General features: G+C 45.0%; 2 protein-coding genes across 5 annotated transcripts; one reads left to right on the top strand and one right to left on the bottom strand.

Annotated features, from left to right (window-relative positions):
- Positions 1-2,781: 2,781 nt before the first annotated feature.
- Positions 2,782-15,897, bottom strand: LOC134626615 (MBT domain-containing protein 1-like). 2 transcript variants are annotated; one of them, XM_063472583.1, is made up of 18 exons: positions 15,778-15,897; positions 14,539-14,782; positions 14,322-14,455; positions 14,130-14,241; positions 13,554-13,633; positions 12,970-13,087; positions 12,618-12,752; positions 12,354-12,442; positions 12,175-12,273; positions 11,663-11,798; positions 11,500-11,555; positions 10,700-10,804; positions 10,473-10,620; positions 9,351-9,433; positions 8,328-8,565; positions 8,182-8,253; positions 7,531-7,719; positions 2,782-7,127 (listed from the first exon to the last, which is right to left on the bottom strand). In XM_063472583.1, exons 1-18 carry the CDS (start codon positions 15,796-15,798, stop codon positions 7,021-7,023), a joined length of 2,166 nt encoding a protein of 721 aa, XP_063328653.1. In that variant the 5' UTR covers positions 15,799-15,897; the 3' UTR covers positions 2,782-7,020. The 2 variants fall into 2 exon arrangements, with proteins under 2 accessions (XP_063328653.1, XP_063328654.1); XM_063472584.1 differs by lacking the exon at positions 7,531-7,719.
- Positions 15,898-20,204: 4,307 nt separating this feature from the next.
- LOC134626614 (keratin, type I cytoskeletal 20-like) lies at positions 20,205-32,151 on the top strand. 3 transcript variants are annotated; one of them, XM_063472580.1, is made up of 9 exons: positions 20,205-20,473; positions 20,950-21,078; positions 21,962-22,044; positions 22,458-22,617; positions 22,687-22,842; positions 22,941-23,072; positions 23,395-23,618; positions 23,717-27,714; positions 31,385-32,150. In XM_063472580.1, the coding sequence occupies exons 1-8, from the start codon at positions 20,321-20,323 to the stop codon at positions 27,585-27,587; spliced, it is 4,908 nt and encodes a 1,635-aa protein (XP_063328650.1). In that variant the 5' UTR covers positions 20,205-20,320; the 3' UTR covers positions 27,588-27,714; positions 31,385-32,150. The 3 variants fall into 3 exon arrangements, with proteins under 3 accessions (XP_063328650.1, XP_063328651.1, XP_063328652.1); XM_063472581.1 differs by having other exon boundaries at positions 23,717-28,502; XM_063472582.1 differs by lacking the exon at positions 23,717-27,714 and having other exon boundaries at positions 31,385-32,151.
- Positions 32,152-63,190: the final 31,039 nt, after the last annotated feature.

The raw sequence follows: 63,190 nt of genomic DNA, 5'->3' as shown, positions 1-63,190 counted from the left end.
CACCAACAGTACTGAAGTTCACGCTGCAGCAGCTCGACAGCGAGCATATCGTTAATTTGACACGTTTTGCTGCATTTATTTTTAGTTTCTTTCTTTTTCTGTCTGGCTTTTTGCCACTTCTTTACACAACTGCTCTACAAGGTGAGGAGGCCAGCTTGTAGTATGGGAGGCCAGGTGGCATTACGATATTTGATTGGGCAACAGTGTCAGTAATGACAATGAACGAATGGGCTGCTGCCAGTGCTTGTAGGGCTGGTGTGCAGCAGCCTTTCAATTGACCCATCGGGGAAATGCCCGGCACGCCGGATTGGCAGTCCAGCCCTGCACTCGTCTGTTCAGAAGTGGCCAGCTGGCATTGAGTTAGCTGTGCATCTATCAGATACCCTGTCTGTAGCTATGAACCTCAAACTCATTCTGGTGTTTCTCTAGCTTTTATTTAAAGTTCTTCATCATTTTTCAAATGATGGATCTGACTTAGATCCATTAACACAGGCCTAAAACCAGCTGGGGATTCCCCAGCCGACTGGTTACTGCAGGTTGCTTGGTTTTGTTGGGTTGCAAAGAGGTATGCAGCGGTGCACCAAAAACCTCTGTGACTGTACAAGCAAAAGCACATAGTATTTCTGTTGGGGACTATTTTCAGCAGCAGTTTGAGACTGGTTTGAGTCATTACAAGGGAAATTAAAAAAACAAAACAAACTGTGGTCTGTGCTGATACACTGTATAAGTAAAGTGCAATCTGATTAGCTTGAGTCATCAACACCAAACAGCTGGTAGCCAAAACACCAAGTATGACCTCTACTCGACTTCAGAGGGCGGAGGCATAAATCCACACGTTCATGGCTGAGCATGAGTAATGCGATGCTGATGATGAATGAGAGAACTCAAACAGACCCATCAGCTGAATCCTACCCTCCTCAGCAGCTGACCCGACATCAGATAAACTGTCGGACCTCAAAACTGCTGAGTACAGTCCAACGGGCCGGACCCAGGAGGGAAACCCATCAGGCTGAAACTCAGATCCAGAGTGTCTGCTGATGACCTGACACTTGTTCCTTTTTACAGAACTGAGACGCAAAGACAGAAACAGACCTGTAACGCTTCCAGCTCAGTTAATTATGTGGACTTGCTGATGTTAACATCTTCCTCTCCAAGTATGCAGTCCAGTCCAGAGCTTTTACAGATTTAAGGTGTAAACTGCCAATCAAAGGGTCAACAGTTCACCAAGATCCAATATCAAAGTCCTGATTTGGGCCAAAAAAACCTTCAACACACATGTGAAGGATCCACGACAGACCCGACCACCCGTTCATGCTTTTCAGCATCTGCATTATTACGGTTGTAATAACGGTCACGGCTGCAGCTTTTCAGCTCACAGCTCACTCTCCGACAACAACGACAACAATCAGTCAGGACCTAGTTCAGATCATAAGCTGACGAGGTGTGATTGCAGATGCCGCTCAGGTGCGTCCGCCTCCCCTGCAGCAGGACCGCAGACCACGCTCCGCACAACACAGCTCAGGTTATTCAGCCTAACGGAAATGGGCTTATGATGTGAAAGTGACTCACAAAATTTGTGCCAAATTTTCCCCCCCAAGGCCTCACAACCTTTAACCATTACAGTCCGGAGTTGATCCAAACCTATATTTTAATATTTTGAGTTCAAAGACCTCAGAGTTGGAGGTCTCGACTGTCGTTCTGGCCATTCTGGAGATCACTGCCATTCTGAGGTTCCTGATATGGACTGCTTCACGTCCATGAATGTCACAAACCGGACTGAAGAGAAAAGGCAAACTTGGTGATGTCCAACAACCATGAAGACATGCTTGACTTTGTGCCATGAACTGGCCTGAAGCAATGGTAGTCTGCAGCTTCATGCTGAAAAGTTTCCACCTGCCAGTCCATGTCCATTCTCACCTGTAGTCCGGAGATCTGGGTATTGGCATGACTAAAGTTGCAAATACAAGTGGATGAAATTAGCCTCCTTTGAAGGTTGGCCGAGGTCGGAGAAGAAGGAAGACAGCCGAGTTGGTTCTGGCATCAGGTGAAGATGGCTCCTGTCTGCCTCTCTTTGGAGTTTCTCAACCCATCTAGAAGGACAAGCAGACGACCCAGTACCTATTGGAGAGAATATATCTCATGTGGTTTGGGGAAAGCCTCAGGATCCTCCAGGAGAAACTGGAAAATGCTGCTGGGTAAAAGATCTGGATTACCATCGTAACCTGCTGCCATCTCACCCTAACCATGTACGTGGAGGATAATGGAGGATAGATGTTTGTTCTAATGTCACACAAACCTCTGACGCTAGTATATCTCAAATTTTGTACCTTTCACAATTCAGTCTTGGAATTTTGTCTGATCCAAATTTGGACATTATTTTGAACAGTGCATGTTAACAAATGTCTGTCCCAGTCTAGTTTTGACCCATAATCTGTCTCGAACTGGACGTTAGCTCTTTGACTCCGATATTTTTGAATCCCAGTGTTTACCGAAACCTTTCAAACATCAAACTCACGATTTCAGTGAATCTGATCTTAGAATCCAATTAAATTCCTAATTTACACCAAGTTCTACTTTATATGATCGCAGTCCCAGCACTTCAAGTTAATTTAGTAACCTGACTGATATTTAAAAATTTGACATTTTATTTTTCACAAAAAGCATTTTACCAACACACACACGCGCACACACACGCGCACACACACACGCACAATAATGTTATAAAAACTGAATATTTTAGTTTTTCCATAACATTTTATTGCATAAAAATGTAAAGTCAGTCATTTCTTTTACACCTACATGTGATCATTTCTTCACAATCATGCTGTCAAAAATTGCACAATGTATTAGAAAAAAGCTTCATGAAATATAACATCAGGTTATACCTACACTTCTGTTCTCAAAGACAGTTAAAGTACATATATATATATATATTTAGATATTTATATCCATCTAGATATATTTTTAAACATTTGTATGTTTTAATAAGAGCTCAGTAAAAGTTATGTTCACGGCACGAATGTGTGGACAACATGGACAGAAGTTTGGGACAAACCTTTTTTCATCAGTTTGCACACACAAAAAAATATTTGTGATTTCTTCTTTTTTAGTTCACATTTAAATAAATCTGTAACAAGAAGAACACAAGGCTGATCTCTATAATTTCACATTAGTTTGTACTTCAGGCACTAAACCTGAGCACTGCTGTGGTTGCTGATTACGAGCCTGTAATCTCAGGAAAATGGGACTAAGAATATTCTTGGGAATTACATTTTCAGTTTTTTCTTTTTTTCAGAAATGCAAATAATCCCCCTCCCAAACCTGGATAAGATGATATCATATGCTGTCTAATTACGCTGGCCTGTTAGCACACGGAGTCAGAACGCCAAACGCGCCCTGGTCCCGCCTTCGTAAACACGTCGTCTCAAAGCATAAACTCTTTAACCACAAACAACTTTGATTAAATTCAGTTTCGGACTATGAATTGATTTTGGACCAGATTGCACAGTTTTAACTGCAGAACTTGAAATTATAATTTTGTGGCTGACAATGCCCCCCCCCCGCCCCCCGAGTTGTAATTTAATCCTCTCTTTTAGAAATCTGCTCAAATTTATATATACTTGGAACACAAATTCATAAAGTGCAATCTCACAGCACAAGGATGATTATTTTCCAGGGTTGTACGCAGATCCTGTCCTGCTGTCTTAAATTTGAAAAACAAATATTGGTCTCCCAATTTGTGTGACTTAAAATTCAAGTCAAAATTGTGCAGCCATAGACATCCACATGTTCCAGTGTGGGTTCAAGTCTCAAACTTTACAGCCAATCCAATCGTGCAGCTGTTCCGTTTCCCTCTCGGTTTGGAGGACTTCCACTCGTATCCATTCACCTACAGAACTGCAGCTTATGGGCTATTGCAGTCCTGAAGCCACTTTGAAACTGGTTGAAATGTTTGACCCGTCGGCTCAGACCCTGAAACCAAACTCTGTAGCACTGCACCTGATCTTCAGTTTTGGTGCTTATTTCACGCAGACTCCATTGATTCATTTCTGAATTTTTGCAGCCAATCAGGTTTGAGTTGAGCACTAATTTATACCCACAGAAAGACCAAATTAATTCCTATAACAGCCACACACCCAGTCCAGCCTTCGGATTCTGTAGTTCAGATTCCACCTGATCTTCCTGAGATAACAAACATCTTTAAAAAGCAACCACTGTCAGCATCAGCCTCCCAACGTTCAAATCATCTTTAGGTCCCAATTCTCAGTCTAAGAAACGGCTTCAAATCCCACAGTTTCCACAATAATAAACCACAATCTCTCCTCCCACTGGGATAATCACACATGACAATATCACAAACTGGCGTGGAAGACCGGCGACCCACTTCACTTTTACCTCTGAATACAAAACCTAGTACAAACACGACTTGTTCACCAGACTCAGTTTGTCAAAATCAATCTATAAAAACATTATCAAACGTGTCACCTATAGATAGCACCATCATACACATAGAACACTGTAATACTAGATTCACACATATGAAAAGACGAACACGAGCACACGGACAGCAGTGCGAGCAGAGTTTAGAAACAGGTTCAGTGTGCAGACGCAGGCTCACAGTTTAGCTTCGAGTCTAAAAGACCGCTCGACCCTCAACGATGGATCTGTGAGACGACTGCAACACAGATCGAACAGCTCACACAAAACAACACAAATATAAATGTAGACACACAAATTATCAAAGTAAACGGTTTCATTTTTAGTTTTTTTAAATGTAGTACGTTAAAACTGTGTCTATGAAGTGAAATTATTACATATTAAGGCAAAATTAAGAAACTAAAGTTTGAGTTTATGTTGTGAGCTAATATTGAGTAACTGGTTTTGTCTTACTGGGGTAACGCCGGGAGAGTTATACTTTTAATATATCATAATATTATGAAATCCGATACACTGAAGAGCTGAAGTACATCATGACGAAAAAACTAAACTAAGAAAATATTTTGTCAAAATATTTTACAAATTATTTTTAAATCAAAATCTTTGAAAGTGAAAGTGAGAAACTTCAAAATGCAAAAATATTCAAGCCTCTCTTAAAGAAGCCGATTAAAAATCATCAGTCAGTTCTTCGCTGGTGCTGAAGCTCAATTTGACAAAAATTTACTTACAAGAAAAATTCTGAGAGTTCAAACTGACGAGAGTCAAGTTTGTGTGATCAGGGTTAAAAAACAGGAAGAGAGAAATCCAACACGGAGCTGCTGATACTTCGACATATGAAGTCAAAATTATGAGACGGTAAATTTGGTGACGCATTAAAAAAAAATAAATAATTAAAAAATATAAAAACATAAAAAAAACTTTCTGTGGGAAATCATAAGAGTGTAACATTAAAGAGCAAACGTTTAACACTGAAAGGTAAAATAAAGTAACTATCAGTAATGTAGCATACTCGCATACTAAACAAGTCACGATTACATTAATATGAGTTTTTTCCCATTATTGTTTTTGCCAGAAATTTGTTTCCATAGTTTAGAAAATCCGTAAAGTTTAGTTCTTGTGTTTAAGCAGACGTTACACACGTTTGTAGTTTCAGCTCTTTAACATCTGTGTGTTTGTGCAGCTGCAGAAATATGCATTCAGCTTATTTCTGCAGCTGCAGCTTATTTCTGCAGCTGCAGAAATAAGCAGTTGTAAACGTACACTTTAGTGCCTGCAGAGTAAAAAACACAGATAAAGGAACATCTGGACATTTTTAGACACCTGTTAGCTTAAAAGCTACTTCAGGCCGTCCCCCTTACTCAGAGCGTCCCTCCACGCTCGATTTGATCAATTCTGCTTTTTTCTTTAAGTACTATGATCGTTTTCTATTACATATAGATTTTAAAATAAATCAAATATACTCATTTTACAATTTTAAATATATTTTCTTAACCCAAAAATCTTTTAATTTTATTTATACTTTTCTGAGGTATCCGTACTGCATAACGACGATGTACTTTTGTAGCTTTTTAGCTGCTGATGTGATAAAGAAAGTACTTCTGATGAAGACATCAGTGTGTGTACAACAGTGCCTTTGGGCAAGGCTGTAAACAATCAGTTTTTTTCTACGTTTGGATCTGTGTGATGTCACAGAGAGGGGGCAGCCAATCACAAGAACGTCGTGTCAAAAGGGGGTGGGGCTAAAACAGCTTGTATCAGAGAGAGGAGATGGTGCATAAGATAAAGAAGAGTTATTATGAACTCTGAATCATGCAAAGCTAACATAACAGAGTCCCACCATAACAACATGGTGATGGAAATAAACAGAGCAGTAATGAATCCAGGACCGAGCGTTCCTGCAGGCTGCTACATTTTCCACTAACGTGACGCTGGCTTGTGCTAACTCTGCAGTCTGGGTCGTGTGGATTCAGGGAAACGAGGACGCACAGGCTGAAACAAACCCCCACGATCCTTTGAAGCTGTGGCTGTGATTCGACGTTTAGCCGTCTCGATGAAACTCAAACACATTTTAAAATCATCAAAACAAAGAAAGCTTTGAGAAAAGGTCACGTTTGGCTGATTTTAATCCTTCCAGCAGCTCGTTGGATTGTCTGATCTGCTTCAGCGTCTATCGTGACCTATGCTCCGTTTTACTATAAAAATAAATGCCGTAAACCTGTGGGCGGAGCTTCAAGAAGTGATCTTTTTTCCTTCTTCACGTGGCATCCTCGTTAATCCAGCCGCTCACACTGAAACAGTGTTTTTATGACTACATCAACAGTTTTAACGTTAGAACACGAACAACTACAAACAGTGGAGATCTCGGCGTTGGAAAAATTGTCATATAAAAGCTGTTTCTGTTTTAACTGCCCTGCGGCGTCTTCTTCTCTAGCAGGGTTCAATTTTCAGATGGCAGTACACCAAACACAGTTAAAGAACACAGAGTCCTTTAAATGAAAGGTTAGGAGGAGCGGTCCAATGTTGGAGGTTATCAGTAGATGATTTCACATATTTGTGGGAGGGGAAGAGAAGGATGGAAGAGGCCTACTGCTGGTCCCGGCTGCTGAGGAAGTCTGCGGAGGATCTGTGTGTTTCTGTTTCAGTCCTGTGAGAAGATAACTCGGGCCCTCTGGCGTTCTCCTCTCTGACTCCTGCAGAAACACAGACGATGCAGCACTGAGGCCATCACCACATTAAAGAGCATCACGGAGGCGACACGGCGAATGAGAGAAAACAGCTTTTTGCCTAAAGTGGACGTCAGACTGCGAGGATGCACCAAAACAACATCTTCCTCAACACGTGCATGCAAACCTCAATGAACCGAAGCGACGTTGTAAAGACGAGCGTGCTCCACGCCGATGTGGCCGACCGCAGCGACACACGGCTCGTTGCTGCCGCTGGCTGAGGCTTCGGGTTTAGTTTGGGCTGAATGTTTGACGACGCGTCACACACACCGTGCTGCTCATCTGACGCTGTGTTTCAATCGTTTCAGTTTTTATGACGCCCAGATTTGTAAAAACCACAGAAATGAAAGAAGGCTGCACGAGTGCATACCTGCCCCCCCCTCGGTGCGGGGGCTGCTCTCCGGGTCGGCAGAGGGCGGCTGGGCCGCGGAGGCCGGAGGAGGGGGTGACGGGTAATCGGGTGGAGTCTCGTTCTCGTCTCCCGATAGGTTCCTGGGGACACCTGTTACCATGGTGCCGGAGAGGCTGACGGGTCGCTTAGCGATGGGCAGCTTCCTCTCTGGGAGACCAAACAGGTTTTGTTAAAGAGACAGTACAACAATCACGTGCTCATGCAGCTCCTGATTCTCCTCCTGTTCGGTCCTTTCATCGTTTCATTTTAGTTTCTCCTCTTTCTGTCGTGACTGAAATGAAAATTGGTTTTTGGTCTGTTTTCATCTTTTTTTGTCTCTATTTAAGTCACATCAGCATAAGTTTTGTTTTTGTTGGTCTGTGATAGTTTGGGTCTGTGGCTGCAGCTGCTCAGCGTTTCTCCTGTTACCAACATTGTTAGAAGAATGTAACGATGTAAATGTGTTAATGGCCGATACCAGCCTGGCGCACTGGTCTGAAGAACGTCTCTAATGTAAGAACGCTACAGGGAGGCGGAGCATCGTTTATTACTAAGCAGCAGTTTAACACGCAGCGTCCTGAAGGCTGAGCCGCGGCACGTTTGTTACGATTTAAAGAGACGCCGCCTCACTTTTCTTTTGTCCTTTGTACTGCTGAGACTTCTTCCTCTGTTTGGATGCTGCTGACTGCAGGTCTCTGGAGCCTGAAACAAACAAAAACACACCACAGTTTACCCGTCCTTGTCACCACGGAAACTACAGATCAGGTGGGATTTACCTGCGTTAACAGCCGGAGGCTGCAGCTGGTACCCGGTCAGCTGACACCAGCCCACCGGATACAGGTCGGGCGACTCGCAGTCCACCCACTGGTCGTACTCGTCTTCCCAGCCGTCGAAGTGTATCCGTAGCAACCGGTGGACGATGCGCGTGACGGTGGCGACGCAGACGAGCCGTGGCTCCATGAGGTCGACGGCCTCCAGCTTCATACCGGGGCGGAACCCGTGGTTGGGGATGTCCTGATGGAGGACACGGACATGACGCCGGCGTTAACACGTGGGCGTTTTTTGTTTCTAGTGGCCGTTTCGGTTCGTTTGCCAAGAAAAAAAAAACTAAAAAGGCAAAATTCAAACTTTCACTCGGTTTCCTCCACACAAACAAACCCTGCAATCCTAAAATACTCAGAAATATAAATGTTAGATATGCAAAGTCTTCATGCAGAAAGTATTAAATTACCAAACTGCTTTTTATTCAAACTGTTTATAATTCTGCGCATCAGCAACATGAAAACGTCTGTTTGCTGTGAGTCAAAGTTATAAATGACAGTCTGTGTAAGAAGCACAAACTTTACATTTATGATGCTTTACAGCAGTGAGACCTGAGTGGACACAAACGTCTAACAATGAGCTCATATCAGTGTCAGACTTGCTGCAGACGGTGTTTTTGGGACTTTCACAGATTTGTGGCTGTTTTCATTCATATAACAATAAACGCATCAGACATGCAACCTGGTGCATGTTCTGTTTCTGGACCTCCAATTATTTCTTTAATGATATTTTTGGTTAATTTACATTCCATATATTTAACTAAGAGTCACCTCTAACCGCTGAGCCAAAAAACACTTCATGAGCTCTGGACTGAGCCGTACAGCGGCTGAAGGCTGCTACTCACATCGTCCTGGGAGTCTTTCTAATAATTTTAGTTCAACATGTCTCCTCTATGTTTCTACATCTACACTCCCAGAGCTGCTCAGACTGCAATAAGTTGATGAATCACTGGAGTTGATTTCATGTTTGAGCCTCACCCTGTTGAACAGATTCACCGGTGCAGCCACAGACTTGCTCTCCTTCAGATATTCAAACCATCTGAAGGGCAGACTGGAGTAACCTGGACACACAAAGACAGGATCAGTTTGATCACAGTGCACACTACAGGGCAGTTTCAACAAAACATTATGACCACAGGTCCATGAAAGCTGCGATGCTTTGAGAATGGAGTGAACTCCCCAAAGAACAGAACACGTTTTCAAATGTTTCCTGAGACATAAATATGGACAAAAACAACAACACGGTTCTGAATAATGTTCCTCATAGTGAAACCTCATCATCTACAGAACATCCATCCATCCATCTTCTTCCGCTTATCCGGGGCCGGGTCGCGGGGGCAGCAGCCTAAGCAGAGAAGCCCAGACCTCCCTCTCCCCAGCCACCTCCTCCAGCTTATCCGGGGGAACACCAAGGCGTTCCCAGGCCAGCTGAGAGATATAATCTCTCCAGCGTGTCCTGGGTCTGTCCCGGGGTCTCCTCCCAGTGGGACATGCCCGGAACACCTCACCCAGGAGGCGCCCAGGAGGCATCCTTGTCAGATGCCCGAACCACCTCAGCTGGCTCCTTTCGATGTGGAGCAGCAGCGGCTCTACTCTGAGCCCCTCCCGGATGGCCGAACTTCTCACCCTATCTCTAAGGGAGAGGCCAGCCACCCTTCAGAGCAAGCTCATTTCTGCCGCTTGTATTCGCGATCTCATTCTTTCGGTCACTACCCACAGCTCCTGACCATAGGTGAGGGTAGGGACGTAGATTGACCAGTAAATTGAGAGCTTCACTTTTACACTCAGCTCTCTCTTCATCACAACAGACCGGTGCAGCGTCCGCATCACTGCGGCCGCAGCACCAATCCGTCTGTCGATCTCCGGCTCCCTTCTCCCATCACTCGTGAACAAGACCCCGAGATACTTGAACTCCTCCACTTGGGGCAGGAACTCATCCCTGACCCGGAGTGGGCACTCCACCCTTCACAACATCATATCATTAAAAGGGAGAATCTGGAGGGATCTGTGTGCAGGGACGAGGCTGAAAATGAGGCTGGGGCAGCGTTAAAGCTGTTTCTCCCACAGCTGTGTGCTGCTGCCTTTCAAAGGCACTCCTACCTCTAGGCGGCGTCAGCTCGATGTTGTTAATCTCACAGAAGCCAGCGGGGAAGATGGAGGGAGACGTGGAGTGATAGCAGAACCAGTCCGAGCCATCGGCCGCCTCCGAGCCGTCTATGCCGATCATCAGGTACCCGTCTGCCAGGACCTGAGGAGGAGGCGACAGGTTAGATGGAGCCGGAGGTCGGAGCAGCCGGTTTTAGAGTGAGCGCTCAGCTCGCTATTACCTTCCTCACTGTGGCCACGCAGATCGCAGACAGATTCAGAGGGTCAATGGCCTCCAGCTTCATCCCATCTTCGAACCAGTGGCCGCTCTGATCCACTTCCTTCACCTTCAGGAAAAACAGGATAAATCTCATTCCTGTTGTAACCTCCAAGCTTCAGGACAATCATTCATCTGTGGTTCTCTTCCACAGCGTCTTTGTCCCGTCGCCCTCCCCTCAACCCAACAGGTCACCGGAGACGGACGCGCCCCCCCCCCCCCCCCCCCCCCCCCCCCCACGAGCCTGGTTCCTCCTTCCTTTTAAAAGGGAGTTTTTCCTTCCCACTGTCGCCACCGCGCTCGCTCATGTGACGCTATCTTATTGTGGTTTTTCCTCTTCTCTCTGTGTTACTGAGCAGCTTCAGGCGACTGTTGTTCTTATTTGGTGCTAAATAAATAAAACTGAATTTAAATTGAATACATCATTAGCATCATTATTACTTAGATAACCATGACTGTTAGTGAAACATCACTGTGTCACACAGTTATCATTGTAGCAAATATGCTGACTGGGTGTGACTCATGGAATCGCCAACAGTGGACGAAAACCCTTCAAGAAATATTTCGAATGAAATAAAAGACCTTCTGACTTATAATTAGAAACATGTTAAAATTAAAGCCTACATAAATGCAAAATTGATATAAATTGATTTTATGTCCATGAGGAGCCAAACTCTACAGGTGGGACCAGATTACAATCAGGTAACTCAGGTGTAAGCAGATGCAGTAAAGGCAAAGCCAGAGACGACATCGGGTGAAGCTCACTTTGGCAAACAGCTGTCCGGGTGCATCCATCTGACCGTCCAATTTCTTCGACACATCTGGGAACAATCACACAGTACATGTTCTTCATCCTCATGTTACACGCTGGCTTAAATTCACTGTTTTCTACATGGAGTCTGGCCTGGGATCGAATCACCTGACCCACCGGATCGTTTGAAGCGGTGTCCAATGGATCGAGACCATCCGATGCTGTGGATCAGAGGACTGTACATGTGACACCAGAAGTCGTCGGTCCCATCGTCGCACTCCTCGTACACGAGCCGGAGACGACCGCCGATCACCTGCCACGACACAAACGTCAGGATAACATTCACGCAAATAATACTAATAAACTGGATAAGCAGAAGAGAACGGATGCATAGATCAACAGCTGTATCAGAGGCGGTGGGTGGAGTACCTCAGGGCTCCGTCATTGGTCTACTGATTTATTCCTTTAAATGTTTTTTTTTTTGAGAAACTACACAAATGTACGATTAAAATGTGCTGCTGAGCTGATGATACTGTCTGAGCCTCTGGTCCTGATCCTGCAGCTTTGAGTGTTTCCAGTTAATTTGACATAAAAAGTTCTTTAAAACACACAAATACTCATAAAAAAACGACTTTGGCAAAGTGACATTTAATCTGCTGCCCAGAGATGCTTAGTTTACTGTGACTCACCTGTTCCACCAGAGCCACTCGAGTCCGGCACAGGTGAGTCTTATCCACCACCTCCACCCTCATCTGTTTCTTGAAGGGGAACTGCATGCTCTCCTGCACCTGAACAGACACCTGAGTTTAAACTCAGTTTCAGGACGAAGGTTATTTAAAAAATGGATTACGTGTGTTTTCTACGTCACCTTGGAGGCGAAGTCTGGCGGCAGAGTTTTGGAGCCCGTGAGTCTCTTGATCAGGAACGTTTTCCAGTTGGAGAAGCGGTGCAGGATGGCTGAGAACACACACACACACACACACACACACACACACACACACACACACACACAGAGATATATAAGTTTACAGCCTAAAAAAAAGTCTATTTGTTCCTGTGAACCTGATTACTCAGGACTGTGAAACTGATCTGAGGTCTGAGAACAAATCTGCAGACAGGAAGTGACCCTTACACTGAGGGGGAACCAGAGGTTTCCCTCCAGCAGCACACCAGCCCACCGGGTGGATGTCCGGCACGCACAGATTCAACCAGAAGTCTCGCGTAGAGTCGCAGTCGAAACCCTCGTATCTCAGCAAAGCCTTAAAACCTGCACGTGCACACGCACACACACGCACACACACACACGCACAAATTAGTTTCATCACGCAGATGGTTCAAACTCTGCAGGAGCCCAACAAATATTTCCATCTCATCTGAACAAAATGCAGACTCAACATTTACGTTAAATTAAGGTCAATTTAATGTTATGTTAGAATGTGTGTGTGTGTGTGTGTGTGTGTGTGTGTGTGTGTGTGTGTGTGTACCAGCCAGTTTGATGATGCCAGCGATCCAGTAAACCTTCATGGGCAGCCCGCTGTCAGTGTTCGGCACCTCGACCCGGATGCCTTCGCTGATGCCTCCCCACGACTTTCCCATCGGGACCTAACAAACACACAAAAATAAAATTAATGAAACATCCGACCACACACACGGCTCCAGATTCTTATTCCCGAGGTCTGAGATCGACCCCGAGTGAGACACACGTCCTGTTTTACAGCTCAAACAAATTCACACAACAGACTCTGAAGTAAGCAGCGGTGAGGTCGTCTGAGCTGGTTTCCTGTCTGTCGATTCAAAGATAAGACGCACAACATCATCTGCATACGTGACACGCTGCACTAGAGCCCTGGTGATCCAAGCGTGAATCAGTGAAAACTGTGCAGGGTTAAAGCTGCAATGTTTGACCTTTGACCTCGTGTTTGAATCTGTAGTCAGGGGGAGGAGCTTCTTTCTGATGATTAACGCAGTGAACTCAAACTAAAAGATCGTTTCATCGCGCGAGTATCGACTGAACACTGTTCACAGGGAGCTTCATCGTAACGGTGAGAAGGACTCTGCTTGTACCCACATGTTTGAAACAGCTGACCGGCGCTCCCATTACATCTCCGTCTCCAAGGTAACGACCCCAGTCGAACAACTCCATGGACACTGTGAAGAAAACAGAAGGCGTGATGTGCAAAGAGAAACCTGACAGGTTCATCAAGAAGTGCTCAGTGGCACAACGGCAGGAAAGATTCAATCCTCTGAGAAAAAAAGAGCAGAGTTCAACCGATGTACGATTTAAAAATCAGCTCATATTTATTACTTTTTGAAAAGGCCGACCGCTTCGTTCTTATTTCCTGTCGTACGTGTTAAACACGAGCTCGGTGCGTGTGCACTCATGCCCCATCACACGCGCCGAACCCTCATGTTGAAACTGTTTTTTTCTCATCACAGATCAGTATGATGTCACATGGAGCAGACAGAAGCCCCGCCCACCTGCTCTTGAAATACTTTGCAGCCAATCAAAAGAAAGTTATTTTAAAGGGGGAGGGACTAGAAGAGGAGCCACACCTACAATCTGACTGTGTTTGTGTTTAACACGTAACCAATGAGAAAGTCGATTTCAGTCCCAGCGTGGACGTGTCGGTGCTGCTGAACTCACCGCTCTTCTTGACCCCGCCCTGCTGGTTGGCCTGCTGCTGAGCGTAGGCGGCGAGTTTGGTCATCAGAGGCTGCTTCTGCAGAACCTTGGCTTTCTTGGTAGGAGGCTTTCCCTGACAAACACAGACACACGGAGCCCGTCACACCTAACATAAAAAAAGTTCAAGGCAAAGTGTTCCTACACCCGCGTTACCTGCAGTCTGGCGAGGATGCTGGCCTTCTTGGAGTTGGATGAGTAGCTCCTGGAGCACGAGACGCTGCAGAAACGTTTGGTTTTGCTGTAGAAGGCATCTCTGACGCCGACCATGCCGCACATCTCACAGGTCGCTGAGGAGAGCAGAGAGAGAGCAACTGAGGACGCAGATTGACCGACTCAGAAAACCAGGTCCTGATTCTAGACGTAAACTGACCCATGCCGGCCTTCCCGTCGGGGTACGTGTACACCTGCCCGTTGGTCTTGATGAGCGTCAGTGAAGAGGAGGAGGGGTTTAGCTGAGTGACCCCTCCTCCTCCTCCTAACTCTTCGTCCTCGCTGTCCTCGGGACTGGAGGCGCCGCTCCCCCCGCTGGACTCGGTGCTGCAGCTGCTCCGGTCCTCATCCAGACCGTCCAGCATTCCGAACGAGTCCCGCCGCTTCCGGGACTGACGCTCCACCTGAGGATGGAGGAGAGTCTAAAGTCACAAAGACCCCCAAAAAGCCATTTACCCCATTAAAACTGTATTTAATCCACAGAAACACAATCGTAACCACAAATATTTTATTAAATGTTCTCAGGTTGCAACAACAAAGATCTGTGAAGGTCATGAATATTGTTCCTTCTCTGTTCCATCCTCTGACCTCTACCCATCATCACGTCGCAGCAGTGGGTTTGGAGCTCCTGCAGCGCTGCAGCACAGAGAGGCTGACTGACAGCACAAAGACAGAGAAGCCACAACACCGGGTCACCTCCAGGATTCCCCTCACTTCCGCTCACTCTGAGCGCCGACAGCGGGGTTAAACCTGTGCACCCCCCCCGCCCCCTCTGCCGCTGCCAGCATTAAATTCGGCGGCATTAAATTTGTGCAGCACCGCAGTCTGTTCCTGGAAAAGCCGTTTTTCTGTGCTGATCCACGGTGACGCTCCGCGCTCTGAATGTACGAGTATGTAGCGGGAAAAAGCAAAACGATAAACACGTTTACTTTTTATTTAATTACAACGTGTTTACCGGAATACATGCATGCCGAATTAAAAAACATGTTGTCAGGTTTATGAAACTTTTTATAGACAACATCCAGTCCAATGTTTGTCTTTGGAAACAAGCAGCAAAACTAATACCGAAGGACTTTCAAAGGAGATCTGACACGAGATTTTGTCCATAACAAGTAAAGTGAATATAAATCTACGTTTTGGCCGGTTACATAACTACTCCAGTCTTTATATAGATACAGAATTAAACTCTGAGTTGACCTTGTTACCAACTGATGAATTTTAACTTGCATTCGAACACGTGTTTCTGTCAATGAACAAAAGTATCTTAAATTGAACGATTTCTCAATGGAGTTTTGCTTTAACACTCAGTCCGCGCTCGCTTTTAAGCAGTCCCTAAAGCAAGCATTAAAAATGAAGGAAGACCCGCTTCCGGGCGGCTCGGGGGAGCCCCGGGACTCACCAGGTCTCTGGGGTTTTCCATCAGGTGGGGTCGTGAAAGGAGGACGCTCTCTGACAGCAGAACCCGCAGGAACAATCATTAAAGACCAGCGGCAGACATGTCAACAAAACAACAACTGCTTCGCTGCGCAGGCGCTCGACAGGCTGACGCTGACGCTGATTGGCTGAGGCTCCTGCTTCGTGTATTCTAATAAGAAATGATGAGTCCTCCAGGGACCCCTGCTGGTTAGACGGTGAAGCGCCAATAATGAGATAAATACGAACAGGTAAAATAAACAAAGTGTAGAAATAAACGGAACAAACAGCGTTCCGGTGGCCAGTACCGTCTGACCTGATCTTTAATTCATTGCAAAACTAAAATCAGTTCTGTGTGCAACTAATTTCACAGCGAACTTCTGGGCTGTGTCATAAACTTCGTGTCCACCTCTTACATCCATCCATTTAGTATCAGCTACAGCTCTGGGTGGTGTGGAGAAGCAGTCTGAGCCGTTCCAAGCATGTCCCGGTTCTCCTCCCACATGGATATGGAACGGCTCACATAGAGGAGGTATGCAGTCGGCATCCTGGCCAGCTGCTGAACCTCCTCGGCTGGTGCCGTTTACAGCTCTCTCTTTTTAAATGACATTTTTCCCAGAGATTAGTTTGCAGGCCTGTGAACCAGGCTGTGTGTATATTCAGGATGTTAGACTTGATGAAATGCTCTGTGGTTCCAGGTGGTGTCGTATTCAGGCTTCTGAAACAGGTTGTTGTGTTCTTTAAGATCAGAAAACCTTTGTTTGAGTAGAGGAGCAGGAATTTCCTGTATGTGGGTCAAACTGTGCATAAAAGGAAAGGCTAAGTACTTCCTGTCTAACATTTATGATATTTAGACAGGAGCAGACTGGGATCAAACCACTAATCTTCCAGTTAGCAGGTGACCTGAGCTACAGCCACCCCATAAGGCAGCTGTGCATGACATGCATGTTACATTAAACTGTGTTGTTACATGTTACATAAAACTGAGTCCCAGCAACGAATGAAAAGAAGCCCCACCCATCAGCTGCTTAAAGCATCTGTTTGGTGAATAGAGGACAGTATCAGATAAAGAAGGATTATTTTGAACTGTGTGTCATGCAAAGCTGCTCTGGCAGAGTCAGGGATCTGACCTGATAATATTTTATTGACTGACTCTGCTTATTGATCTGTTATTGATTCCTCATCCAGTTTAGCGTGAGGAAACAAGCACACGCAGTGCAGTCCAAACACACTGTTGCCTGATGTCAGGTGTAGCTTCACTAATGGAACATCTTACATGGAGAACTGCACAGATGAGCAGTTCTGTGGTTCACATACACTGAGCATCAGATACACGCCTGGAGGTGTTGGAAATAATAATGTTTATTTATGAAGCGCCGGTGACACAGCGCTCTATAAAGGTATTAAAGCACACCTGACTCCAATAACACCCCAAACCCAGAAACATTACCCACATGTATGTCTGAACAGATATGTTTTCAGCTGTTGTTTAAAGGATGTCCCAGAGTCATGAGGGCAGAGGTAAGCTGTTCCAGACTGTTGGCTCCCCTTTAGTTTTCTGACGGGTACATGGGAACCTCTATCTGTGGAATAGAGTAGGGGTGGAGTAGATTGTTGGTGTAACTGTTGGCCTCACCTTTAAAAGCTGTGAGGGTGATATATCTATACTATATGATATATATATATAATAGTCATTTCATCTTCCTTCATGAGGTATGTGTGTGCTTCTGTCTGCCATGACCCTGCAGTCAGAGCGCTGCTGGTGCCGACAGAGGAAGTGATAAGCTCAGACAGAACCACTCAGACGGAAAATCGGGAGTGGGTTTGTGATTCCCTCTGATCAGAGTCTAACGGACAAATACGTTCGCTTTAAAAAAGAAAGGCTGAACTGCAGCTGTTGCCCTGTAAGCGTGAGGAGGATGGAGGAGTTGTACAGCGATATCCACAGGCAAGAATCACAACCCCAGTCGAACAACTCCATAGATACTGTGAAGAAAACAGAAGGCGTCATGTGCAAGAGAAACCCGACACGTTCATCAAGAACTGCTCAGTGGCTCAAAGGCATTTCCACATTTCCTGTGTCCTGTAATCTCAGTCTTTCACTGAGTGTGATCCTGTGATTGGGCATCATGGAGTGGGTGAGAGGTCCAGCATTGTACAGCATCTGTAGTTTCCCTGTTTTTGGGGTAGAACAGGTCACCTACTCATCAGAAGGAAGTCTGCATGCCAAATATCCTCAGGCAAGATATTAACCCCAATTATGAGTGTGTATGAATAGACAGAAAGCACATACCTAAAAAAGCAAAGTGTTTGTGTGCTTTCTACACCAGGTTTGAGACGGACAACATCATCCATAAGGAGTCCTCACTCAAACCTGGCAGCTCTGCACTCACCTTAAGGACTGAGGACATGGTGAGAGCTCTCAGGAGGACCAGGGAGAGGAGCTCACCCGGCCCTGACAACATCAGCAGTCGAGTTCTGAGGCACTGTGCGGGGCAACTAGGAAGTGTGTTCGGACTCTATTTCAACACTCAATCGACAGTCACACCGTCCCCCAGCTGTGGAAACACTCCACAGTCATCCCCAAAAGAAACAACCCAAAGTCTCTGAATGATCTTCGTCCTGTGGCCCTCACCTCCCTGGTGATGAAGGCCATGGAGAAGATCATAAAAGAGCACATCGTAAGAGCAACTGATGGACCCGCTCCAGTTTGCTTACCGTGCACGCAGAGGTGTCGATGATGCAAAAATCTTCATCTTGGACTCCATCCACAAACATCTGGAGCTCCCTGACTCCTCCGCCAGACTTCTGTTTGCTGATTTCTCATCAGCGTTCAACACTCTGCAGCCTCACATCCTGGCCACTAAACTTTCCACCCGATTTCACCTGATGATCAGCTGATCCTGTGGATATTGGACTTTTTGACCAACAGGACTCAGAAAGTTCGGGTCAACAACTCTCTTTCTTCTCTCCGTTCCACCTCCACTGGCTCCCCCCAGGGCTGTGTGCTCTCCCCCCTGCTCTTCATCCTCTACACCGATGACTGCAGATCCACACAGCCCAACTGTCACCTGGTGAAATATGCTGACGACACAGTTCTCCTGTCACTGCTGTCAGGCCCCTCACAGCACCACGGGCCCACTCTGCAGGAGTTTGTAGAGTGGTGTGACAGCTCCAAACTTGAACTGAACGTGAGCAAAACCAAAGAGATGGTGGTGACCTTCTCCAGTAGGCAGAGGGATCCGGCTGCTTCAGTCACCACCACCATCCACGAGAAGCCAGTGGAGGTAGTTGAGGAGCACAAATACCTGGGAACCATCTTTGACAACCTCCTGAAATTCTCTGCAACACAGAGGAGATTCTCAGGAGGTGCCACCAACGGCTATACCTCCTTAGGAAACTCAACTCCTTTGGAGTCAGCACACCCATCATGATGACTTTTTACTATGCCTTCCTGGAAAGCATCATGACCTCCTCCATCACCTGCTGGTTCCACTCCCTCAGCCTTCATACAGGAACAGACACACTGCATCAGTGTGCTCTAAAATCATTGGCCTGTCAGAACTCTGGCACAGGTTTTCAGCCAACAGGCCCTCAGACAGGCAGCCAAAATCATCAACGACCCCTCTCACATTCTTCACCCGCATTTCAATGGCTCCCCTCTGGGCGACGCCTCCGCTGCATTTCCTGCAGGACTGAGAGGAGGAGAGCCACCTTTGACCCCAAAGCAGCTCTGCTTTTTAACTCCAGCCGATGAGAACATTTCCCACACCAGAAACATAAACTACTCTCTTTTTATACTGCCAACACTTTTAGTCACTTACAGTTATTTATTCACCTTTCAGTCACTTTAATTTTAAAACTGTATATACTGTATATTCTGTGTATTTATTATCTCACTCTTACTGCCTGTTTGTGCCCTGTCCTTATCTTCAACATCATGCTGCTCTGTTGTATCTTAATTGCCTCTTGGGGATAAATAAAGTCTTTCTGATTCTGAATCTGAACGCAGGAATGAGGCATGTTGTATAAAGTGCTTTAACTGCTCAGAGCAGAAAATCACTGTATAAGAACCAGTCCAGTTAGCAGTTAGCATTTTCAGGCTGCTTTTCTTTTGACCTTTAAAGGTTTGTAAGGAGAGTCAGGCTGCTGCGATGTGTCCAGGGTGAGTAAACGCTCTCTAACGGTCTCTCTGTTGCAGGATCTTGTTGAGCTTTGATGGATTTGATTTTCCAGGTTGTAAATGAAGGTTTGGCTCTCAGGTTACAGGAGTGTTTGAGCCACACCATCTGCAGAACAAGTGCAAACCCGACGGCTGCTGGATGCAGCGTGCTGGGCAGGGCTGCCATCCTGCTCAGACCTGTTTCTGAATATCAGCATTTAGAGCAGATTAAACCTGAGCTCCATCTGCTCCTGACACACTTGAGACAGAAAACACCCGACCGCTTGCCTCAGATACACAGAACTCCAGAACACGACAGAGTTTGTTAAAGGAAGCTTTGAAGAAGCTGTGATGAAACTGAATTGAGATGATTTCTTGGCTGGTTCTCCGTGGCAGCAGAGCCGGCGGGTCGGTGTGTCCCAGCACGGCAGCTCCGGGCAGCGGCGGGAGCTCCTGTTTATCCAGAGAGAGAGCCGACCTGCAGCAGCTGAACAGGAGGCTGGCTTCATACCTGCAGCAGGTAGGATGGAGGCAGCATGCTTCATTGTTCCAACTGAGATTAATGAGCAACAGTTAAAAGGATCTGAAAGACTTGGAGGACAAAAAAACATCCGATTACTTTATGGACGTTTGCACTGCTTAAAGATTGATCTATAATGTTCTGTGGCAGGAGGACAAACTGTCCTCTCACGGCTGATTAATTATTGATTTGAAATTTTAAGAGCACAATAAATCAAAATCAAATGGACGAAATCATGAAACAAAGATTGTGTTTCATCACGTTTAAAACTAAGATCCGAAACATAATGTTTCCCAGAGCTGTTTGAATGTACACAGAGAACACGGTGATTCACTCATGATTAATGGGTAAAAACACAAAAACATTTTTTATGCATTTTTCATCTCAGACAGCAGGAGAGAGAGAGAGAGAGCGCGCCCGTGTAAACATAAAAACAGACTGACAGAGAATGTTTGTTTGTTTGTTTGTTTGTGCAGGTCGAGCATCTCGAGGCAGCCAATCAGATGCTGGAGCATCAGATCGAGGAGGAGCTGGACAGAAAGTGTCCCCGAGAGTTGAGGTGGCTGGACGGACACCTGAGGACCGCCTCCCTGCTGCAGGGCCAGGTAGACTGTAAATAAAGGATGGGCATGGTCTTGTGTTGTCACAGTTCAGTGTCTCTGTTGTCCATTTCTTTCCGTCCTTCACTTTTTCTTTCTTACATGCTCTGTCCTTCCTTTCACGTGGGCATGGACGTTTTGTCCTTCAGGTCTTCTCTTTCCCTCTCCCATTCGTCCCTTATTATTTGCCTTTTCTTTCATTAGTTCCTCTCCCAGTTTCCTTCCTTTCTTATCAACTTGGATTTCCTGTGATTAAAACCAGAGATAAATCTGAAGGACTCTGAGGTGTTCTGCTGTTAACAGATGTGATATGTCAGAGGAGTCATAAAGTAAAGGAAAGAACATGTGCAGACAGCGAAGCTGGAAACAAACCTGATGTCAAATTTATTCTTGTTGCAGCTTGTCGCAGCTTTAGACTCTCTGCAGTTCTGTGATAATTTAATGATGAAGTCAGAGATTAAAACATTTACCAGTTATGTTCCAAGTCAAAGCCAAACAATCTGATCCAGGCATCAACCTGCAGGCTGGAAAATGAAGCCAAACACTGGAACTACCAAAGCCTGCAGTTCCTCTAACGTCCACTAGAGGCTCCAGAAGTGAGTCAGTGCCAGAGGGCTCCCAGTTAATCAGTTTTAACCTTACAATCAAAGGTTAAACGAGGTTCTCAGGTGGTGTCAGGATGCTGTACCTGTGTTTAAAGGTCAGACGGGTTTGGACGAGTCCAAAATGTGACAGACTGAAAACCTGAACTTTGGCGTGTCCTGTAAAAACCAGAGAAGTCATTAAGGAAATCAACTATTTATTTGTGAGGAGGCGATTCTCCGCCCAGACGTTTGCACCACCTCCCACCACAGAATAAAGCTTCTCTCTCTCTCTCTGTCTCTCACAGATCAGCGAATGTCTCTCGGCCCAGGCTCAGGCAAAGCTGCAGTTACTCGAAGCAGAACTCACCGTCTTTGACCTCAAAGAAAGGTAGAGCCACACCAGCGATGTAATCATACCTGGCTCATGGGTCTCTAATGCACGTCAGTGTATGAGTGCAGAGGTCTGTACGGGATAACAACCATCACAGAGTCTGCAGCCGGTTTCAAACAGGAGAATGAGCTCAGTTCAAAATGCAGGTTTTCATCCCAACACGTTTATGTAACTGTCACACTTCTGTAATTTAACGTGAAAACTACAAAATCACACGACTCCTCCATCATTCAAACCAGTCAAAGCTTCGCTTCATCACCGTGCTGTAGCTGCTAGCTGTCTGCTAGCATCCACCCTGTCGTCCAAGGATGATCACACCTAAACGCAACAACATGGCTGCGGCCAAATATAGCTGAACATCTAAACAGATAAATGAAGACATGTCCCATGATCCTCTGCTGTGTGTGCAGGTGCCAAAAGGTGCGTGAGCAGCGTACTCACCTGGAGGCGGAGCTTAGTGACCTCGGGCTGCTGGGGGAGGTCCTGAAAGTTCACAGTCTGCCTGAGCTTCAGAATCTGCTGAATGAGCAAAAGCAAGAGAAAGCGGATCTGCAGACTCAACACCAGCAGGTAAAACAATCTCACCTGGATTCTTAAAAAAAAACAACCCTACATCCCTTTTCCTGTGTACCCGTGTAGGATATGCAGGTTCTCCTGGCCCAGATATCAGGGGGCGTCACTGCTGAGATGCACATCACTGAGTCTTCAGACCTGATCCAACAGGTGGACCACCTGAGACAGACGAGTGTTGGACACCTGGACAAGAACAAGAGCAAACCCAGGTGCAAGACTGAGGTAGGCACACTCACACTTGCACACCTGTATTTTAACATAAAGGAAACATTAATAAGGATTATAATGCAAAAGCATTTTAACAGGTGTTTTGTGTTCAGCTGTCCATGCAGAGCATTTCACAGGTGACCTTTGACCCTTCACTGGGGTCAGACGCTGACAGAGCCGAGCTAGAAGCAATGAGGAGAGAAGTGTGCTGTCTGACAGCAGAACTGACGCGACTTCAGGCTGCGGTAAGATCAAACTACACACCAGCACTCTTTCTGTAGGCCCACCTATGATCAGAGTTCCTCTGGTTCCTTCAGCCACATGTCATTTAGTTTTTTCCAGTCTTCTAGATTGGGTTGATGCTCTAGTTTAGCAAGATAATCTTCACAATAACACGTGTTTTATGAACTCCTCCCCCCAAAGAGCCAATCCACAGCTGAAGCCAAAAGCCGGTCAGACTTGAAACAACTCCAGAGTTTTCTTAAAGTCAGGACTAACAAGACAAAACCAAAACCATCAGCGTCAAGATAAAACCCAGGATCAGAATAAGTCTTCCTGTCTGTCCAGGTCTTGGTGTTGGAGTCCTCTGGTCGGGAGCAGAAGGAGTCATTACTCCAGCACCTGGTGGTCCTACAGGAGTCAGCAGATGGTTTGTGCAGAGACCTGGACTCGGTGCTCCAGGCTGCAGCTCAGCAGGCTGCAGACCATCAGTCCCTGCTGGACGTCAAGAACCAACTGGGGGCCGAGATACAGGACTACAAGCAGCTGCTGGACAGCGTGGACCGTCAGGGGTACGAGATGACGATAGAGGAATAGATAAATACGTCCCCTTTCAGTTATTAATCTTTAGTTTTTTTCCTCTTGCCTTTGTCTTGTTTTATCTTTTTAGAGTTTCACATGTTGACTTTAACTCCAAGCCAGATGTCAGATCTTCCTGTCTTGAGACCAGAAAACCCACATTCAGGAGCAACAAGATGGTGAACAGAACCGTCAGTGTTCAGGGCGGCCGCATTCACACTCTTGAACAAACACCGATAGTTTCACCGAAAACAGCGACTGCAGCCCAGTCAGATTTTGTCCACAACAAACATCCAAATAACTCACCTAGAACACCGACCAAGCCTCTGATGGAGACCATCCAAAATTCTGAAAACCAGAGAACAGTAGTGCTTTATAAAAAAGTGGGCAAGTCCATCATTTCTACAGAGACAGGCAGCAGACAGAGGAGCCCTGTGGAAGATAAAGTTCATACTAAAGATCATGATGTTGGGGCTCAAACTAGCCGAGACGTGCGAGCTTTGGTCAAGACTTCCAAAACGGGAGTAATCACAGCTCTGGTTCCTGACAGCATCGATGCCTTTCAGACCAAACAAGAGACCTTTACTTCCAAACAAGCTGGTTCACTCTCTACTGACAGAGGGACAGACATGGAAACTAACAAAAACACTCCTTCTGCAGGACCAGACGTAATTCAAAAACCACATTTTGTAATGTATGAGACCTCGTTTCATCTCTGCAAACCAGTTGCTGTTGAGGTAAAAGTGAGAGAAGCTTTGATTTATACTCAGATGGATCCGATTGAAGCCTCCTTCCAAGCAAAGGAAAAAGATCCAACAAAGATCATCATCAGGGAGGCTGAGACTCATCCAGAAGCTGTCAGGGACATGGATGAAAATGTCAGTACACCGCACAAGCCACCCGGATCTCCTCCAGTGTTTAGATCAAGTAAGGTTCAGAGTGACGTCTGGGGTGAGGTAGCCCTTATGAAAGAAACAGATAAAGGAACAAATGAAAGGTCTGTAAATCAAACAGTAGACACAGAAGATGTTCAAATCCTTGATCAGAGTTTGGGATTGTCCAAAACTGAACTGAATAAACTCATAGAAGACAAACCTGCAGTGCATGACAATGAACATTTTTTGTCTAGTATCTCAGAAATTAATAACAAGCTTCACAGTAAAACTACAAGTGCTGAGAACTTAAAGGAAGAAGTAGACAAAGTAGAAGAACTCCACGACTGCAAGGAAGTGAAGATGAACCATCTTAAATCAGAAAATGAGCTGATAAATCTGCAAAGTCAGGAGATATATTTCAGTGCTACAAACTCAGAAATGTCTATAAGTCTAACTGATTCTGGTGTGGCTTTAAGTTCCTCCAGCCCTGAAGAGCCTCAGAGTCCAAGAGAAGAGGAATCAATGAGTCCAACAAAGCCAGACGCATGCTTGAATCCAGAAAAGTGTTCAATGAAGAGTTCCACTGAGCCAGAACCGTATCTCACACCAAATGATCCACACATATGTTTAAACCCAACTGAGGATATGACTGAGGTGGATGATGGGCTTGTAGACAGAAAGGAAGAAGCAGAAGATACTTTGATTGTCCTGAGTTTAGATAAAAGTTTAACAAATATGTCCAACAACAAACTTGTGAAGGATGCAGATTCATGGACCAGTGTCGCCATTTCTTCTCCAGAAAGCAAGGAAAATAAAAAGTGTTATATTCAACATACAGATAGTTTAAAGGCAGAAGTGGATGAAATGAAAACAGTCAACAATGCCAGCGAGGTAAAGCTGGATCCAGTCGAGTCTAAGAAGAAGACAAGTGATCTTTCAGGTGAAGAGGCGTCAAATATATCTACAAGTTTAACAGATTCTGGTGTCGGTTTGAGCTGTTCCTCTTATGAAGAGTTACAAAGTCCAAAAGAAGTCCATTTGTCAGTCGGTGAAACAAATTCACCCAGCTGCTTGAGCCCAAAAATATGTGTGAGTCCGGATGAGACCGAGGTCATGCTAAACCTTACAGATCAAGTGTTTTGCCCAGTAGATGTGGAAGACCAAATTGCAAGTCCTGATCTACGTCCGAGTCCAAATGACCCAGAAAATTACCTCAGCCCAAATGACTCAGACATATGTCTCAATCCAGATAGTGACGAAAAAGAAGAGGCAGGAAGTCTGAATCTAACTGAGGCAAATGCACGTGTTCACCCAGGAGAGAAAGTCATTCTGTCAACAAAAGAGGACGGACAGTCGGTATCATTTAGTGGAGATGGATCATTGCCAGAAGACAGAGGTACGAGAGTCATAATGTCAGAGGGAAACCGGGGTGTGCTTTTTAGGCCATTTAAAGGTTATGAAGGAAGGGGAGTTAATCTGAATGGCACAAAGATAAGTTCTAGACCAACCAGTCAGAGAAGCAGCCTTCAGGTGAGCAGCAGTCATGGAGGCTCGGTGTTTGGAGATAGACGAAGTATCATAGCAGACAGAGAGGAACAGCTTGGTTTTGGAGGCCTTTATCGCAGAAGAGATGCAAGAAGGTCCAGAGGCAAAGATGTAAGTGGTCCTGCAGATGAAGATAAGATAGGAGGTGTGACTATGAATAGAGGTATGAGGGGGCAGAGAAACAGTGACTGGCAAGTGAAGAACCAAACAGGTAATGCCGAAGAAGCAAGCTTTGGAAATACCCTTTCCACCAGAGGAATGACCTCTAGCAAGCCCGGAGGTTTTAGCAACAGTGGAGATGCACAAGTGGGTACAGCAGGGGTAAAGGGACGATTCAGTGGAGACTCGATGGTTTATGGTGGCTGCTTGGGACATATGAGTGTCAGCTTACCGAACTCAGGGAGCAAGGAACATCTTCCAGAAGAAGGGAGATTTGGAAGTAGGGGGTGGATGGTTTATGGTGACAGTCTTAGACGTAAGAACAGCTTAGACGCTGGGACTAGCTTACCCAATGAAAGGGGTGGAGAAAACTCATCCATCAATGGAAATCTTGCAACAAGTCCACCAGAAGCAGGGAGATTTGGGAGGAGGTGGATTGGAGAGTGGATATTTGACGGAGGCAGTCTTGGACGTAAGAACAGCTGGGCTGGCAGCGATAGCTCGCTGAGTGCTGAGAGCAAAGAACGCCTTTCACCTGCCACAACCCCACCAGGAGCTGGGATATTTAGCCGTGGGGAGTGGAAGGTTTACGGTTGGCATGCTGGGTGCATGAGCAGTGATAGCAAAGACTGTCCCTCAGCAGCCACACACATAGCAACAAGCCCACCAGGAACACCAGGAGCAGGAAGGTTTAGCAGTGGGGAGTGGACAGTGTATTGTGGGAGTCCTGGTCGTGTGAGCAGAGCTGATAGCGCTGACAGGGTCAGTGTCAGCAGCAGCCAGATGGTCAGTCCTCCCAGCAGCTACGCCAGCAGTGGGCGTAGACTCAATAGTGCTGGAAGTGGTGGCAGGCTGAGCTCGGCCAGTGTTGTGAGGCGCAGCAGCAGCGTGGGGAGATTCACCGGCACGGGCAGCGGCGGATGGAAACCTGTTTACAGCTCAGCGAGTGGGCACAGCGTGGGGAGTGCAGGGTGGGGCGGGGAAGAGAGGACAACCAACAGGCAAAGAGCTCCAAGCCCCGGGAGGAGGATCGGGGGCAGTGGGGGGTGGCTAAGCAGTTCAAAGGCTGCTGGGAACCAGATTAGCGGCGCAGGAAGTGGATCCAAAGTCGCTGGTAGCAGTGATAGACTCAGCAGTCATGCTGGAGGGAGGATCAGCAGTTCAGGGAGGACCAATAATACCGGGGGTAGGGTCATCAGCAGCAGCGATCGGCCAATCAGGAGCACGGGAAGCCAAGCCGGACGCAGCAAGGAGAAGATCAGCGTCTGCAAGATGGCGGCACTAACGATCTCAGCTGCAGGGAGGGAGAGAAGTCAGGAGAGGCAAAGACAAGCTCAGAGAGCCCGACAACCACGACAACAACAACAACGACAACAACCATGACAACAACAGCAACCACGACAACAACAAGAACAACAACAACAACCATGACAACAACAAGAACAACAACAACAACCATGACAACAACAGCAACCATGACAACAACAAGAACAACAACAAAAGGCTGCAGGTGAGATCAAAGTCACAAAGACAACAATACAAACACATCCGAGGAGTTCACGTCCAGCATGAAGAGAAAGTAATGCAGGCGACACGAGCAATGACCTGATCTGAAATAAGAACATCGTTGTGGGGTCTTTACTTTTCAGTATTAAGCAGCTTCAGGTGACTGTTGTTGTGATTTGGTGGCTTATAAATAAAGCTGAATTGAACTGACGCATGCACACATTAACTTTCTCGGATTACTGAGGCTGTTTTCAAACATGCTGAAAAGAGAATCCAGAGTAAATTTTATTCCCAACAGGCTTAAAATACACAAAGCCTGAGCTCATGGAAATCTGTGCTTTTAATTCTAAATGCCTGGATCGACGCTTCTGACCAGGGCCGGACTGGGACAAAAAATCGGCCCGGGCATTTTGACTAGAGACTGGCCCACCAGGATATAGATTGAAAATGTGACGTCATTCAGGGGTAAAATCGCAAAGGATTCTGGGAACTTGAGGCAAGAGGTACTAGCGCACGCAGGCTTTCAATTGAACTCAGTTACACAGCGATAAAAAGAAACACAAAGAATGGCAAGAAGCTGCTGTATTATTAACTGCAATAGCCGGTCGCATGACAGCCACGGGAAGCCGACGGGTAAAGAGATCGTTTTTTTTATCGGATTACGTCGTTGAAGAGAAATTTTTTAAGCCATGTTTCCGAAGTAAGAGCCGACGGATGGTCTGGATATACCAAATATAACGTCTCAGAACACTCCAGCTCACATGTTAGTCTGCTCCAAGCATTCCCACAAAGGTCAGTGTTTTGTAGCAGTTAATACGTCATTTTTCATAATTGGTGATATAGGTTACAAGCAAGTCTGGCGCTGAACAGAAATTGTCGCGCTATGCTCCTTTATTTATTGTGCATAAATAGTGAATTGTCCTGACACAATATTGCGTTTCGCTTCTATTATTACCACGGTACATTGACAAAAACATATACTTTTATTCACAGGATAAAACAGTTGTTTTGTATCACTAATTGTCCAGTGCGATTACAGCATACAATATTATTGTCACTGCTACATTTCTGTAATGCGTACCAGAAATGATTTCCACTACTAATTAATTACCTTCGAGCTCAAAGGTTATATTAATAAACGGTTAACGAATGTGTATTTATGACGATGATTTGTGAGACTGGTAAACTTACCTTTGTTTGTGCGATGGTCTTTCGTTCTACACGGTGCATTTCAAGGTCCTGTACCCATCCGTCGGTAAACTGTACCTGGGCTTGTTGCAGTGACCTGAAGTTACTAAAAACTTCATGAGTGTATGCACTCGCTCCAAGAACCGTATAATTATAAATCTGAGCGTGGTGAAAGTTGGGCAGCACGCTAACGTTTTTTGTCCACTCTGTGTGCTCGTAAGGGTCTGACCCTTTCACTCCTTTGATTTTTTCCTCGTATTTTTTCTTTGCCTTTTCGTCGAGTCTGTCTTTGTACAGACCGGCATTGTTCTCCTTAGTTTTGTACATTCCTTTTTTGTGCGGCAAAGAAAAACCAAGAAGGTATTGGAACCGGAGAATGAACGTTTTGCGGTGCTGCAAATGCTTGCATTTGATGCGGTACTTGGATTGTTTTGCCTCGAGTTCCCGGCATGCAATGCGCGAAAGTCACGTGATCTGTCAATCGCTATAGGGCTTTGGAGTTGACGTCACGCCGCAGTGCATTGTGGGATCGCGGCGCCATGTCAGAAGGCCACAAATCAAAACAAACACACTGTGTTGATAGCAGGACTGCCAGAACCATGCTTAAAATCAACGCAAAAGACAAAGGGCTGTATCGCGACCGACTGCGCCCAGATGCCAAGAGACGGTACATGGAAAAATTAGCGTGCATCGGTAATGTGGACCCGTATGAAAAAAGGCAGTGGAGCGGAAACCCAGACGGCCTACCGCCGTTGTCCTATCCCGATATCGTCGCGTACCTTGTCTGTGGAGTCAGCGCATACACGGAGAATCATTTTAGGAATTATAAATTCCTGGAGGCGCACATCTAATTCACAAACAGTTGGGTACAAGATTTGGCCGTTTTTAAGCCTCCACGTTGTGAGTACCTTGACCATATGATCAAGATACAGCCAGAGGTTGCCAGCTGTGCGTTGCCATGTAAATAGTTTGCATTTCACGTGTATGTACTTGCTAAGTACATGTCAACAGATCTTGAATAAAAAAATAAACATACTTTTCTTTTCTGTTTCATATTTCATATGCTGGTTTGCCTGCAATAATGCCAAATAATACGCTACTCCGTCAACATGACGTGGTTCTGCAGCATCACACATTAGGATGTTTATCTAATTATCTATGACCTCAGCACATTCAAAATAACACGATAGGAGGTGTCCCGTATCTAGCAAGTAAAAAAAATAATAAAATAAAATAAAATAAAATAAACAATAAAAGGTAAATCAAATGGACCATTACGGCAAGGCTGGGATGGTCCATTTGGTAAAGTAAATCCGTTGGGCATCTTTCTTCGCCTTTAGACAATAATTCTGATGGCAAAAGAACCAAACGGGACAGGTTTAAAAAAAGAAAAAAAAAAAAGAAAAAAAAAAGGAATAAATCAGCACAGAAATCATAAAAAGAAGATGCTCGAAAAGAAGAAAGAAAAAAAAGGAAAAAACAAACAAAAAAAAACAAACAAAATAACACGAAAAGCCTATTAAGAGAGATATGAATTTATTTAGAAATCACCGGAAAGAAAATGCCGGGAGCAAACCAACAAAAAATTGGGGATGGCAGAGAACTCGATATCCGCTCGTCTGACCGCTGCAATCCAAGCCTGACGTCTTCGTTTAGTAATATCGGATACATGAGATCCCTCCCGTTGCCTCCAGGAGGGGAAACGATGAAAAGAGAGCCAATTTTCCAGCTTCTTGCCTTCCTTATCGTGTGATCTAACGTTCTAACACAGCACGTACGAACCATAGCTGACGCTTCCGTGTACTTTCTTTGGCCTACTGTCATGGCGGGAGGGGGCGTGGCCCTGCTCCCGTGACATCACGCTCCAAAGCCCTATAGGAAAAACCTTAAATTAAGACCAAGAACACTAGAGGTGAGACATGATCATTAATTAATATTAAAATTAATAAATGACAGATTTAGTGATATTTTCATAAACACCTCCTTTCCTTTTTTGTTCTCCATTTTCTTTAGTTCGTCTATAAGATTGCTAAACAAGGGGGAGGGTGCATCCGGCCTCCTCGGCTGTAATTGGTCCAGCCCAGAGTCGATCATGACCAATTGGCCAATCCAACACCTTTCATTATATATACCCTTCCTAAAAAAAAAAAAAAATCCATCGACCCATAAAAACAAAAAATCGCCAGCGGCCCACCGGGCAAATGCCCGGTATGCCCGATGGCCAGTCCAGCTATGCTTCTGACCGGACGTCCGCATTAATTTATGTGAAACTAAAGAACATTTGATTAGTTACAGCAGGGAGAAAACAGGGAACATCTAACCTGTGTCGTATGAAGAGGCAAAGTAAATGCTGCGAGTGTTTGTTCCTTTTTTGTTGTTTATATGCAGACTGTTTATTTATACGTTCAGATGTTTTCAAAAGTACGCGCTGTGATGAAGCGTCACTCTGTTTAAAAACATTAAGAATGGTCTCTCTTGCCTTGCAGCTCCCTCGCCTCTCGTCCAGCACTCGCTGACCACAGGTGTCAGGGTCATGACCTCTGACCCTGAGGGCGTTGATGACATCATGCAAGTCTGAGTAGGGTGATATTTTCCCCCTCAAAATCAGCTGATTCTTTTTCTACATTAAATAGTGATTTTTTTTACAAATTTATTATTATTTTAGGCTTTTTCTCATATGGACATTAAAGACTGACAGGAAGGACATGCAGCAAAGGGCCACAGGTCGGATTCAATCCCGGGCCGGCCCCACTCAACCATGCGGCATATGGTCGTCTGATCATCCCACTGAGCTGAACCAGTGCCCATAGATATTGAATTTAATGGAGCCATGACCACACAGCAGTTTTTATCTCTATATGTTGAATATTTTCAGACTGACAGGTGCAGAGGCAGCAGACATCCTCGCCAAATCTTTTGGCTGAAAAACACTTTTAAGCTCTGAAGCAGTTTCATTCACACTGAAAGTGTCACAGTCTAAAGACCAAATCAGTGTTTTGTTTCCAAATCTCAGAGTGTTAAAATATGATGATGCTGGAAAATTATTTTGACCCAGAAAGAATGACGTGTTGAACATGACGCTGTTAAATCAGTGTTGGGGAGTAACGGAGTACATGTACCAGCGTTACGTATTTAAAATACAAAATATGAGTAACTGTATTCCGTTACAGTTACAGTTGAAAAAGGTGGTATTCAGAATACAGTTACTTTGTTAAAATAAATGGATTACATGGCGGTATTTTCCTGTTTCCTGTTTTTTCTGCCCTCTCTATTTTTGGTAATTCCACGCTGGTGGAAACCCAAACAAAACACGCATTAAGAGGCTCAAATGCCTGTGTCTCAGTCTCACGGCCCATGTCACCTCTACTTGCAGCCTGGTATTGGTATGGCGAGTAACCTTCAGTAATCGTAATAAATAAATCACACAGCAATAGTACAGTCATCAGTTGTAAAAAAGCATGATAATATATTGAGTAATCCAAAGTATTCAGAATAAATTACTCTCATTGAGTAACGTAACGGAATACGTTACAAAATACATTTTGGGGCATGTAATCTGTAATCTGTAGTGGAATACATTTTAAAAGTAACCTTCCCAACACTGTTAACAAATACATGTTAAAAAGAAGACATATGTTTCACATTTAGAGGACAAACCACAGGTTTTGGCTTTAAATGGTTAACAGTCTCATCAGCTGGTTTCATTTCCTTAGTTAATAATAACTTAGATTTGTATAACATCTTACAAGAAAACCACCTTTTAACGTTTGTCTTCTTTATGCGGTGAAACAAAGCAGATTCTTCAGGTGTTGGAGTGACATCAGGAGGCAAAGGTGCTTCATCAGCTTCTCCTAAAAGTTCATGTTGAGCAACATACGACAGTAAGCACCAGGACTTGTTTTTATTGAACTTCATAATCAGCAGGTTAACGTTACAGTCTTATCCTCGCTGCACATTCAGTCTAACCACCAGAGGGCAGCACAGACAAAGTGAAATTTTAGGTATGTTTGTAAAAATCAGGCATCATTTTATCAGCTCCAGTTTTGATCATCAACAAAACTGGAGCATATTCAGTATATTCATACATTTGAATATAAACATTGTTAGGTACACATGTTCAGCTGCTCATTAAGGCAAATTTCAGCTGGACGCGGTGAAGATGACCTGCTGACACAGGTAAATATGGAGCTCACTGCACACCTGTGTCTATAATTATTTTTATACTTTCCCAAAGCTGAAATTCTATAAACAAGAAGGGACTGAATTATAGCTCACCTGGTTAAATTATATTCAAGCTCACAGTTTGCATCATTAGGGGGCGTGACTGTGACTGACAGGTGGATCTGCTAGCTGTCTGATAGCTATCAACACACCCCAAACCCACATGCTGTCACATCCCTGAGCAAAGATCAAAACATCACCATGTTACCAGCCGTCTAAACACAACAGATTATCACACAAAATTACTACACTCCTCAGAGACAACAATACCTATGAAGCCTGGAGACAAGAGCCCACAAGCAACTACAAAAAGAAAGTTATCAGTTTACTACAGCAACTTGAAAAGGATTAGAGTTGAGGATAGAGTTGTGGCCAAAAGTTTTGAGAAAGACACAAATATTGGTTTTCACAAAGTTTGCTGCTTCAGTTTTTAGAATAGCATATTGCATATACTCGAGAATGTTATGAAGAGTGATCAGATGAGTTGCAAAAGGACCTGCTGGCATCATTTCAATAATCATCTCGTTAACTCAGGTGAGAATGTTGAGACTGGATGTGTTAAAAGGAGGGTGATGCTTGAAATCAGTGTTCTTCCTGTTAACCATGGTCACCTGCAAATACACATGTGCAGTCATCATTGCGTTGCATAAAAAAACGGGCTTCATGGGCAAAGATGTTGTTTCTACTAATCAACCATTTATCAGATCATCAAGAACTTCAAGGTTCTTGAGAAAGAGGTTCAACTGTTGTGGAGAAGGCTTCAGGGCACAGAAGAAAGTCCCGCAAACAACAGGACCGTCTTCTAAAGATGATTCAGCTGCGGGTTCGCCATTCCTGCGGTTTGCACAGGAATGGCAGCGAAGACTTTTGGAAGATGGCCTGGTGTCAAGAAGGTAAGCAATGAAGCCACTTCTCTCCAAAAACCCCCCCCAAAACATCAGGGACAGACTGATTTTCTGTAAAAGTACAGCGAGTGGGCTGCTGAGGACTGGGGTAAAGTCATCTTCTCTGATGAAGCGCTTTCAAGTTGTTTAAAGCATCTGGAAAAAGCATTGTCCGGAGAAAAAAAGGTGAGCGCTACCATCAGTCCTGTCTCATGCCAACAGTAAAGAGTCCTGAGACCATTCATCTGTGGGGCTGCTTTTCATCCAAGGGAATGGGCTCACTCACAATTTTGGCAAAAATCACAGATGTGAATGAAAAATGGTACCAAACATTCGTCCAACTTCTTCCAATGATTCAAGAACAGTTTGGTACAAGATGGCGCTGGAGTGACGGCAGCCTTTCCAAGTAGCTCTGCAACACCGCACCTTTCTTAACTTTTAACTTTTTTTAGACTAGGCTTTCAAACTTTATTTCACCTTCCTCTAGTTACTCTACTTATACGTCTTAGATATAGCGATACAAGATGGATAATACACTTTTTAAAACTTCTGGAACCAGCTCCTTCATCTATTCGAGAGCGGAGCTGCTGGCACTAAGAACAAAGGGACAGACCGGCATGCGACACATCATCCCGGCTGAGATAAAGAGGAGCTACAGAGGCTGCAAGACTGGAGCGAGGAAAGCGGATCACCGGAGGCGATTCAAACCATCAATCCCGACAGTGATAATGGGCAACGTGAACTCGCTACAGAATAAAATGGACGAACTGTGTGCTCTGAACAACCACCGACTATACCGTGAGTGCAGTTTGTTTATCTTCACGGAGACGTGGCTAACCGAGCTAACGCCACAGGCTAACGTAGACCTATGCGGTTTCACATCCGTGAGAGCCGATAGGGACACGCAGGCCAGCGGGAAAAGCCAAGGTGGGGGACTCATTGTCTACGTTAACAACAGATACTGCAACCCTGGACACGTCTCCGTTAAAGTTTCGGTATGCCGTTCGGACCTGGAGCTGCTAGCCGTTAGCTTGTGGCCATATTATCTACCTCGGGAGTTCAGTCATGTGATCTGTGTGTGTGTTTACATCCCTCCGAGGGCCGACGCAGCAGTTGCCTGTGAGGAAATACACACAGTCACAGCAAGACTTCAGACACAAAACCCCGAGGCTTTCATTATTATATCTGGAGACTTTAATCATGCCACACTGGATTCTACTCTGGCTGCTTTTCATCAGTTTGTGAATTGTCCCACACGGACCAACAGGACAATTGACCTACTGTATGCCAATGTGAGAGATGCATACGGAGCCACCCCCCTCCCCCCACTAGGGAAGTCAGACCACAACCTGGTTTACCTACAGCCACAATACACACCCCTCGTCCAAAGGCAGCCTGTCACAACACGCTCCATCAGGAGATGGACCCCAGAAAAGGAGGATGCTCTGAGAGACTGCTATGACACCACAGACTGCGATGTGCTTCTGAGCCCACATGGTGAGGACATAGAGGGGGCGACACACTGTCTGACAGACTACCTCAACTTTTGTGTGGACACGGTCGCCCCTGCTAAGACGGTACGGTGTTATCCTAATAACAAACCGTGGGTAACACAGGAAGTCAAAGCTGTCCTCAACATGAAGAAGAAGCTTTCAGGAGCAAAGTGAAGGAGGAGATGAAAGCAGCACAGCAGGAGGTGAAACGCTGCCTGAGGGAAGCAAAGGACACCTACAGGAGGAAGGTGGAGCAGAAGTTGGAGAGGAACAATATGAGGGAGGTCTGGAATGGTGTGAAAACCATCACAGGCCACAACACCAAGAAAAGCACAGTGGGGGGGACTGTGGAGAAGGCAAACGAACTCAACAACTTCTTCAACAGGTTTGACCAGCCCACAACCCCCCCACCCTCACCTTTACTACAGAGCCCTCTCCCCACTCTCCTACCTCCCTCGCTTCCCCCCCTTCCTGACACTATGACACCCCCCCTCCTTCCAATCCCTCTCTCAACAGCAGGACATCTCCCCCCCCCCTTCCAATCATCTCCCAGTGTCACAGTGGATCAGGTCAGGAGACAACTGAGGAAGCTTCGCCCCAGAAAGGCAGCAGGCCCAGACAAGGTGTGTCCCAGGATGCTAAAGGCGTGTGCTGCTGAACTTGGGGAGCCGCTACAACGAGTCTTCAATCTCAGTCTGCGACTGGGGAGAGTGCCCGCCCTATGGAAGACATCCTGCATCGTCCCGGTCCCCAAAAGGAACCGACCCAATGAGCTGAATGACTTCCGACTGGTGGCACTGACGTCACATCTTATGAAGACTCTAGAGCGGCTCTTCCTCAACCTCCTCCGACCACAGGTACAACATGCCCAGGACCCACTACAGTTCGCATACAAGGCGGATGTCGGAGTGGAGAATGCCATCCTGTACCTCCTACATAGAGCCCACTCACACCTGGATGGGGGAAAAGGCACGATCAGGATCCTGTTTCTTGACTTTTCCAGTGCCTTTAATACCATCCGGCCCTGTATGCTTCAGGAAAAACTGAACAGGATGGAGGACCCCTGCCTGGTCGCTTGGATCTCCGACTACCTCACTGACAGACCACAGTACATCAGGCTGAAGGACATCATGTCTGACACTGTGGTCAGCAGCACAGGAGCACCACAGGGAACTGTGCTGTCCCCTCTTCTCTTCACCCTGTACACCTCTGACTTCTGCTACAACTCTGAATCCTGCCATATTCAGAAGTTTGCAGACGACACAGCCATCATGGGGTGTATCTGGGATGATCAGGAAGAGGAGTACAGCAGTGTGGTGAGGAACTTTGTCGCATGGAGTCACACAAACCACCTGCAACTCAACACCTCAAAGACTAAGGAACTGGTTGTGGACTTTGGGAGGTCCAGAGAAGGTCCACTGCCGGTTCAGGTAGAGGGGGAGGAGGTGGAGGTGGTCAACAAGTACAAGTACCTCGGGCTGTGGGTGGACAACAAACTGGACTGGTCATGCAACACAGAGCACCTGTATAAAAAAGGCCAAAGCCGACTGTACTTCCTCAGGAGGCTGAGGTCTTTTAACATCTGCAGGAAGCTCCTGAGGATGTTTTACCAGTCAGTGGTTGCTGGAGTACTTTTCTATGCTGTGGTGTGCTGGGGGAGCAGCACAGCAAAGAAGGACTCATCCAGGCTGGAAAAACTGATCATGAAGGCTGGCTCTGTGGTCGGCATGAAGCTGGACACTCTGGTGACAGTGGCAGAGAGAAGGACACTAAAAAAACTGCTGAACATTATGGACAATGCTGGGCATCCTCTGCACACGGCCATAAACAACCAGAGGAGTCTGTTCAGTGACAGGTTGCTTCTCCCAAGGACAAGAACCAACAGACTTAAAAACTCCTTTATCTCACACGCCATCAAACTGTTTAACTCCTCGCTGGAGGGGAGAGGGAGGGGAGACAGGAGGACAAAGGAGGGGGGAACAACTAAGCTGTAGTGCCTCTCCACTTCACTGTGCAATACTTTTTGTGCAATACTTTTTGTTAATAGTCAACGGTGCAATAGACTTCAATACTTGAAATGTGCAATTCACTTGTATTTTTATTCCTATTTATTCTATTTATCCCCTTCGTATATTTTATTTATATATGTCTCTGTATTTATATATGTGTGTATATATAATATTCTGCTCACGCTCTGTAACTTCTGTCGGTGCTGTGCTTTTTGGAAATCGAATTTCCCAGAGAAACCCACCCGAGGGATTAATAAAGTTTTATCTTATCTTATCTAAAGAGCAACACCTTTTCCAGGATGATGGAGCACCGTGCCATAAAGCCAACATAATAATGAAGTGACTCAGGGAAGAAAACCAGATTAAGACCAGGAAACTCCCCAGGCCTTAATCCAATTAAGAACTTGTGGTCAACCCTCAAAAGGCGGGTGGACAAAACCCCCCCACTAATTCTGACAAACTCCTAGCATCGATTATGAAAGAATGGGTTGCCATCAGTCAATTTGGCCCAGAGGTTGATTGACAGCATGCCAAGGCCAATTGCAGGGGCCTTGAAAAAGAAGGGCCAACACTGCTAATACTGACTGTGATGTAACTGTCAATAAAAGCCTTTGAAACTCATGAAGCGCCTGTAATTACCATATTTTTTGGACGATAAGGCGCACCGGATTATAAGGCGCATTAAACAAAACAAAGCAGTCAGATAAATCAAACTTTATTCATTCTTCTTGCTTCCTCCACTTCTGTACCATTGATTCATTAATGCTGTATTCTATCACAGCTGCTCTATTCCCATGTTGTTGCAGTATATTAATGACTAACCTCGTATTGTGGATGGATTATCTCAGTTGTTCTCCTGACTGAAGTTTGGTCCATTTACAGCATCCTGCCATGCGATTGCATTTGTCTCTAACCATCAGGAAACTTCACGTTAACTTTTATTGAGTGGAAAAAAGTTAGCGTTCATCCTCCAGCTTCACTGTGTTTATGCTATGCTAACATAGCTGTGTAGCTAGTGATCACGTAGCACATCATTATATACCAGCTAGCCCAACTTCAGTAACCCTACAAACGTCACTGCTGTTTAGTTTTCTGTCTTCATTTATGTTGGAAGTGATAGCAGAGCTGTACGTTTGAATGTTTCAGAAATCTCTCAGTCAGAACATGCTATATCATGTTTAGGTGGAAGCTAGCGAGCTAACTTCCTGCTAACTTCTAACAGCATTAAATGTAATACATTCTGTTTTCATGGATGCCTGGATGTTAAACTTAATTGTTACACCTGGTAAAGCAGCAACGCTGATCGTTTTTAACTCTCAGTGATGCTGCAGTGTTCGTTTGACTTTGGGACCTGAAGCTGAAGGAGTTTAGGACCCAGATTACTCTGCGAGGCTCCTGACTACGGCGGCCATAACGCTCCGACAATCCATCAAGCGGTGCGGCTTCGTAGCTTACCAAAGTCGGACTAAAACATTTTTTGACAGATTTTTGAGCGCCGTGTAGCACATAAAATCGGTTTGAGGTCAGTAAGCACAACCAGAATTCATACATAAGTTGCACTGTAGATTTTTGAGAAAATTAAAGGGTTTTAAGATAAGATAAGATAACCTTTAATAGTCCCACACGTATATCCGTGCGCCTTATAATGTGGAAAATACAGTATACTTTAATATATCATAGAAACAACTGACAAAAAGATCTAGAAACACTGAAGCAGAAAAAAAATATTTGTGTCATTCTCAAAACTTTGGGGTACGACTATAGTCTGTCAAGTCCAGAGAGGGGCGAATTCAAAGGCTGCATATTTCCTTTTTACATTATATCATATCAAGACACAAGCGCATTAATCCAGTGTCTCACTGTTGGTGAATTTTCAGAATTCCAATAAATCAGAATAGATGTTTTCACTGCTGTGCTCTCAAGTAAAATAAAATGTTTCTTTTAGTAGTTCATGTTAAGACAGCCTGTGTCCCCCAGAGTCCACAGTTTGGGGTCCTGTTCAATTTAGATTCCTATTACCCTTTAGATTATTTAAATGGCACATCTCCACCATTCTTCTATCCTGGGCCACTCCACAACATGTGTAAAAGATATTTTAGGTTTTTCCTACTTATTATCTAAGCCCAGGACATTCTGCAGACCCACAAAAATATCACCCTGACTTTAACTAGTTATGATGTGTAAGCATGTTTGCAAATCCCTCTGCAGCTCAACATGTCAGTCTCAATATTCAATTCAATCATAGCGCTGAATTGATACTTTTGACCCTTATTACACGGAGTGCCAACTCTTAACGAACACAATTGCAAAATGTATATTAAGTAAAATTAAAAAGTAAGTAAAATTTTATTTATATAGCACATTTCAAGATTAAATCACAAAGTGCTTCACAGGAGCTAAAACATAAAAACAAAAATCAACCAAAAGCAAGTTCAAAAGATGAGTTTTTAGCTGTTTTTTAAAAGAGACCACTGAGTCCACAGATCTCAGGCTCAATGGAAGAGACTTCCACAGTCTGGGGGCCACAGTTACTAAAGCTCTGCCACCTTTTGTTTTCAGCCTCGTGTTATGGACAGCAAGCAAGCCCTGATCACATGACCTCGGGGATGTATGTTGGCGCTTGTCCATGCAGAGCCCTAAATGTCAAAATCATAATCTTAAACTGCACTTTGAATTATATTCGGAGCCAGTGCAGCTGGATCAGCAGAGGTGTGGCATGGGAGGACTTGGTCAAAAAAAAAAAAAAAACCTCACAAAAACAGATTTACTTAATCATTTTTATTCCTAACCCTTTAACTCTCTAGCTGCCCCAGAACCACTTATCAGGGTCATTGAATGCCTTGTATTCTTTGTGCTTACGCAAATAATCACAAGTCAGGTGTTGAAGTGAATTGTTAAATGTCGTCATTTTTATGCTTACCATCTCTACATTGTTTCAAACTGTGTGATCAAAGACATTCCTTTGTCTCTGACCACCTCTCCAGCTACTCTGTTGCTGGGGGAGGTTTTATTGTAAGCACATCCTATCTGAAAGATCTGTTTCTTGTGTGGTAAGCTTCCTACTTTTATGACCCTTTTGGTCATAAAAGCATAAAATATACATTTCTTAATCACTTAGTCATTGCAGGGTCTGGACAATTTTTCAGCCGTCACAGCGTAAGAGGTACACCTGGACAGGTAGCAACTATTCACACTCACATTTACAGCTGATTATAGTCACATAATCAGCTGTCTAAAGACATTATCAACATAATGTCTTTAGACTGAGGGAGGCTTGGAGAGAACAGGAAGATGGGAAGCCATTCCAGGGTAATTTAGTTCTATCCAAACACAGCTTTAAAAGCTGTGAACAGTCTGTTGGGTGTCATCTGTTCTTCAGATGTCATTCTTGTGTTGTCGATGGTGCAGGCATACTGCTCATTCAGGGCATCGTCATCTAGTTTTCTTTCTGTAGATTTTTTTCCCAGACAGGCAGTGAGATGGAGCGTGGCTTCAAACCTGGAGAACAGGAGCACCAGAGACAGAGCCAAGGAGACAACAAAGAACGGGACTTCTTCATTTTTTCCTGGGAGTATGAACGGGATGACGATGCGGTTCCTCCCAGGTTTTCCATGCTTATTCTCGAGACTCTCATATGAGCTCCATGCATCTTTGGGTGGTTGTAGAGGACTCAGCATGATGTTGGGAATGTTTTTCCTTCCAGCCTTCTGCATGGAATTCCACTTACTTGGAAGTTTGGAGGGTTGATGCCCTGCATCGGGAATTTTGCACAGTTTTTGGTTGCAGAGAAAAGCTCTGTGCTGAGGCTCTATGAGTCCTGTAGCCACACCATAGGCTACTTTAGCATTGATGACACAGTTCCAGGGAGAGTACAGGATGACGTCGGTGATGCTGGGCAGAGGCAGCAGACAGGAGGCTGGGATCATGGGCTCTGTGATCTCTCCATGTGCCACAAAGGTGATGTCAACAGTGTTGGAGTGGTTCTTCTTTTCTTCCTCCTCAATCTTTTCTTTCAGGAAGTGAAACATGTCCACAAGTTTGAAGAAGGCCTCAGACTCTGAGTTTTCTCTTTTTAGCCACTGCTGGACCACATCATCAAACCACTCCATCAGTATGTCCATCAATTCTTTCTTGTCAGCTCTGCTTCTCTTTTTGTTTTCTGTGGAGTGTTTAACTTTGGCTAATCTCAGAATGACACTGCTGTAGGACAAAACATAATGTATCAGAATTCATTTAACAATTTCTCTTGCACTGATGTTGCATAATGAAGTGTTCCTGTGTTTGTGTCCAGTACAGCTACTTTATGTCAACATATGATCGCAAACTTTTCACAAGGAAATGTTTTGCAAGTATTTGGATATAATCTTTCAGGCATATTTTCCGACTCACTTGATTTCCTCAAGTTCTTTCTTTATCTCCTCAGACTCTGTCCGCAAGTTCTGAGAATTTTCTCTCAGTGTCCTACTGGCTTCTGTCTCACGGATGTCCAGGTTTTTGAAGTTGTCAATCAGCTCTGGGACTGAGAACACAAGTCCACATACTCCTCCTGCCATCTGACAATGAGAAGTACATGACACAAAGAACAAGAACTGAACACTTATTCATGAATGTGATGCACACAGAAGACAAGGCCCCAAAGAGGAGTACGCCACATCCTCCACACATGACTGCACAGACAAAAACAACAAGCTGCCTTGAGGCTTAACAAACCTCCTGCTACTATTCAACACATGGTAGCAGAATGTAAGATGAATGCTGGGATAGTGTACAGGAACATCTGTTCATCATATGGACTAGAAGTCCCCAAAACCTGGTTGGAGACAAAGGAGGCTGGGAACAAAAGGACCAAAGTCCTCTGGGACTTTGAGTTCCAGACAGACAAGCAGCTGCTGACAACCCGACCAGACATACTGATCGACACCGAAACTGCAGCTGTGACAGATGTGGCATCAGGTAGAAGGAGCACAAGAAAATAAAGCAGGGCTGATGGAACAACTGGAGCAGATCTGGAAGCAAAAGTCCAAAGTGGTCTGACTGGTATTTGGAGGATGAGGAGCTGTAACCTCTCTCTTCTGTGCACCTCAGTGCTGCCAAAAGCTGAATCTCAGAGTTTATTCTGCTTTCTGTTGCCGATATTAAAACTGTTGTTTACTTGTGTTGTTGTTTTGTTTTATTAATCGATGCAGTTCATAAAATGAGCCCTGATTTATTTCCCTAACCTGTGTGTGCATTGAATATCTCACAGTGAGTCAGTTTCTGGTTCCTGTTTAGATCTAATGAAGCATTTCTTCGCTTAGAGTTTCATATTCAGTCTGAGAGACGTGTGAACATCTGTGTGCAGGAACAGCTGCAGACCACATGACTACATCAGTCTCTACATTTACCTCTGAGTGACTGAGGCAGGAAACAGCGCCCCCTACTGTCTTTGTTACTGACCTGCTACTGTCTGTGATACTTACATGTCCCGCAGCTTTTCCTGCTGCTTTTGCTGCTGCACTTCCAGCTGCTTTTACTGTTGAGGTTCCAGCTGCTTTTGATGCTGCTCTTCCAGCTGCTTTTGCTGCTGCTCTTCTAGCTGCTCTTCCAGCTGCTTTTGCTGCTGCTCTTCCAGCTGCTCTTCCAGCTTCTTTTGCTGCTGCTCTTCCAGCTTCTTTTGCTGCTGCGGTTCCGGCTGCTTCTGCTGCTGCTCTTCCAGCTGCTTTTGCTGCTGCTCTTCCAGCTGCTTTTGCTGCTGCGGTTCCAGCTTCTTTTGCTGCTGCTCTTCCAGCTGCTTTTGCTGCTGCTATTCCAGCTGCTTTTGCTGCTGCTGTTACTACTACTTTTGCTGGTTGAGATTTGAGCTTCAAGCCCATCATCTTAAGAGTATGATAAAAATGGTTTTCCATAGTCATCCTGTCTTTGAACACAAAAGATTTGATTCTCATTAAGATGACACTGTCATCTAAATCCAGTCCATTCTGTTTGGCCAGTACTCGCAGGATACATTCAATGACATAACTGCTGGAACCGTCCTGCTCTTCTCCTGCAAGTTCCCTCATTTCCTTCATTTCCTTCTCTACAACTTCTTCAGCCTCTTTCAAGGTCTTTGTTGATATCGCAACATTTACAACATCTGAGGTTGCATTAGTAGCTAAACCAGCCCAGGATGCTGCTCCACCTGCCATAGCTATAACAGGTAGTGCTGCTCCACCTGTGATCATGGTTGCTACACCTGCTGCAGTCATGGCAGCTGCTCCACCTACAGACAGAGAACTGCCAACAACTTTGCTGACATTAACATTTCTCTGCGTTTCCTCCAACTCATCAGCCAGATTTTCCAACTTTTTTGCATATTTTTCCAGTTGCTTCACAAAGGAGAAGATTTTTTTAACCAGAGTTTCAGCAGCATCCATGATGATGATGATGATGATGATCACAGGGAGGTGAGCAGCTCTACAACAGGAACAGACAGAATAAATTCAGAGCTTTATTCTGTCCTGCCGACAGTAATGAGAAAGAGAGAATCATGAAGCTATCAGTGAGTCCTGCTGCAGCTCTGCCTTTAACTTTATCACAGATTCAAATTTGAGAGTGAACAGGACAGATGTGCAAACCCTGATCACAGCTGGAAGACAGCAGCATTCACACCCTTTGGTAAAAATCACCACGTGTGCTTTTACTGCTGTGATGAGCTGAGCAAAGGCTCTGGGCTGAGAGCCTAGCTTGGTTTTGATTGGACGAGCAGAGAGTAAGTAAGTAAGTAAAGTTTATTTATTAAGTGCTTTTCACAGACAGGAAGTCACAAAGCGCTGTACACAAAGATCAAAATAAACAGTACAATCAATAGACATTATACACAATGTAAAAGATTTAAATGTAAATTAAAAATGTGAAGAATATAAAATACGTGATCAACAAAAGGCTTGTTTAAACAGAAGGGTTTTTAATTGCTTTTTAAAAGAATCCACAGAGTCAAGCAAACATAGTTGTGGTGGTAGACTGGTCCACAACTGTGGTGCCACAGACAGAAAGGCTCCGCCCCCTTTTGTCTTCGGTCGTGTATGGGGAACAACCACTAAACTGAGCCTGTGAGCGGAGACATCGAGCAGCAGTGTATTTTATAAGAAGCTTGGATAAATAATCTGGGGCCATTTAGTGTATGTTAAAACAAGAATTTTAAAACGAATTCTAAACTCTATAGAGAGTCAATGTAAAGAACAGAAGATGGGAGTGACGTGAGCACACTTGCTAAAACGAGTTAGTAGTCCAGCTGCTGCATTTTGTATTGCCTGGAGGCGAAGGAGAGATGATTTATCCAAGCTGGTAAACAGGGAATTACAGTAATCTAAACGCAATGACACAAATACCTGAATGAGATTTTCCAGTTCAGCTGTTTCCATGAGACTAAAGGCAGAGAGAAGAATCAAATATTACTCCAAGATTTTGGATATTTAAATTAGGAGAGGAACAGAAAGGGGCAAGAACCTGATTGATTTTAGAATATAGTTCAGGAAGAGCTATAATCATGGTCTCTATCTTATTTGTGTTTAGAACGAGGTAGTTGCTTGAAAGCCAATCAGAAACCTGAGTTAAGCACTGGACTAGGGTGGACAGCCTATCCAGCTGATGAGGCTTAAAGGACATATGGAGCTGAATGTCATCAGCATAAACATGATAAGACAGGTCACTAAAAGACTGAATAATACCAGCTAAAGAAAGCATATAAAAAGAAAATAATAATGGACCCAAAACTGAACCCTGTGGAACCCCACAGGTTAGGGCAGCAGTGTTAGAGGTGAACCTATCAGCCCTAACAGAAAAGGTCCTGTCTGATAAATAGGAAGATATATCAGCCAGAACCTTCATCCTGTTAAGTAGGATTTTATGGTCGACCAAAGGCTGTGCTTGGAACAAACAGTGCTGCTTTTGAAAGCCAGACTGAAAAGGGTAAAAAAATAAAAAATTAAAAAAAAAAAATCAAAAAAATCTGTAACTTACATAATAGAGACCTGAACTGATTTTCAACAATTTTTTCTAGTATTTTACTTAAAAATGGCAATTTTAAAGTAGGTCAAAAATTGCTAGTGGAGCTAGGATCTAAATTCCATTTTTTTCTCCCAATAGTGGAGTTTCTTCTGCATGTTTAGAATAAGATGGAACACAGCCTTGCCTCAGTGAACTGTTGATGATGGATAGTAAAGTGGCACCAATGCAGGACAGGACAGAGGGAGGTAATATGTCTACGGAGCATGATGAGGATTTCATTTTACCTAATACTGTAAATAAGTCATTAAGTGTGATTGGAGAAAAGGAAGTAAATGACCCAAGACAACAAGGGGCATCTTCATAAGGGCTCGGTCCTCATCAGAGTAAGAGTGAGAGATGATGGTGGAGATGCCTTCATGTCATGACAGAGGGTCTCAGCTCTGAGTTATTACCTGTGTTTAGGGTTTCAGAGACCGTCACGTGTCTCTGAGGCACACTGAGAACCATCACCTGAGATCAGCTGACAGAGTGACCATTGACCGTGTTAGGACCACACGGTGTACATATTCACGTCATCATGAGTGGCTGTGTCCCAATTAAGAGACCGCACGCTTGAAGTACGCATTTTGAGACCTATTATGTCCCTGCGACGCGACGACGGCTGTCCCAATTCAAAGTGTACTTCAAATGCGTACTCTAAATGCGCCGTCGATTTCCCCAAATATCAAGTGTGGTCCGGTGCACGCTTTGTGGTCCCATATATCCCACAAGTCATAGCGCGGCGGTGGGTGTGGATAATTTTGCGGCAAAATACGGCAGAAGGGAGCGGCCGAAGAGTGAACTGGCAAAAGTAAGTACTGAATATTCTGTCACTTATTGATGTGCGAATGTTTAATAATGAAGAACAATAAAACATTACTGTTGGCCACATGTCGGCAAAGTTATGTGACATTAGTGACGTTTGCAATTTCAGCGTTAACTGTTCCTGTGCTACTGCGAGTGTAACTACTGCCCAATGTTCCCTCTAATGTTTCATGTGTCTGAGCGAACACACAAACTCCCTGAGCGGCCCCTTGGACCACTGTGAGCAACAGCAGACGTGTGCACTGTGGTCACGCCAGCGTCGAATCCATCCAAGTTACATGGTTTATTAAAGTAATCAAATTACAGCATTTACATTTATGTTAGACTACTTTTAATTAACTGCTTTAGCCCACTTACAATGAAAATTACAAAGAAATCTTGTTGATGACCTGTGTAGTATGTTAACACTATTGGAAGTAAAAATAACTTGAACTCCAATTTTGAAAACACAACTTGTTCTTTTTTTTTTTTTTTTTTTTTTATAAAGCTCTGACTTGTATTATGAGTCTGAGTCTGTGGTCTGGGAGAGAGTCCTGTAACTCTGTCTGCAATATACAGTATATAATGACCAATGGTGGGCAATTAATTATATAGTTACTTCTTCAAAAAAGTAACTGAGTTTTGCAAACAACAAAGTTTTTTGCAGCTGTTTACCTAAAAATGCAGCCAAGGCGTTTTTAAATAAACATTTCAAACTATTTACAGAACAATCAGCTGTTCTGCATCAAATTTGATGCCACACAAATTATTTGTGCCACTCCAAAAAATAATTTCTGTCCACTATGAGATAAAGGAGAACAACAGCCTGATACCTGCAGGCCTGACAACAGCAGATGTATCACTCCTGTAACACCTGTAACATTCAGCAGTCGCCTCATTGTTCTGACACACACAACAAAACTATTGACTACACTACACACTAACTACACAAGATTTGTGCTAAACGTCGCAAATCTCTCGCCGTTTTTACCGTTTCTTCCCGCAGTAAATATAAACAACGATAGTATTCAGGAAGAAAACCAAACATTGCAGATATTTTTTATCATAACTCTGGTTTTACGTGGCCTATCAACACAATTTAAAAACTGGTATAAAGTCCACACTTTTTCCGTCAGTTGTTCCGTCTGTCCTGCTCACATCTCCAATGGTTGTACATGTTGTCATTAACGTGGCTTCACTCCACATCAGCCACGCCGCTTTGCTGGCTAAAACACCGGTGTCGGCACATATTTACTTTAATTTCAATTCAGGTTAGAATTTTTTTTTGTGTGTGCGCAACGCAGATTTTCTCTGCGCAGAGACCGTGCCAAAAGTGCGCAAATGCGCACGTGCGCAGCTTAGAGGGAACATTGCTACCGCCCCTCCCCCCTCTACCCAGCGCAACGCACAAGGCTCGCGTGCGGAGTGAAGCGGAAAAAAGTGCGAGAGAGAGGGTGAGAGAAAGAAAAAAAAACCCCACGGCTCGCAATAAGGAGCCGGATCGCGTCGTTCACGTCAAAGATCTGTCAGACTCTACAACAAAGAGTGTCTGTGAAGGTTCTCAGTCATCCAGGTCATCGTAGTCAAAGGAGTTTGCGAAGAAAAGCGTCTGGACTTCTTTAAGTTGCTTGAAGACGTTTCACCTCTCATCCGAGAAGCTTCTTCAGTTCTAAGGTCAAATGGCCGAGAGTCCCAGATTTAAACCCAGTGGGAGTATCCCCCCAAAGAGGGACAAAGGACCCCCTGGTGATCCTCTAATCACATGAGCCAAGGTGTGAAAGCGGGTGTGGGACCTAATCAGCCAGGGTTTCGGGTGAGCTCATTGTGAAACCTGGCCCCACCTTGTCATGTGAATTCCTGAGGTCAGATGGCCCAAGATGTGAGTGGGCGTTAAGGCGTCTGGGGAGGGAACTCAAAACTGGATTATAGATGGCAGACAGTTGGTGTCGTAAACCACCGCCTCTGTTCAAAGATGGTCACTCACAGTGGACATAGATGGCCTCTTTCACTCCTCTTTCAAACCATCTGTCCTCTCTGTCCAAAATGTGAACATTGGCATCCTCGAAAGAGTGACCTTTATCCTTAAGATGCAGATGGACTGCTGAGTCTTGTCCTGTGGAGGTGGCTCTTCTATGTTGTGCCATGCGCTTGTGAAGTGGCTGTTTGGTCTCTCCAATGTAGAGGTCTGGGCATTCCTCGCTGCACTGTACAGCATACGCCACATTGTTAAGTCTGTGTTTTGGAGTTTTGTCTTTCGGGTGAACCAGTTTCTGTCTGAGTGTGTTGCTGGGTCTGAAGTACACTGGGATGTCGTGCTTGGACTCTCGGCCATTTGACCTTAGAACTGAAGAAGCTTCTCGGATGAGAGGTGAAACGTCTTCAAGCAACTTAAAGAAGTCCAGACGCTTTTCTTCGCAAACTCCTTTGTCTACAACAAAGAGTTTTGCAGCTGATCAAACCCACACATGTGCAATAAGACTGCTATATGCGCAATTCTTTTTCTGACAAAGTTGTACTTTTGTATTTTCTTACTTAGTTGTATATAGCATTTGTATTCTATTTTATTCTATTGTATATATTATTCTATTTTATTTTATTGTATATATTATTCTATTTTATTTTATTGCATTCCAGTGTTTTCTAATTTCTGCTACATAACTTTGCACTTTTGCTGTAACAAAAAAAAAAAAAAGTCCCACCTGTGGGACTAATAAAGGTCATCTTATCTTATCTAGTTTAATAAATACATTTAATAAGACAGGTTAATAAATAGATTAAAACAGTAGTAAAAAACAAGATAAAACTGTAATGAGAATTCACTGTGTTATTCATGCGTATAGTGAAATGTATTTTTGTGATTTAAGTAGTTTATAAAAGTGGTGCATACGAATATGAAACTGTATAAGTTTGGTAAAAGTAATGTTAGCTACACTAGTACGCCCCGCGCACCGAAGAGAACTGATTAATGTCACATTTTTCTGTCTTTACAGTTTTCTGTAAAAATAAATATGTCGCACAGGAGATGAGTTAGCCCATCACTTCCGCGGTGTAACATATTTTGGTGAGCCAGCCATGAGGTGGTGCTAGTGAGTCAACACCATCACCAACCACCTTCTTTCCCAAGAGATAAACCTTCAATCAAAAGAAATGGAATCTCTGCAACCTCTGCGTGATGAAGTGAGTGCAGCCTTTTGGCAGTTGGAGAGAGAGCATCTTGTGGATGTCTGCAGGCGACTGAAATGTTCTGGCCTGGACAGCGCAGAGTCTCACAGCAAGACCAAGAGGACACTCGTCAGGTTGGCAGAGGGCATGTTTGATGATGTGGAGAAAAGTGAGGAAGAGGATCAAGTGAAACAGTTTTATGAAGACATTGCTGTATACATCCAGAGACTAAGCAAAGGAGAGCGTAAGTCAGAAAGGGGACCCCATGGCTAAGAGTCTGGGCAACAGAAAGATCTTGAGGACACCACATGTGCTACTCCAGTACATATTGCACATTACTCAACCAGAGCCCAACCAAAAGTAATGCGAAATCTTCAAGAGGTAACACTGAAGAGGGAGTTTAATATCTGCGGGCAGATTGGAAAGCATGGGCAGAATGATAATCTATCCTATCTCAGCCTGATTTGCCAGATTGAGAATGGGAGTGAAAAAGGGCACTCAGAGACTGAAATAGTGGAAGCAGTAATTAGGGCCATTAGTCCAGGAACGCCCCTAAGAAACATGTTGGAGATCAAACGTGGGTTAACACTTAGCAAACTGCTCACCATATTAAAGGGACACTATAGGGTAGACAGCCCCACTGAGCTTTACCATCAGCTCCTCAATATCTCCCAAGAGCCCAAAGAAACTGCTTTAAACTTTGTATTTCGTGCCATTGAACTTAAAGAGAAGTTGTTATGGAAAGCGGCAAATGAGGCTCAGATGAACTGTATAACAGAGCCACCATCCAGCACAAATTCCTCCGCTCCATTGAAACTGGGCTGCTCAGTGACTCTATCAAGTATCAGCTACTGTCCCCCCTAAACGACATAACCATAACAGATGAAGAACTGATTGAGAAGGTCAACAAATCTTCAAAGCTAGAAAATGAAAGATTTGAGAAACGGAAAAGGTCCACTGCAGCCAAGATTCCCAAGGTCCAAGAGCTCCAAACAGAATGCCAAACAGCCCCGACAGCTGCTCAGACCCCTCCAAACCCAGAGAATCCCCCACTACAGTGGCCATGACAACAGTGAAAAATAAAGAGACTAAGTCAGACACACAGCAGATTATAAAAGAACTACTTAAAGAGATGAAACAAATGTTTATGGCTGCTATGGAAACCAGTCCCCGCAACATGGCACCAAAGCAACGAGAAAAAGGCTGTAAAAAGTGCAAAGAAGAGGGGAAAAGGGAGAGCTGCATGAACTGTTTCAAATGTGGGCGAGAGGGCCACTATTCCCGTGGACGCCGAGCACCCAGACTGTCATTGGGAAACAGGGAGGGACTACTGAGATGGGACCAACAGTAGTCCAAAGCCCACGGTCCCATAACGAACTGCCAAGCCCACCAACATCCTCCAAAGACACTGCAGCTAGTGTCCCATCATCAGTAACTGAGGTTCACTATCTTCCCCCTCAACGAAAGTCACGGTTAGTAAGCCTGGTGTGAAACAGATTTACTGTGAACTGTTTATTGGACAATCACCCAAGGTGTTGTGGGATTCAGGGGCACAGTCTAGCATAGTAAATGAAAACTGGCGGCACAACCACCTCCCCCACACGGTCGTCAGACCCGTTTCAGAACTGTTAGACAATGAGATGCTCACAGTGTTTGCTGCAAATGACACACCCATTCCCTACATTGGCTGGATAGAAGTCAGCTTCAGACTAGGCAGTGATTTGTCTCCAACCAATGAGCTGCAAGTCCCAATACTGGTATCCAGTGACCCGGCTGTGGCCAGTGATCCCATCATCTGCTACAATGTCATTGAAGCTGTTGTGAACCAGGAAGAAGTAAAAATCAAAGGAAGAAGAAAACAGCTAGCACACTATGTGAGTAAGCATTTGAAATAACTGTACACACTGCGCATAATGTTTTCAAGCTTGTGCAGAACAGCAGTGAAAGGCCCAGAGACAGGTGTGGTAAGGACTGGCGTAAGAAGAGCACCTTTGTCAGCTAACCAAGTCACCACAGTTTATGTACGGACACACGTTAGTTCACATGCCCGGGGCCAAGACATGCTCTTTCTACCTGATGGGGCTGACCCACCACCAGAGGGCGGAATATTCAGTGATGTACTGGTGAAAATTCCAGACAGAAAAGGACAATACCTGCCCATCCCTGTGACTAACACTACAGACCACACCATTTATCTGGAGAGCCGTAAAGTTCAATTCAATTCAATTTTATTTATATAGCGCCAAATCACAACAAAAGTCGCCTCAAGGCGCTTTATATTGTAGAGTAGATAAAGAGAAAAGCCCAACAATCATATGACCCCCTATGAGCAAGCACTTCCTTTTAAAACTACCTTTTAACAGGAAGAAACCTCCAGCAGAACCAGGCTCAGGGAGGGGCGGGGCCATCTGCTGTGATTGGTTGGGGTGAGAGAAGGAAAACAGGATAAAGACATGCTGTGGAAGAGAGACAGAGATTAATAACAGGTATGATTCAGTGCAGAGAGGTCTATTAACACATAGTGAGTGAGAAAGGTGACTGGAAAGGAAAAACTCAGTGCATCATGGGAATCCCCCGGCAGCCTACGTCTATTGCAGCATAACTAAGGGAGGATTCAGGGTCACCTGGTCCAGCCCTAACTATATGCTTTAGCAAAAAGGAAAGTTTTAAGCCTAATCTTGAAAGTAGAGATAGTGTCTGTCTCCTGAATCCAAACTGGAAGCTGGTTCCACAGAAGAGGGGCCTGAAAACTGAAGGCTCTGCCTCCCATTCTACTTTTAAATACTCTAGGAACAACAAGTAAGCCTGCAGTGTGAGAGCGAAGTGCTCTAATAGGGTGATATGGTACTACAAGGTCATTAAGATAAGATGGGGCCTGATTATTTAAGACCTTGTATGTGAGGAGCAGGATTTTGAATTCTGGATTTAACAGGAAGCCAATGAAGGGAAGCCAATACAGGAGAAATCTGCTCTCTCTTTCTAATCCCTGTCAGGACTCTTGCTGCAGCATTTTGGATTAACTGAAGGCTTTTCAGGGAGTTTTTAGGACTTCCTGATAATAATGAATTACAGTAGTCCAGCCTGGAAGTAATAAATGCATGAACTAGTTTTTCAGCGTCACTCTGAGACAGGATATTTCTAACTTTAGAGATGTTGCACAAATGGAAGAAAGCAGTCTTACATATTTGTTTAATATGTGCGTTGAAGGACATGTCCTGGTCAAAAATGACTCCAAGGTTCCTCACAGTGTTACTGGAGGCCAAGGTAATGCCATCCAGAGTAAGAATCTGGTTAGATACCATATTTCTAAGATTTTCAGGGCCGAGTACAATAACCTCAGTTTGATCTGAATTAAGAAGCAGAAAGTTAACGGCATACCTTGAACCGGTAAAGATTGTATATGCAGCTGGCATCCAGACTAAAGTAAACGATCTGACACAAGAGGACAAAAATGGTACAGAGCTAAAGTCACACAACCTGACTAACACACAGACACAAGAGAACCAACAGAGACCAAAGTCATGGGACACACCAGTGGATCTCCAGCATCTGGACGAAAATCAACGAGCGGCTGCTAGGAAGATGTTGAGAGAGGAATGTGAGGCGTTTGCATATGACATTGATGTTGGCTGCATACCATCCCTGAGGATGCATATAAGCTTCCATGACACAAATTCTGTGAAAAAGACGTACATGTCAATCCCAAAACCCCTTCACAACGAAGGTTGGATCATCCCATCACGGTCCCCCTACTCCTCACCTGTGGTGTGTGTCCGCAAGAAAGACGGCACCCTTCGCTTTTGTTGTGACTTTAGGGAGCTCAACCGCAAGTCAGTCCCAGACCACCATCCAATACCAAGGATCCAAGACATCTTGGATGCTCTGGGCGGGAGCTCATGGTTTTCTGTGTTAGACCAGGGTAAGGCGTACCATGCAGGTTTTTTGGATGAAGAAAGCTGCCCCTTAACTGCCTTCATCACACCCTGGGGGCTCTGTCAGTAGGTACGCATTCCCTTTTGCCTGAGCTCTGCACCCGCTGAGTTCCAGTGGAGCATGGAGCACTGCATGGCAGGTCTCAGAGACACTATCTGCCTCCCATACCTGGACGACAACCTGGTGCACAGCAGCAGCTTTGATGAACACTTGGAATATATCCGCCTTGTCCTCCAGCGTTACAGAGAACATAGTGTTAAGCTGACCCCAAAGAAATGTGAACTGTTCAGGCGAAGTGTCAAGTTTCTGGGCAAGCTGGTAACGGGTAAAGGCTACGCAATGGACCCGGCAGAGTTGGCCCCGGTGATGGCTTTAAAGGAAAAGACACCTGCAACCGTCGGAGAGGTACGTCAAATGCTTGGTTTCCTCTCTTATCACAGGCCTTTCATCTCCAACTTCTCCTGTGTAGCCCATCCACTCTACAGCCTGCTCAGCCCTCCATCTTCTGAGAACTCTGCTCCACTCTCAGCCGACAAGTCCAAAAAGGAGGTGAAAAAAAGTAAAGGCCACTTACGATCACAGGCACCCATTCAGTGGACGACCTCCCACCAAGAGACATTGAACCAGCTTGTAGATGCACTTACAAGACCCCCCATTCTCGGGTACCCTGACTTCACAGAGCCTTTTGTGTTACATTGTGATGCATCACAGGTTGGGCTAGGTGCTGTTTTGTATGAGCGGCAGCAAGGCAAGATGAGAGTCATAGCATATGGCTCCCGCACGCTGGGTCCAGCAGAGAAAAAGTACCACCTGCACTCTAATTTGCCAGAGTTTTTGGCTATGAAGTGGGACATTTGTGAACATTTCTGGGATTATCTGTATCATGCCCCATCGTTCGTGGTGTACACTGATAATAACCAACTAACATATGTGCTCACTACTGCAAAGCTTAATGCCACAGGTCACAGATGGGTCGCGGAGCTGACCAGCTACAACTTCTCCATCCGCTACCATCCAGGCAAGACCAACGCAGATGCTGATGGGCTGTCGTGAATAAGGCTGGACATTGACAGCTATATGAAGAGCTGTACAGCTGAAGTTGGACAGGAAGCCATAAGCGCATCAATGGAGACTGTAACGGTGGAGGAGAGAGACCCTTGCAAAGGCGTTGGAGTTATTCCGGTGAGTGCTCTGAAGTTGATCAAAGATTCTGACACTACCCAGTCTTTTACACCAGAACAGATTTGCAGAGCCCAGGAAGCAGATGAAGTTCTGGCAAGAGTGCTCTGGTACAAGTCGCTGGGTAGAAGACCGAGTAGAACTGAGGTGAAGTCAGAGCATCCCGCAGTAGCTGCACTACTCAAGCAGTGGTTGAAGCTTCACGTCGACCACAATGGTGTCCTGCGTCACCAAACATCACGCCGAGAGCAGCTACTGGTCCCTAAAACCTATCCTATCGTCCCCTGGTTTTTAAAGAACTACATCAAGACATGGACCCTTAGGGGTGGAAAGAACACTCGAACTAATTCGAGACAGGTTCTACTGGCCACAGATGGCAAAAGAGGTTGAACACTTTCTGATGACAGAATGTGAGTGTCTTAAGAAGAAGAAACCGAGTAAGGAGACCCGTGCACCTCTATCCTTGATCCAGTCCACTTACCAATTCCAGCTGGTGTCCATAGACTTCCTTCACCTGGAAAAGTGTACGCAGGGCTACGAGTATATACTTGTTGTCATGGATCACTTCACGAAGTTTGCCCAAGCCTATGCAACAAAGAACAAAGCAGCTAAAACAGTCGCTGACAAGCTCTTCAATAACTTTGCACTCAAGTTCGGCTTCCCGACCAGACTACATCACAACATGGGCAAGGAGTTTGAAAACAAACTCATGGCAAGATTGAAAGAACTCTCTGATATCCAGGGCTCCCACATGGCACCCTACCACCCGCAGGGTAATGGACAGGTTGAGAGATTCAACCGCACCCTGCTGTCCATGTTGCGGACCCTGGAGGACAAGGAGAAGGATGATTGGAAAGATTCGCTAGCTAAAGTTGTCCACACCTACAACTGTACGAAGAATGAGGCAACAGGCTACCTGTTGCCTCATCTTTGGACGTTCCCCACACCTGCCCATCGACTTGCTCTTCAACCTGAAAAGGGATGAAGCTCTGACACTATGGTGATTATGTTAACTGCTGGAAAAAGAGGATGCAGGAGGCCTACATGTCTGGGATCATATTTGACATATAAATTTAAAACAGTTCATCTTTAAAGAAAGACACTCACGCAAAGCCCGTCTGGGAGTCGTGACAGAAAGGCAGGACTGCTGAGGATGGACAGGATACCTGATCTGAAACAATATTTATGAACTCGATAAATGGAGAACTTATGGAGATCAGAAGCCTCTGATGTTTAAAATGTGAACATTTATTAGGTGAACATTAGTATCACAGCCTTCATGCTGGACGTTCCCTGTGACACTGATTCCATACAGTATGAATTAATCATCAATATATTCTGATTTTAAGTCTTATTAACAGCACATCAGTTTAAGAAAAGAAGAAAAGGGGAGAAGAAAAAGAAACAACAATGAGATATAATTTAGAGATATAAAGTAGTCAAGACCGCCTAATCTGAGACCAAGACAAGACCGAGACCAAGTCGAGACAAAAAAAGTCTTTAAACTGCAGCCAGATGCTGCTTCGTTTACGGGTGTCGGGCATATTTATGTGTTTTTGCTTTCGCACAGCCCTCCTCACCGCTGTCTACTGTCTCACTCACTCACTGAGAGGACAGACGCACGCTCCACTTGACTGTCGCGTCTCTCACCCTCTCTGTCTTTCACATAATGATATTATCCTATATCTTCGCATCTGATTGGCCACAATATGGAGGGATTGGAGCATAGCTGAGCCACTGTGTGAGAGCTGAGCAGCCAAAGGAAATTAAGTGAGGGTAGAAATGACTGAAAGATTATTAGGCTGTGTTTTGAGTTTTGTTCAAAAAAGAGTGACTTCATATAGGAAAAAAGTATATATCACATCTGCAGGACACCTTAAACTAATTTTTTAATTAAGCAGCAAGATAGAACAAAGTCAGGGCTGTATCAAGACACGAGGACTGAACCCCAATTCAACCAGACCCAGAACTGATCCGGAATTAAAACAGGACTACAACAGTTCAAAATCAGGACTACTTAGGACTTAACCAAGACAGAACCAGAATCAAAACTAGATGATAGTAGCACTAAAGATCATCATAGACCTGCACTACACTTATTTTTTATTTCTACCAAAGTCCACTATTTAGATTCAGAAAAGTTTATATAATTATTTAGCCTTGTTGTGCAAACAAGTCTGCATAACTTAATAAATATAGAATTTGAAAAGTAACAAATGGTATCTAAAAAGTTACACTAGGCACTAGATACATGTTCTGATGAGTTTTGGCAAACAACCATTTGACTAACATGTGTGTCTCACCTGCTCTTGTTCCATCTCTGTTCTGTCCTCATTCTCCTCTCTCTCTCTGTTCCTCTCTCTCTCCCCCTCTCTCTCCCTCTCTGCTCCTCTCTCTCTGTTGCTCTCTCTCCCTCTCTGCTCCTCTCTCTCTGTTCCTCTCTCTCCCTCTCTGCTCCTCTCTCTCTGTTCCTCTCTCTCCCTCTCTGCTCCTCTCTCTCTGTTCCTCTCTCTCCCTCTCTGCTCCTCTCTCTGTGTTCCTCTCTCTCCCTCTCTCTCCCTCTCTGCTCCTCTCTCTCTGTTCCTCTCTCTCCCTCTCTCTCCCTCTCTGCTCCTCTCTCTCTGTTCCTCTCTCTCCCTCTCTCTCCCTCTCTGCTCCTCTCTCTCTGTTCCTCTCTCCCCCTCTCTGCTCCTCTCTCTCTGTTCCTCTCTCTCCCTCTCTTTCCCTCTCTGCTCCTCTCTCTCTGTTCCTCTCTCTCCCTCTCTGCTCCTCTCTCTCTGTTCCTCTCTCTCCCTCTCTGCTCCTCTCTCTCTGTTCCTCTCTCTCTGTTCCTCTCTCTCCCTCTCTGCTCCTCTCTCTCTGTTCCTCTCTCTCCCTCTCTGCTCCTCTCTCTCTGTTCCTCTCTCTCCCTCTCTGCTCCTCTCTCTCTGTTCCTCTCTCTCTGTTCCTCTCTCTCCCTCTCTGCTCCTCTCTCTCTGTTCCTCTCTCTCCCTCTCTGCTCCTCTCTCTCTGTTCCTCTCTCTCCCTCTCTCTCCCTCTCTGCTCCTCTCTCTCTGTTCCTCTCTCCCCCTCTCTGCTCCTCTCTCTCTGTTCCTCTCTCCCCCTCTCTCTCCCTCTCTGCTCCTCTCTCTGTTCCTCTCTCCCCCTCTCTGCTCCTCTCTCTCTGTTCCTCTCTCCCCCTCTCTGCTCCTCTCTCTCTGTTCCTCTCTCCCCCTCTCTCTCTCCCTCTGCTCCTCTCTCTGTTCCTCTCTCCCCCTCTCTGCTCCTCTCTCTCTGTTCCTCTCTCCCCCTCTCTCTCCCTCTCTGCTCCTCTCTCTGTTCCTCTCTCCCCCTCTCTGCTCCTCTCTCTCTGTTCCTCTCTCCCCCTCTCTGCTCCTCTCTCTCTGTTCCTCTCTCTCCCTCTCTTTCCCTCTCTGCTCCTCTCTCTCTGTTCCTCTCTCTCCCTCTCTGCTCCTCTCTCTCTGTTCCTCTCTCTCCCTCTCTGCTCCTCTCTCTCTGTTCCTCTCTCTCTGTTCCTCTCTCCCCCTCTCTGCTCCTCTCTCTCTGTTCCTCTCTGTCCCTCTCTGCTCCTCTCTCTCTGTTCCTCTCTCTCCCTCTCTGCTCCTCTCTCTCTGTTCCTCTCTCTCCCTCTCTCTCCCTCTCTGCTCCTCTCTCTCTGTTCCTCTCTCCCCCTCTCTGCTCCTCTCTCTCTGTTCCTCTCTCCCCCTCTCTCTCCCTCTCTGCTCCTCTCTCTGTTCCTCTCTCCCCCTCTCTGCTCCTCTCTCTCTGTTCCTCTCTCCCCCTCTCTCTCCCTCTCTGCTCCTCTCTCTCTGTTCCTCTCTCCCCCTCTCTCTCCCTCTCTGCTCCTCTCTCTCTGTTCCTCTCTCCCCCTCTCTCTCCCTCTCTGCTCCTCTCTCTCTGTTCCTCTCTCCCCCTCTCTGCTCCTCTCTCTCTGTTCCTCTCTCTCCCTCTCTGCTCCTCTCTCTCTGTTCCTCTCTCTCCCTCTCTCCCCCTCTCTGCTCCTCTCTCTCTGTTCCTCTCTCCCCCTCTCTCTCCCTCTCTGCTCCTCTCTCTCTGTTCCTCTCTCCCCCTCTCTGCTCCTCTCTCTCTGTTCCTCTCTCCCCCTCTCTGCTCCTCTCTCTCTGTTCCTCTCTCCCCCTCTCTGCTCCTCTCTCTCTGTTCCTCTCTCTCCCTCTCTCTCCCTCTCTGCTCCTCTCTCTCTGTTCCTCTCTCCCCCTCTCTGCTCCTCTCTCCCCCTCTCTGCTCCTCCAGCATTGTTGTTGTTCGGCTTTTCATTTCACCATTTGTTGATTAACTGGAAGAGCAAGTAACGCAACCAAGTGATCAGTTTGATATCAATCTTTTGTGATACACCGTCATATTTACATTATTTGTACAGTATGAATGATTTGCTTTGGTACCTGGTTGAACTTCACTTCTCCTCTGTCTGCCTGGCTGCGCTTCTCCAACAGCGCACTCGCAGGCAGCAGCTCCCCCGCCCCCTCGCTCAGTCGCTTAGTGCCTGAGCTCGGATCATACCAATATTAGGGGGGATTTACGACTGTGCGCTATGTGCTTCGAATATTGTGTGTAGTTTTTGTTTTATACAGTTGTCAGTCAGGCATCTAACTAATAAATTACACTCCAAAAGACCCCATGCTTCTGAAAAAATGACCCGGGCTTAAGCCCAGTAAGGCACCCCCCCGCTCTGCTGATGGTGATTCCAAATCTCCCGAACACTATGTTGATTTGAGAACGCAAGACCGAGACAGCAAGACCAAGACCGAGACAAAAGTCCGTCGAGACCAAGACCACGTAAAAATGGTCTCGAGACATCCAAGTCTAGGAATAACTGAATAAAAAGCCATAATAAATATAGTGGAGGTTAGGTTTTTTGACTTACCTGCTTCGTCCTGTTGAGAGAAGACTGATAGTCTTTGTTACTGCGACTCTGTGTTCAGGCTTTTATATTGAAGTATCCGGGAGGCGGGGGGGAGGAGTAATCATCTTAAGTAAAGTGTGTGTTCTTGTATCGGAAGCACCCCAAACAGTGTGTTTGTGAGAGCAGAGGAAGCTAGAGGTTTCATTTTCATTTCTTTCTTTTCTCACTACGCCTTCAGGGCTAAATTTCTTTCACTGGCCCAGTTCCAGCTCCTGGCGTAACTGGAAACTCTAAATTGCTCACAGGTGTGAATGGTTGTCTGTGTCTGTGTGTTAGGGTCAGTGTGTGCCCCGCCTCTCACCCTAATGTAGCAGTGATAGACTCCAGCCACCCTGACAAGGATGGATGGATGGGTCAGTTCAGGTCACAGGGTGGTGTGAGTAAATGAAAACATAATTAGAATATAATCTGCTTAAATTTGCTTAGATGAGAGGGTCCAGCTGTAGATCAGAGGAATAGGAAAGGATTTGTGAATGTCTGTGTGTTTTAGTTTGGTTTAGCTGTAGGCCTGAGAGTGTGTGTAATTGTGTAGAGAGAGAGGAATTTATTGACACTGGGGGTCTGCCTGTCATAAAAGGAGACAGGAAGTTACAGTTGGGGGATGTTAGGACTGTATGGAGCAGATAGGAAAGGGAGGAGAAGTCTGTTACCCTTGTCCCTGAATGTAATAAAAGCTCATACCTATCACAACTTAGAAGTAGGTTTGCAGGAGACCCTCCACATGCTTAGCTGTAAAAGTAAGACAACAAGAGGCCAGTGGCCCAGTGGATGCAGAGTGGGGGTCTCAGGGCTTGTAATATGTTTTGTATGGTTTGTAGAGGAATTTGGTGTAGCTTGGGTGAGGGGAGATGACTTTATGGCCATCAGGAAGTCACATATACAGATACACTCACTCACATGCACACACATACACACAGGTATGTGCACATACAGGCATTCACGTGCTCGCGCATACATACACAAACACACTGGACCCTGTTTTCAGAAGTGCTTTCAGTTTTTTGTGGCATCGACTCAACAAGGTGCTGGAAATGCTGCTCAGAGATTTTGGTTCATGCCAACACAACAGCTTTCACTTAGCTGGTATTATTAGAAAACACTGCATTGTTTCATTGCCTTGCAGATGTTCTCCTGTTATTCTGATCCATGAAGTCATGTGATAAAACTCAGTGAGTTAAACCACAGGAATGTCTTAAAAACATAAAGATGACCTCTGATTTCTTGCTTCTAAATATGGTCATTACATTTTTTTCTTCTCTCTATGCTCTTTGTTTCTCTTTCTCTTGCTCTTCACCTCCACCATTTGCATAAGATCTCTAAAATTAGATATCCTGTCTGAGAGTGATGCTGAAGAACTAGTTAAAGAATGTGAAATATAAACACAATCATTTAGAAATCTCAAAAACCGACACTTGATTAATAATAAAACACAGTGTCAGAGTTTTACCCCTGATACTGCTGGATAAACAGAAACTCACTCAGGAACGAGGTCACACAGAGTTTTCACTTGCGAGAGGGAAGCAGTTGTCTCCAACCCACTTCAACTTGCTTTCCCCCTGCAGGTTGTTCTTATTGGTTACACACATGAATATTCATAAAGCTTGTTGCTGTATTACCTAAGAGAAATTACTATATCTGGTTACAAAGTGTGATTGTGCTGTGCAAGCAAAGTTATACAATGTGTGTGGTTATATGATGGGAGTGCAGCTCTCCCAGGATGTTGTCGGTATCTCGTCCCGGCCAGGTGGCTTCCTTCATTGAGTAGAATCTGTTCTTCTCAAGGCTACTTGTTCCCCTTATCGAGGTCGTGCACGTACTCAAATGCATGGGTTACATAGAGAGCAAACAGACGCATTCTAGCTTTTTAAATGGCAACCTACAACACATACATTAAACCTAACACACAGGAAACATCTGTCTGTCCAAGATGCTCTTTTATAGCCAATCATGTCACTGACCTGCTGCCAATTAACCTGATTAGTTCCAAAATGTTCCTGAAGTTCTTTTAAAGGTTTTCAGTACCAAAATATTTTTTCAGCGTTTTCTTCTCACGGGACAACTTTGTTAAGACATGTTGCAGAAAAAATAAAAAATCTGGCAGTTTGTGAAAGAGAAAGTCAAATATAACTGCACCTGATCTGACTTCACAGAGAGGTTTTGGGTTCCTGTAAACTCTCTGTTTACCAGACGAATGTAAAACCGAGTGGTGCATGATGGTGACTGCACTCTGTATGGTGGAAGGATCCATTCCAGATTAGTGATGGGTACCGGTATCCGGTGCCATTATGGCACCGGTTCTGACATAAACGGTAGTAACCAGACCGAAAAGCAGCGCACATTTCGGTGCTTTATTTCGGTGCTTTTTTTCCTGAGATGTCATACACTTTGGATTCTAGCCAATCATTTTACCTTCCCAAGGATAGTAGGCGGGCCCAGGTACGTACGTTCTTTTAGAGCAGAGCTACAGATTAAAAATGCCCAAGGCGAAGCGGTCAAAAGTCTGGCTGTACTTCACAGCAAAAGATGCAAACTCAGCAGCCTGCAACAAGTGCTTTAAGGTGATACTGTGCAAAGGAGGTAACTCCTCGAATCTGATGAAACGCCTGGCGATGTATAGCATTTTGTTAAAAGCCGAGAAATGCACCGTATTTGATAGCTTGCTGCGAGACCTCACACCGAGCACATCTACTGGCGGTGTTTCGCCTGTTATCGGACCCGGAGTTAGCAACATCCCCCAAGAACCCGAAGAGGAGAGTCCTGGCCCCTAGCCCTGCCAGTGTAGCAGAAATGATGAGGATGATGATGGCAGCAGCAGCCGTTCTTCTCTGTGTGAGTAGCTTAATGTTGTTCGTGTGTAATTTACGTTGAGTAGGCTAACCACGTTATTAAATTAATGCACGTAAGGTGAACTAGCAAACACCGTCGTAGTCCCTTCATGTTGTATCAACAGAAAAAGCTAACTTGGTTATCATTTTGCAGAAAAAAAGAGACTGCTAAAAATAAAAACATAAAAGGTTTTTGGACAAAGTTTGTGTTCTCCATTCTTTAACCACCGGGACCATTTCAAAAGTACCGGTTTGGCACCGGTATCGGATAAAACCTAAACGATACCCATCCCTATTCCAGATTTTACTGAAAACACAGACTGCAGTTAAGGTCAAGGGTCACGCCGCTTGAGTTCATGTCAGCCACTGCAAGAGAACTCCAGAACCACACTAACAACCCTAAAGAGGAGGAAAACAACACGTTTTTACGATGTGATCTGACCTTTGACCTCCCTCTGAGCTGGATCCAAAGATGAGGGGTGATGGAGCGCCCTCCTCCAACTGGATCATGTAAAGATCTGACTCAGTAGCCTGCAGAGCACGACTGTGTCACCTACGAGGGATCAGCGATGGAACCTGGTCAAACCGCAAGGATGGTGGAGAGCTTCAGGATGGTTTTCTGTGGCGTGTCTGGTCATTTTTAAACAAACACAGGAAGGACATATGAATCACTCCGGGTGCTCCCTTTCTGAGAGTTTTATCCCTTCTCAAATCCTGACATGATCAAAAATAACTTTGTATTGTATTTGTGAATTTCACTGCTTCACTAACAAATAACTCATGCACATTCTTACGCTGACGCCTCACAGACCTGCACATCAGATCTCAGTAGGCCTTCAGGGCTAAACGACTGACTG

Source organism: Pelmatolapia mariae, linkage group LG4 (genome assembly GCF_036321145.2).
Source record: "Pelmatolapia mariae isolate MD_Pm_ZW linkage group LG4, Pm_UMD_F_2, whole genome shotgun sequence".
In the NCBI taxonomy this organism is placed as follows: domain Eukaryota; kingdom Metazoa; phylum Chordata; class Actinopteri; order Cichliformes; family Cichlidae; genus Pelmatolapia; species Pelmatolapia mariae.
This window is presented reverse-complemented; position numbering and strand designations above follow the sequence as displayed.

Coding starts and splice junctions, on each gene's coding strand:
- LOC134626615 (XM_063472583.1), bottom strand. CDS start 15,798: ATGGAAAACCCCAGAGACCTG. Junction 14,242..14,321: donor GCATCCTCGCCAGACTGCAG/GTAACGCGGGTG, acceptor TGTGTTTGTCAG/GGAAAGCCTCCTACCAAGAA. Junction 7,128..7,530: donor CCGCACCGAGGGGGGGGCAG/GTATGCACTCGT, acceptor GTGTTTCTGCAG/GAGTCAGAGAGGAGAACGCC.
- LOC134626614 (XM_063472580.1), top strand. CDS start 20,321: ATGATTTCTTGGCTGGTTCTCCGTGGCAGCAGAGCCGGCGGGTCGGTG. Junction 22,618..22,686: donor TGCAGACTCAACACCAGCAG/GTAAAACAATCT, acceptor GTACCCGTGTAG/GATATGCAGGTTCTCCTGGC. Junction 22,843..22,940: donor AACCCAGGTGCAAGACTGAG/GTAGGCACACTC, acceptor TTTTGTGTTCAG/CTGTCCATGCAGAGCATTTC.